Source organism: Coregonus lavaretus (assembly GCF_964263955.1).
Source record: "Coregonus lavaretus genome assembly, chromosome: 2".
Classification (NCBI taxonomy): Eukaryota; Metazoa; Chordata; class Actinopteri; order Salmoniformes; family Salmonidae; genus Coregonus; species Coregonus lavaretus.
Window position 1 is genome coordinate 80,722,299 of NC_139989.1, and position 72,089 is coordinate 80,794,387.

The 72,089-nt window shown below is 44.6% G+C and overlaps 1 protein-coding gene across 1 annotated transcript; it reads right to left on the reverse strand.

The window, feature by feature from the left end:
• Positions 1–16,175: 16,175 nt before the first annotated feature.
• LOC311140806 (NACHT, LRR and PYD domains-containing protein 3-like) lies at positions 16,176–47,362 on the reverse strand (the record flags this gene model as incomplete). The annotated part of the gene is made up of 9 exons (XM_084176040.1): positions 16,176–17,018; positions 17,255–17,511; positions 21,866–22,020; positions 23,442–23,615; positions 23,909–25,715; positions 26,121–26,349; positions 26,463–26,547; positions 26,807–26,923; positions 47,319–47,362. 9 exons carry the CDS (start codon positions 47,360–47,362, stop codon positions 16,176–16,178), a joined length of 3,711 nt encoding a protein of 1,236 aa, XP_084032166.1.
• Between the last annotated feature and the right edge of the window lie 24,727 nt (positions 47,363–72,089).

Sequence of the window (72,089 nt, forward strand, 5' to 3'; positions counted from 1 at the left end):
TCCATTAAAAATCAGCCGTTTCCAGCTACAATAGCCATTTACAACATTCACAATGTCTACACTGTATTTCTGATCAATTTGATGTTATTTTAATGGGTAACAAAATTGCTTTTCTTTCGAAAACAAGGAAATTCCTAGGTGACCCCAAACTTTTGAACGGTAGTGTATATTTTATCAAACAGGCACTCAGGGCACGTGCCCCGGAGTCGCTTACTACGACGGTTGGTTTACTGTCTCAATGTTAGGTCCTTTACTACGACGGTTGGTTTACTGTCTCAATGTTAGGTCCCTTACTACGACGGTTGGTTTACTGTCTCAATGTTAGGTCCCTTACTACGACGGTTGGTTTACTGTCTCAATGTTAGGTCCCTTACTACGACGGTTGGTTTACTGTCTCAATGTTAGGTCCCTTACTACGACGGTTGGTTTACTGTCTCAATGTTAGGTCCCTTACTACGACGGTTGGTTTACTGTCTCAATGTTAGGTCCCTTACTACGACGGTTGGTTTACTGTCTCAATGTTAGGTCCCTTACTATGACAGTTGGTTTACTGTCTCAATGTTAGGTCCATTAATACAAGGGTTGGTTTACTGTCTCAATGTTAGGTCCATTAATACAATGGTTGGTTTACTGTCTCAATGTTAGGTCCATTAATACAAGGTTTGGTTTACTGTCTCAATGTTAGGTCCCTTAATACAAGGTTTGGTTTACTGTCTCAATGTTAGGTCCATTAATACAAGGGTTGGTTTACTGTCTCAATGTTAGGTCCATTAATACAAGGGTTGGTTTACTGTCTCAATGTTAGGTCCCTTAATACAAGGTTTGGTTTACTGTCTCAATGTTAGGTCCATTAATACAAGGGTTGGTTTACTGTCTCAATGTTAGGTCCCTTAATACAAGGTTTGGTTTACTGTCTCAATGTTAGGTCCATTAATACAAGGGTTGGTTTACTGTCTCAATGTTAGGTCCATTAATACAAGGGTTGGTTTACTGTCTCAATGTTAGGTCCCTTAATACAAGGTTTGGTTTACAGTCTCTAAAAAATAAGTGTATTTTGAACAGAAAAGGATTTAATCCCTATGATGTGGTCCAAAAATACACAAAGCTCTTTGCCAAGGTATTTGGCCTTGGTAAAACAAGGTGAGAGAGAGACCAACCATTTATCACTTTCTCTACCGGAACTCTTAAAGGAGGAAGAGCATAGAGAGAGGCCTGCCCTGGTAATGCCTGGACCGGAGACCTTACAGGTTGAAGATAATGTTCTGCATGACATGTTGACACATGTTCCAGCACGTAACCGGAGAAATGTTAGATACATTATGAACAAAATAAAAGACTCACCAGTCGTGGGGTCTATGGCTTCCATAGAAGCTCCAGCAGTATCCTCCAGTCCTTTGTTTCCACCAGTCGTGGGGTCTATGCCTTCCATAGAAGCTCCAGCAGTATCCTCCAGTCCTTTGTTTCCACCAGTCGTGGGGTCTATGTCTTCCATAGAAGCTCCAGCAGTATCCTCCAGTCCTTTGTTTCCACCAGTCGTGGGGTCTATGTCTTCCATAGAAGCTCCAGCAGTATCCTCCAGTCCTTTGTTTCCACCAGTCGTGGGGTCTATGTCTTCCATAGAAGCTCCAGCAGTATCCTCCAGTCCTTTGTTTTCACCAGTCGTGGGGTCTATGTCTTCCATAGAAGCTCCAGCAGTATCCTCCAGTCCTTTGTTTCCACCAGTCGTGGGGTCTATGTCTTCCATAGAAGCTCCAGCAGTATCCTCCAGTCCTTTGTTTCCACCAGTCGTGGGGTCTATGTCTTCCATAGAAGCTCCAGATGTATCCTCCAGTCCTTTGTTTCCACCAGTCGTGGGGTCTATGTCTTCCATAGAAGCTCCAGCAGTATACTCCAGTCCTTTGTTTCCACCAGTCGTGGGGTCTATGTCTTCCATAGAAGCTCCAGCAGTATCCTCCAGTCCTTTGTTTCCACCAGTTGTGGGGTCTATGTCTTCCATAGAAACTCCAGCAGTATCCTCCAGTCCTTTGTTTTCACCAGTCGTGGGGTCTATGTCTTCCATAGAAGCTCCAGCAGTATCCTCCAGTCCTTTGTTTCCACCAGTCGTGGGGTCTATGTCTTCCATAGAAGCTCCAGCAGTATCCTCCAGTCCTTTGTTTCCACCAGTCGTGGGGTCTATGTCTTCCATAGAAGCTCCAGCAGTATCCTCCAGTCCTTTGTTTCCACCAGTCGTGAGGTCTATGTCTTCCATAGAAGCTCCAGCAGTATCCTCCAGTCCTTTGTTTCCACCAGTCGTGGGGTCTATGTCTTCCATAGAAGCTCCAGCATTATCCTCCAGTCCTTTGTTTTCACCAGTCGTGGGGTCTCTGTCTTCCATAGAAGCTCCAGCAGTATCCTCCTGTCCTTTGTTTTCACCAGTCGTGGGGTCTATGTCTTCCATAGAAGCTCCAGCAGTATCCTTGCTAAACAGCCCAGTGCTGAACTGTGTCTTCAAAGTGTCTTCGGAGTAGTTTAGTAAACATTCCAGAATAGCCCTGTAAGGATAGGTGGCTCTGCTTTGACTGATAAGGCGTTCACCCAAAGTCACATCCACTTGGGAGAAGATGGTAGCCAAGGGGTAATTAATGGGGCTCACCTTGGCATCATTTGCAATATTGGTCCCATCTCTTTAGGCCACTCTGAGACGCAAAGGTAATAAGGTGTTGTTGAGGTCCAGGTAGTTGTCACCATGGCCTGGGATGGACAACTCTATAGGTCCATTGTCTGTGTTGTTGAGGTCCAGGTAGTTGTCACCATGGCCTGGGGTGAACAACTCTATAGGTCCATTGTCTGTGTTGTTGAGGTCCAGGTAGTTGTCACCATGGCCTGGGATGAACAACTCTATAGGTCCATTGTCTGTGTTGTTGAGGTCCAGGTAGTTGTCACCATGGCCTGGGGTGAACATCTCTATAGGTCCATTGTCTGTGTTGTTGAGGTCCAGGTAGTTGTCACCATGGCCTGGGGTGAACATCTCTATAGGTCCATTGTCTGTGTTGTTGAGGTCCAGGTAGTTGTCACCATGGCCTGGGAAGGACAACTCTATAGGTCCATTGTCTGTGTTGTTGAGGTCCAGGTAGTTGTCACCATGGCCTGGGATGGACAACTCTATAGGTCCATTGTCTGTGTTGTTGAGGTCCAGGTAGTTGTCACCATGGCCTGGGGTGAACAACTCTATAGGTCCATTGTCTGTGTTGTTGAGGTCCAGGTAGTTGTCACCATGGCCTGGGATGGACAACTCTATAGGTCCATTGTCTGTGTTGTTGAGGTCCAGGTAGTTGTCACCATGGCCTGGGATGGACAACTCTATAGGTCCATTGTCTGTGTTGTTGAGGTCCAGGTAGTTGTCACCATGGCCTGGGATGAACAACTCTATAGGTCCATTGTCTGTAATGGCAGAGAGTGGGGCTATCTCCACATAACAGGACCTATCTATTGGAAACTGGGTTAAGGGGTCCGTGAAAAGATGGAGCTCTGTCTTTATAGCTTCAGAGGACATGCGGTGTAAAAGAGACATGTTGATTGTTCTTTTAGAAAACTCTTCTGAGTATATATTTTAGCAGTTTTTGGTCGAGACCTCATCACTTTACGTCGTCTTTGACTTACTGACTTTCTTCCAGCGGTTAACCTCCGCTTTTTAAGGGTGGCCATACGTCTTCTAAGCAGAGGTCTCTTTTTAAGGGAGGACATACGTCTTATACCCAGAGGTCTCTTTTTAAGGGAGCACATACGTCTTCTACCCAGAGGCCTCTTTTTTGGTCTTTGAGACAACAGCATGAGGCCTGATCCTTCTTGATGGTCAGGATCTGATGACCCACGTCTAGTCATAGCATTAGCCACCACTTCACTTACTATGTTTTTGGCTGCTGATTTTAAATGAGGTTTGGCTATGCTAATGCCTCTCTTCATAAAGGGTATAACCATCCTAAAGAGGTTACGATATATTCCCCCTATCCCCGAACCATACATGGTCTGGGTTCCATAGTAACCAGGAAATCCATTACCCACTTGATCAACATAGGATGATACATAGTGGTTAGGATCGAGATGGTATTTGTCTACCATAACCATTTTATTTTTGTATTGAAATATATATATATATATTATTATTATTGTTTTTGTTTTTTATTAGATATGTAGAGAAGCTTTGACAGGTCTAAAGTGGAGTTTTACAATCACTTTTCCAGAAGTAAACTCTATATTTCGGTTCTGATCCGTTTTGATCTCAAGCTGAATGTTTTCAATATATTTATTGCTTACAGTTACGTAGTGTGGCTTGTCATAGTTAACACTGACTACATCCCCATCCTTGCCATCTATATGAACTGTTCTCAGGAGGGGTACATAACTGTCTCCTACCCTTTGATAGGATATGATGTCGGTATGCACTAACATGGTGTAAAGCCCTGCATGTACATCCACAGGGTATGGGAATAATCTATCTGTCACAGCCACCCCTTTATTGGGCGTCGTCCCCAACATGGAGGATAAATGACCACTGGTCTGTATAGCTAGCTCATCACCCCCTGTGATTTATACACGTTGTTGAATAGGGTTGTAGGTCAACACTATTTTCATATGGTTCAGGGCTAGGAGGCCGTTCATCTCAAAGACCATCCTCTCTACAGTTCTACAGAATCCTTTTTTTAAGCTTAACAGGTTTAGGGGGTTCAGATATCCTTTAAAAATAAAAATCACCGTCTTTTTCCTTGACATTAGACCAACTATGGGGGTATGTAATCTCGCTGAGACCTACTTCCCAGGCCTCTGATAACTCGATAGGTTTTGGAAAATTGGTTGTAAAATCCAAACTTGTGTTATTCCTATATATATCTGCAGACGAATTACTGGGGAGAGTCGGGTAAAATCCACTGTGCTCCATTATGCACTCCAGTGTACACTGGAATGGAAGTGTGTTTATTATGCGTGAGGGGTTAAGTTTACGCACCCTGCCTCCACGACCTCTTCCTCTAATACCCAAATGTTGAACTTTTTGGGGCCAGTTTTTCCAACGGACCAACACCCATTTTTTCCCCTTTTCTCTCTTTTGATCCAGAATCTTCTCCACATGAACGACTTTGTCTTTACCCATCTTTACCTTCTGGAGTTCCTTCTCGTAAAAGGACCCCTCTATATGCCCCCATCATAATCTTTTAACTTGTAGACAGGAGGTATACGGGGTGAACATTCTGTAACTGTGAACATCTCATCGCTGTAACCTTGCTCATATGTTTTGTCTAAAAACACCCCTCAACTTGGAGATACGTACCAAGTAACCAACTATGAATTTAAAATCAATGTCTTTCTTACGGTGAAGGGGATCAACCCATACAGATTTTTAAAGACATGAAAAGAGTTATCCAAAGACACCTCACAGGGCTTCATACGGACACTCTTGTGGTAGCTGTAGTTATACCCCTTTACTAAATCTTGAACTATAGCCCCATATCTACGGGTGTTGTGAGCCGTAAAGTATTTCCCCATCCTCTCCTTCAAAGTCCCGTTAAAGCATTCAACCACTGAAGCTTTAAAATCCGAGCCTGTAGCAAAATGCACGATATTGTGCTTCTTCACGAGTTTCTGAAAAATTCTTTACCACCGTCAGTCTGTACTTTCTTGGCTGCTCCTCCTTCCTCCAAGATAGAGTCAAAGGCCCGAGTCTCCTCTGCCCCACTCTTATTTTTTCAGACCCTTACAAAAGCTATTTTAGAGTAAAATGTCTATAACCGTTAGCATGTATCGATCTCCATCATTTTTATCGGCAAGTGCCTGCATGTCACATAGATCAGCCTGAAACTGTGACAAGGGATGAATAGAAAAAAACTATATTTCGATGAAAATTGTTTTTCGCACAGGTTTATGCAAAGTGTAAGCATCCTGCTCTGCTAGCCAATCGGTCACTTGGTCAGCATCCTGCTCTGCTAGCCAATCGGTCACTTGGTCATCATTTAACCTGCTGCCTGTTTCTTCAGCTGTAGCTGTCTGGAACCTCTCCTTCCCACCCAAAGACCCTGGGTTAGAGGGGGTATAATACATGACCCTGGGTTAGAGGGGGTATAATACATGACCCTGGGTTAGAGGGGGTATAATACATGACCCTGGGTTAGAGGGGGTATAATACATGACCCTGGGTTAGAGGGGGTATAATACATGACCCTGGGTTAGAGGGGGTATAATACATGACCCTGGGTTAGAGGGGGTATAATACATGACCCTGGGTTAGAGGGGGTATAATACATGACCCTGGGTTAGAGGGGGTATAATACATGACCCTGGGTTAGAGGGGGTATAATACATGACCCTGGGTTAGAGGGGGTATAATACATGACCCTGGGTTAGAGGGGGTATAATACATGACCCTGGGTTAGAGGGGGTATAATACATGACCCTGGGTTAGAGGGGGTATAATACATGACCCTGGGTTAGAGGGGGTATAATACATGTTTTTAATCAACTACTCAGCCATCCTTCTGGCCTCTTTGATGACCATAACAATAATTCACCCATTTCAAATAACGAGAACATTTCATTTGCATTTTTGCATTTTATTTTTGCGTACATTTTTATGCATTACGTATCCATACAATTTAGATTGTAAAGACATATCTAGGATGATCAATGGAAACAGGATGCACATGAGCTCAATTTCCAGTCTGAAAGCAAAGGGTCTGAATACATCTGTAAATAAGGCATTTCATTTTTTTTTTTTATACATTTTTTCTAAAAACCTGTTTTCACTTCATCATTATGGGGTATTGTGTGTAGATATATGAGGATTATTATTATTATTTTTTAATAAGGCTGTAATGTAACAAAATGTGGAAAAAGGGAAGGGGTCTGAATACTTTCCGAATGCACTGTATATGGGAAATGCCATTTGGAAGATATATTCTTGTTTTACTGAACCATCACAATAATAAATTGAATTTTAGACCACTCATTTTGGACATACTTGGACATTGTCCCAGGTCATTGAGAACGTTCCGTACATCACAGTTTCCTCCTGTGAATAGGCCAGTCTCCTCTTAAATATCTTAGTCTGGAATTAACATTGACATTACTGACATACACGTAATAACCACTCATTGTACTCATAAATAAGGTAGCCTGTGTAATCACCTTGAAATAATAGAATTAGGAAATAGGCTGAATCAAAATTGTGTTTACATATGTTTAAGACTCACACTTACCTCAGCCTGTTTCTTCCACTTCATGATCTGGGTATCATTGCCGACCCTCAACCTGTTAACATGTCCTCTAGTGGCATCAGAACATAGGCAGATGGCCATGGAGTTCAGAGTGATGAATATCTTCTCCCAGCATCCTCCCCTCCACAGCTCCATCTCCAGGCATGTTGGTACAAACGTCATTATATTTTTCCTGCTGGTGAACAAGGCCATTGACAGCACCATCCATGTCCCTCTGTCAAGGAGGTCCTGCTTCTTACGTTGAAAGTCGTCTCTGAAAAGAGGAGACATTAGAAGGTTTCTTCTCTTAGTTTTGTCTTTTGTCTCGGACAAGGCTTACATGTCAGAGGAGTACTTACTTTACTAATTTACTTGTAGAAACGGTACAACTATATACAACATGTCAATTGTGAAATGATTGATATTGGACATCTAGTGTGAACATGATATTGGGTTAATCCTCACATTGTGGTGATTTCTCTAGCTTTGATGAGGTCTACTTTGAGGTTTCTGGCCTGGGGAAGGGTTGCCCTCTAACAGGTGGTCATCAAAGGTGCCTTCTCCTCTGCCCCACGCCAGAGTCTCACTCCAGGAAAAGGTCTGAAAGACCTCTGTCTCCACCGGTTGGGACAAGGGACCATCTTTTTCCTGCACTAACTCCATTCTCTGAAAGTACATAGAAATCACACAAACCTATGATCCTACATTGTAGATATATGTTATGGCATATCAACTGAATTATAATCTCATGTCTAAAAAAACAATCACTCTTATCACATACTTCTACTACCTTACCTCTTGATGATGTCCTCTTTGTACTTCTTCACGTGTGACCTCATAAACAAAGCATGGAGGTATTGATGTCAATCCAGGTAATATCTGGCCCTGGCAAGGGGACCAGATCCATAGACTGGAGGTGTCCTCTTCACCTCGGGGACAGGGGACTTTGTTGGTCTTCCAGACAATCTCACCTTCTTCACCTTAGCTGGTGTAAAGGCCAATCTCACCTTCTTCACCTTAGCTGGTGTAACAGCCAATCTCACCCTCTTCACCTTAGCTGGTGTAACAGCCAATCTCACCTTCTTCACCTTAGCTGGTGTAACAGCCAATCTCACCTTCTTCTCCTTAGCTGGTGTAACAGCCAATCTCACCTTCTTCTCCTTAGCTGGTGTAACAGCCAATCTCACCTTCTTCTCCTTAGCTGGTGTAACAGCCAATCTCACCTTCTTCTCCTTAGCTGGTGTACCAGCCAATGTCCTCTTCCTGCCCTTCTTCTGGGTCTTGGTTCTTAGTGTGGCCAAGCACGTCCGGCACAGAAATGAGGTTTTAGATGGAGACACAGGATCCAGTGGTCTGGCAGTAGGAGGACTGGTCAGGGACAAAACACTTGTCCTATTGTACCCTCCTCTGCCTTTAACTCATTCTAAACTACAACCTACATATTGATTCTCAGACATATTGTCCTCACAACTGTCTGTCTCTCCCTATCTCTCAATACTGTATGTGTGTGTGTGTGTGTGTGTGTGTGTGTGTGTGTGTGTGTGTGTGTGTGTGTGTGTGTATGTGTGTGTGTGTGTGTGTGTGTGTGTGTGTGTCTATATAGTAAATGCTATATATCTATTATATGGTTATATATTGATAATTATATATTATATTTATATAAATGACGGTAGTGTGTATATATATATATATATAGAAATATAATGTGTAAAACTAGCAGTGTGAATGTTAAAACAATAAATCTTATAGAATAAGAGTTTACTGAAAATAATAAGTAATTAAGTGAATAATGGAACAAATGTAGTGAATGTGTCTGTTTGTAAATGAAACCTAGGCTATACAATTATTGTAATATGTAAAATAAACATATCTTTCTATGATTTATCTTTCCTGGTTGTTATTTCTCAGTGTCTCAGGACAGAAAATGTGCCAAGTCAATAAAGTTATGAGCCACCTCCTGGGACCACCCCAACCCACCCTCTAACCCCTCCTGGGACCACCCCAACACACCCTCCAACCCCTCCTGGGACCACCCCAACACACCCTCCAACCCCTCCAGGGACCACCCCAACCCACCCTCCAGCCCTTCCTGGGACCACCCCAACCCACCCTCCAACCCCTCCAAGGATCACCCCAACCCACCCAACCTGATCTCCATGAAGTTAAATACAAAATTAAGTTGTGATACAATCAGTAAGGCACACACTTGCATGAAAATGTTGGTGAATGGGCAATCTGTTGGCTAAAAAACACACTTTTATGATTTCAGCTACAGATAACCAGCTGTTAATTGTTGTTTGGCTAGCCCCATGGAACCTAGCAGTGGATAGTTCTAAATAAATCATATCTATAAAAGTTCTGATCCAATGAGGTGTGGTGGTTGCCATCTTAGTTCCAAACCTGACAACATTATATGTCTTTGCTGTAATGACAGTGGTGAATTATCATTCAGTAATAACAGTTTGGGGAACAAGGTATGAGGATACCTCTTTCCAAATGTCCCCTGGTCACTCCCAGTACATATGATTAAAGGAGCCCAAGGCACCTTGATTACATAGATCACACAGAGGAGCGGTTGTGATTTTTATTAAATTATGTTTTCTAGGTGGAAGGTATACCCTGAGTATGAGATTAAAATGTATCAACTGGTGATTAGGATTGTTAGATGAACCCACTCAATTCCTGATGAACATATTCAAACCGTTCTGTATATGAGCTCCACTGCTCAATACTTTCATTAAACTGTCCAACATTTCCAACAATTACGGACATCACTCACTTCAATATTGTCCTCAACCACGGCAATGGTTTCCTCAGTCACGTGATCTTCATTCACTTCACTCACAGAAGTTTCATCCTAAATTAGCTCATTTAGCAGTTTTAATTAAAAGGTTTGTCTTCACAGTTGAATAAATGTCATTTCCTTTAATAACTGTATATTCCTCCCTTTTAATCACGTTGTTTTCCTGCTCTGACGTCCGTCTCTATCAGAACTTAGGATAAGACCCAGATGCAGACAGTTCGAATCACAGATGTTGATTAACAAAACAGGGGGCAGGCAGACGATAGGTCAACGCTACCAGCTAGCAGTACTATAGCAACTAAATACAATATAACTTTAGCCAGCTACATTCGTTCGCAGCGACGCCGTTTTTCAAACAAAGTCAACACAGCAGCCATTGCTAGCTAGCCAACACTACCAGCTAGCAGTACTGTATCAGCTAAATACAATATCTTTGTGCTAGCTAGCCAACGTTTAATTATTGCTGCGTTATGAAAGGAACTAGACACGGACACGAATTATCTGTTTAGTGTGTTAACACACTATTGGTAGTTTGTTGTAACCAAGTATTGGTGCTAAACCGTGTGTTATTGGATGCTAGCATGCTAGTTAGCTATGGCGTCATAGTTAGCTAGCTGAATAAAGTAAGTTGAGTCTATTCCTTGAAACATTGAACCGCTGTAGTTTACAACAATTCTAATTTCTAAAGTGGAAGTTGGGAGAGTTTTATTCGGGTGTTTCAGTGAAACAATTATAGTTTCTGAGGTGGAAGTTGGTAGAGTTATATTTGGGACTTGTGGTGAGGGAGGCCCCGCTCTCTCCTTTCCCAGATGTTTAGTTCATTTCATTCTGATCTCCTCTGCATTATTGTAGCCAATTGCTACAGCCTGTCAACTATGCCTCTGCCTATCCCTGCTCTCTCCTCTCCACACAGGCTACACAAACGCCTCACACCGCGTGGCTGCTGCCTCTCTAACCTGGTGGTCCCTGCACGCACCACACACCTGGAGTTCCAGGTCTCAGGCAGCCTCTGGAACTGCCGTTCTGCTGCCAACAAGGCTGACTTCATCCCAGCCTATGCTACCCTCCAGTCCCTCGACTTCCTGGCGCTGACGGAAACATGGATTACCACTAAAAACACTGCTACTCCTACTGCTCTCTCCTCGTCTGACCATGTATTCTCGCATACCCCGAGAGCATCTGGTCAGAGGGGTGGTGGCACAGGAATCCTCATCTCTCCCAAGTGGACATTCTCAATTTTTCCCCTAACCCATCTGTCTATCTCCTCATTTGAATTCCATGCTGTCACAGTCACTAGCCCATTTAAGCTTAATATCCTTGTCATCTATCGCCCTCCAGGTTCCCTTGGAGAGTTCATCAATGAGCTTGACGCCTTGATAAGTTCCTTTCCTGAGGATGGCTCACCCCTCACAGTTTTGGGGGATTTCAACCTCCCTACGTCTACATTTGACTCATTTCTCTCTGCCTCCTTCTTTCCACTCCTCTCCTCTTTTGACCTCACCCTCTCACCGTCCCCCCCTACTCACAAGGCAGGCAATACACTTGACCTCATCTTTACTAGATGCTGCTCTTCTACTAATCTCACTGCAACTCCCCTCCATGTCTCCGACCACTACTTTGTATCCTTTTCTCTCTCGCTCTCCTCCAACACTACTCACTCTGCCCCTACACAGATGGTAATGCGCCGCCGCAAACTTCGCTCTCTCTCTCCCACTACTCTCTCCTCTTCCATCCTATCATCTCTTCCCTCTGCTCAATCCTTCTCCCTCCAATCTCCTGATTCTGCCTCCTCAACCCTCCTCTCCTCCCTTTCTGCATCCTTTGACTCTCTGTGTCCCCTATCCTCCCGGCCGGCTCGGTCCTCCCCTCCAGCTCCGTGGCTTGATGACTCATTGCGAGCTCACAGAACAGGGCTCCGGGCAGCCGAGCGGAAATGGAGGAAAACTAGACTCCCTGCGGACCTGGCATCTTTTCACTCCCTCCTCTCTACATTTTCTTCATCTGTTTCTGCTGCTAAGGCCACTTTCTACCACTCTAAATTCCAAGCATCTGCCTCTAACCCTAGGAAGCTCTTTGCCACCTTCTCCTCCCTGCTGAATCCTCCTCCCCCCCCCCCCCCCCCTCCTCCCTCTCTTTGGATGACTTCGTCAACCACTTTGAAAAGAAGGTTGACGACATCCGATCCTCGTTTGTTAAGTCTAATGACACTGCTGGTCCTGCTCACACTGCCCTACCCTATGCTTTGACTTCTTTCTCCCCTCTCTCTCCAGATAAAATCTTGCGACTTGTGACTGCAGGCCGCCCAACAACCTGCCCGCTTGACCCCATCCCCTCCTCTCTTCTCCAGACCATCTCCGGTGACCTTCTCCCCTACCTCACCTCGCTGATCAACTCATCCTTGACCGCTGGCTATGTCCCTTCCGTCTTCAAGAGAGCGAGAGTTGCACCCCTTCTCAAAAAACCAACACTCGATCCCTCTGATGTCAACAACTACAGACCAGTATCCCTTCTTTCTTTTCTTTCCAAAACTATTGAGCGTGCCGTCTTTAGCCATCTCTCTTGCTATCTCTCTCAGAATGACCTTCTTGATCCAAACCAGTCAGGTTTCAGGACTGGTCATTCAACTGAGACTGCTCTTCTCTGTGTCACGGAGGCTCTCCGCACTGCTAAAGCTAACTCTCTCTCCTCTGCTCTTGTCCTTCTAGACCTGTCTGCTGCCTTTGATACTGTGAACCATCAGATCCTCCTCTCCACCCTCTCCGAGCTGGGCATCTCCGGCGCGGCTCACTCTTGGATTACGTCCTACCTGACCGGTCGCTCCTATTAAGTGGCGTGGCGAGAAGCTGTCTCCGCACCACGTGCTCTCACCACTGGTGTCCCCCAGGGCTCAGTTCTAGGCCCTCTCCTATTCTCGCTATACACCAAGTCACTTGGCTCTGTCATATCCTCACATGGCCTCTCCTATCATTGCTACGCTGACGATACACAACTAATCTTCTCCTTTTCCCCCTTCTGATAACCAGGTGGCAAATCGCATCTCTGCATGTCTGGCAGACATATCAGTATGGATGACGGATCACCACCTCAAGCTGAACCTTGGCAAGACGGAGCTGCTCTTCCTCCCGGGGAAGGACTGCCCGTTCCATGATCTCGCCATCACGGTTGACAACTCCGTTGTGTCCTCCTCCCAGAGTGTGAAGAGCCTTGGCGTGACCCTGGACAACACCCTGTCGTTCTCCGCTAACATCAAGGCGGTGACCCGATCCTGCAGGTTCATGCTCTACAACATTCGGAGAGTACGACCCTGCCTTACACAGGAAGCGGCACAGGTCCTAATCCAGGCACTTGTCATCTCCCGTCTGGATTACTGCAACTCTCTGTTGGCTGGGCTCCCTGCCTGTGCCATTAAAACCCTACAACTCATCCAGAATGCCGTATCCCGTCTTGTGTTCAACCTTCCCAAGTTGTCTCACGTCACCCCGCTCCTCCGCACACTCCACTGGCTTCCAGTTGAATCTCGCATCTGTTACAAGACCATGGTGCTGCCTATGGAGCTGTGAGGGGAACGGCACCTCCGTACCTTCAGGCTCTGATCAGTCCCTACACCCAAACGAGGGCATTGCGTTCATCCACCTCTGGCCTGCTGGCTCCCCTTCCTCTGCGGAAGTATAGTTCCCGCTCAGCCCAGTCAAAATTGTTCGCTGCTCTGGCACCCCAATGGTGGAACAAGCTCCCTCACGACGCCAGGACAGCGGAGTCACTCACCACCTTCCGGAGACATTTGAAACCCCACCTCTTTAAGGAATACCTGGGATAGGATAAAGTAATCCTTCTACCCCCCCCTAAAAATAAATAAATAAATTGTAAAGTGGTTATCCCACTGGCTATAGGGTGAATGCACCAATTTGTAAGTCGCTCTGGATAAGAGCGTCTGCTAAATGACGTAAATGTAAATGTAATGTAAATGTCAAGGGCAGGCAGAGGTCGGTAATCCAGGGCAGAGTCAGTAAGGTACAGAACGGCAGGTAGGGTCAGGGTCAGGGCAGGCAGAGTGGTCAACACCGTAAAAACTAGAAAAACTGGGGCTAGAGAGAAACAGGAGTACGAGAAAGAGGAGACAGAAGGCTGTGAGACAGAGGTTTAATCATTGATACATGAAAAGTGAATACGGAGGCTGCGGGGCAACAGAAGACGAACAGCAGAGGGGCTATAGATCTTAAAGATAGGGATAGGGCCGATAAAACGGGGGCAAAGTTTGTGGGACTTCACCCGAAGGGGCAGATCCCAAGTGGACAGCCATACCCTCTGCCCAAGACGATAACGGGGAGCCGGGGTCCGGTGGCGCTCCGTCTGTCGTCGATACCTGGAGGTGGTCTTGAGAAGAGCAGACCGGACTCTCTTCCAGGTACGGCGACAGCGGCGGACGAACATTTGGGCCGAGGGTATGTTGACCTCTTCTTCTTGCTCAGGGAAGAGCGGGGGCTGATAACCCATCGAACACTCGAAGGCGAGAGATCAGGGGCTGAGCAGGGGAGGGTGTTGCATGTGTATTCTACCCACACGAGTTGCTGGTGGAGGACAGGCTGGCCGACGACCCAATGAAGGTGCAGAATGCCTTCCAGAACCGGGATGAGATCTGAGGACCACGGTCGGAGACCGTGTCCACCGGAAGTTCATGGATCCGGAAGACGTGGTGCTACATGAGCCGGGCTGTCTCCTTGGCAGAGGGTAGCTTGGGGAGGGGAATGAAATGGGTGGCTTTGGAAAACCTGTCCACCACCGTGAGGATAGTGGTGTTGCCATCAGACAGAGGGAGACCAGTGACGAAGTCCAGGGATATATGTGACCAGGGACGGTGAGGGACAGGAAGAGGTTGAAGGAGGCCAGCCAGAGCTTGCTGAGGAGTCTTATTCTGTGCACAGACAGTTCAGGCGGCGATGAAAGTGGAGACGTCAGGGACCATGGTGTGGAGACGTGGAGACGTCAGGGACCACCAAAAGTGTTGTCGCACAAAGGCCAGGGACCGACGGGAGCCAGGCAAGCCTGGAGGAATGAGCCCATTCAAGGACCAGGGAGCGGGCAGCGCCGGGGTCCGGCTGGGAACGCAGAGCCTCAGGGACCTGGTTCTCTATTCCCCAGATGAGTGTAGCCAACAGACACAAGGTAGGAAGGATGGTCTCAAGGTCCGAGGGTGTAGCAGCGGGGCTATAGCAGCGTGAAAGTGCATCCGGCTTAACATTCTTGGACCCCTGGCGGTAGGAGATGGTAAAGTTGAACCGGGTGAACAGCAGGGCCCATCGAGCTTGCCTGGAGTTGAGACACTTGGCGGTGCGGAGATATTCCAGGTTCTTGTGATCCGCCTCCACTCCTCCAATGCCATATTCACAGTGAGTAGTTCTCGATTCCCCACATCATAATTCCTCTCCATGGAGTTAAGACGATGGGAGAAGAAGGGATGGAGCTTAAGGTCCAGGGCAGAACGCTGGGACAGGCCCGCCCCCACTCCGACATCCGAAGCGTCTACCTCCACCACAAACTGACGGGACGGGTCCGGATGGATTAATATGGGAGCTATGGTGAAGCGGTGTTTAAGGCCCAGGAACGCCCGGTAAGCAGCTGGGGACCACGTGAACAGGACCTTGGGAGAGGTCAGTGCTGAAAGGGGGCAATTCAGGGTGCTGTAACCAGGGTGCTGTAACCAGGGTGATGTAACCAGGGTGCTGTAACCCCAGATAAAACTGCGATAGAAATTAGCAAATCCTAAGAAGCGTTGCAGCTGCACTCTGGATGTGGGGTGGGGGCCAATCCACCACCGCTCTCACCTTTCCGGGATCCATCTGCACATTACCAGCAGCAATGATTTATCCAAGGAAGGAGATGGTGGAGCGATGGAATTCGCATTTTCCTGCTTTGTCAAAAAGCTGGTTCTCCAGGAGCCGCTGGAAGAACTGTGGACGTGGAGAACGTGTTCTTGAGCTGAGCGGGAAAAGACGAGGATGTCGTCGAGGTAGACAAACACGGAGCAGTTCAACATGTTGCAGAGAATGTTGTTAACCAGGGCCTTGAACACAGAAGGAGCATTGGTCAGACCGAATGGCATCACCAGGTATTCGTAGTGTCCGCTAGCAGTGTTGAAGGCTGTCTTCCACTCGTCACCTTCCCGTAGCCACACCAGATGGTAGGTGTTTCCGCAGCTCCAACTTAGAGAAAATAGTGGCCCCCTGGAGCGGCTTGAATGCCGAGGCGATTAGTGGCAGCGGGTAGCGGTTCTTAACCGTGATGTCATTGAGGCCCCGGTAGTTGATGCACGGGCGCAGGGTTTTGTCCCTCTTCTCCAAAAAGAAGAAAACTGCGCTGGTGGGAGAGGCAGAAGGACGGATACCCCCTGCAGCCAGGGAGTCCTCGATATACGTCTCCATAGCCTTGGTCTCCGGACCCAACAGTGAATACAGCTTTCCGCAGGGTGGTGTAGTGCCCGGGAGAAGGTCGATCCCGCAGTCATAGTTTTGATGCGGAGGAAGCGAAGTGGCCCGTACCTTGCTGAAAACCTCCCGGAGGTCCTGGTACTCCGCAGGAACGGCGGAGAGGTCCGAGGCTTCTTCCGAGCACACAGGAAGACGTCGCGGGGCAGGCGGCGCCGACTTCAGGCAATGGGCGTGGCAGAACGGGCTCCAGGCCATGATAGCACCAGCAGTCCAGTTGATAAGGGGATTGTGTCGCTGGAGCCAAGAAAACCCCAATACCTGAGGAGACTTGATGAGCATGAACTGCATTGACTTACTGTGGTTCCCTGACACTTGCGGGTTGATAGGAGGATTAGTGTGGGTGACTCTGCCTATAGAGTGCCCATCCAGCGCTCTAACGTCCATAGGAATGGAGAGGGGCTGAGTGGGGATGCCCAGATCTGACACCAGGGTAGCGTCCATGAAACTCTCATCGGCCCCATAGGTCTGATTCCGGGGACTTCCGGGATTCCTCGGAGGTGAGGTGGGATCCTTGGGCGAGTGGGACCGGAATCAGACCTCTTCTCCTACGTTCCCGTAGCCGCCCATCGATCCAGAGGTCAAGTCGATGAGCGAGTTGAGATCCGTAGGCAGCTCCCGGACTGCGAGCTCGTCTTTAATCTCCTCCGATAATCCATGAAGGAACGTTCCAGGCAGGTTCTCGGAAGCCAACACTGCGGGAGTCTTGACGAAGCTGGAGTAACTTCCGGGCAGCCTCTCTACCAAACCTTTTTCACCTCAGCCACAAACTCCTCCATACTGAAGCACACGGCAGATTGCTGTTCCCACACCACCGTAGCCCAGGCGAGAGCCTTCCCGGACATTATGAGGTGTGCTATCTTCGAGCAGTCCGAGGGGAAGGATGAGGACTGCAGCTCGAAGATGAGGAAACACTGGGAGAGAAACGGCTGGCAGGTTCCTGACTCTCCAGCGAGGAGGTAAGCGGGGTTCTCGGGAAGCCGGGGTGGCCTGGAGAGACGCGCTGCTGAGGGGCTGGGAGGTTACTGTTATGGCCGGCTGCCTAACAGATAATCAGCGGAATTGCTCCAGCAATGAATTCAAGACACGGTCATGGCGTTCCGCAAAGGTCTGGAATCCTTCCATAAGACCTCGAAGTAACTCCTCGTGCCTCCCAATGGTGGCTTCTTGGGAGGAGACGGCGTGGCGGAGCTGGTCCGAGTCTGCTGGGTCAGTCGTGGCCGGTTCGCACTATCAGAACTCAGGATAAGACCCAGATGCAGACCGTTCGAATCACAGATGTTTAATAACAAAACAGGGGGCAGGCAGACGACAGGTCAAGGGTGTGTGTGTGTGTCAAGTGTTTGTGTCCAATGTGTGTGTGTCGAGTGTGTGTGTGTGTGTGTGTCCAGTGTGTATGTGTGTCCAGTGTGTGTGTGTGTCCACTATTTGTGTCCAGTGTGTGTGTGTCGAGTGTGTCTGTGTCCAGTGTGTGTGTGTGTGTGTGTGTTTCCAGTGTGAGTGTGTGTCCAGTGTGTGTGTGTGTGTCCGGTGTGTGTGTCCAGTGTGTGTGTGTGTGTGTGTCCAGTGTGTGTGTGTTTGTCCAGTGTGCGTGTGTGTCCAGTGTGTGTGTGTGTGTGTTTCTCCAGTGTGTGTGTGTGTTTGTCCAGTGTGTGTGTGTGTGTGTCCAGTGTGATTATGTGTGAGTGTGTGTGAGTGTCCAGTTTGTGTGTGTGTGTCCAGTGTTTGTGTGCGTGTGTGTGTGTGTGTCTAGTGTGTGTGGGTGTGTGTCCAGTGACTGTGTGTATGGATCCAGTGTGTGTGTGTTTATGTGTGTGTCCTGTGTGTGTGTGTGTGTGTCCAGTGTGTGTCTGTGTGTGTGTCTAGTGTGTGTGTGGTTGTCCAGCGTGTGTGTGTGTGTGTCCAGTGTGTGTGTGTGTGTGTGTGTGTGTGTGTGTGTGTGTGTGTGTGTGTCCAGCGTGTGTGTGTCCAGTGTGTGTGTGTGTGTTTTCAGTGTGTGTGTGTGTGTGTGTTTGTGTGTGTGTGTGTCCAGTGTGTGTGTATTTGTCCAGAGTGTGTGTGTGTCCAGTGTGTGTGTTTGTTTCAGTGTGTCCAGTGTGTGTGTGTGTGGGTGTGTGTCCAGCGTGTGTGTGTGTGTCCAATATGTGTGTGTTTATCCAGCGTGTGTGCGTGTCCAGTGTGTGTGTGTGTGTATGGATCCAGTGTGTGTGTGTGTGTGTGTGTGTGTGTGTGTGTGTCCAGCGTGTGTGTGTCCAATGTGTGTGTGTGTGTGTTTTTAGTGTGTGTGTGTGTGTGTGTGTGTGTCCAGTGTGTGTGTGTATCCAGTATGTGTGTGTATGGATCCAGTGTGTGTTTGTGTGTGTGTGTGTGTGTCCAGTGTGTGTTTGTGTTTTTAGTGTGTGTGTTCAGTGTGTTCAGTGTGTTTGTGTCCAGCGTGTGTGTGTGTGTCCAGTGTGTGTTTGTGTCCAGTGTGTGCCCTGTGTGTGTGTGTTCAGTGTGTGTGTGTTCAGTGTGTTTGTGTCCAGTGTGTGTGTGTGTGTCTAGTGTGTTTGTGTGTGTGTTCAATGTGTGTGTCCTGTGTGTGTGTAGAGTGTGTGTGTGTGTGTGTGTCCAGTGTGAGTGTGTGTGAGTCTGTCCAGTGTGTGTGTGTGTGTGTTCAGTGTGTGTGTGTGTGTGTGCGTGTGTGTCCAGTGTGTGTGTCCAGTGTGTGTGTGTCCAGTGTGTGTGTGTGTCCAGTGTGTGTGTGTGTGTGTGTGTGTGTCCAGTGTGTGTGTTTGTGTGTGTGTCCAGTGTGTGTGTGTGTCCAGTGTGTGTGCATATCCAGGATGTGTGTGTGTGTGTGTGTGTGTGTGTGTCAGTGTTACCATGGTTATTATTTACAGGGACACTGAGGAGTCATCATGAACCCTAAACCCTGGATAGAGGGGCTCAGTGAATGTGGAGTGGAATGTGTTCAGGTGGGTCAGTGTGTCAGAGGAGACTGTAGAAGGACAGAGTGCCGGCTGGCCAGTCCAGATATACTCCTACTCTGTGGGAGCTGGAGGAGGGGACGTCTATGGTAGTGGACTTATTATTGTGCCAGGCAGTGTAACTGTTGTCAGAGCAGAACAGACTCCAGGACTTGTCATTGTATCCAATCAGACAGTCATCACCCCATCCTCTCCTGCTGATTCCTTTATATGTCACTCCTATAACAGCCCCTAACCCACTCCACTCTACCTCCCAGTAACAGCGCCCAGTCAGACCCTCTCTACACAGCACCTGTTCCACTGGTATAAAAACACTTATACCCATTAATTAACACACACACACATTCTGAACACACATACACACACACACACACACACACACACACACACTGGACACACACACATCCTGAACAGACACACACACATACACACACACACACACACACTGAACACACACACACACACACACACACACACACACACACACACACACACATCCTGAACACACACACACACATACACACACACACACCTGTATGCATGCAAGCATGAAAACACACACACACAGACACACATCGGACACACACACACATTTCTAACGTAACAGGAACACGTCACACACATTAACAAAATCACACATTGTCAAAGCAACTCTTTGTAAACTTTGGTGTCCCTGATTTGTGCTTCTGTAGAACTACAGCTGATATTTAATATGACCAAGTAAGTAATGATGGTGGTCTTTGACTTTGACTTCACTTGAATTAAGACTTATTCTTAGTCATATTCTTCACAGCAGTCAACACTCACATTTTCTAAGTCCAGGTTTCATTGTGTTCTCTCCACCATGTTCCACACTGTAGCGGTAAGCAGAAGAACAGACAGTCATTGAGGGATACACCTGAACTCACACACTCACACACACACACTGGACACACACACACTGGACACACACACACTGGACACACTCACACATTCAGCATATCTTTGTACAAGCGGTGGTAAGAATGTTTGTCTGTGTGTGTGTCCAGTGTGTGTGTGTGTGTGTGTGTGTGTGTGTCCAGTGTGTGTGTACAGTGTGTGTGTGTCTGTGTGTGTGTGTGTGTGTGTGTCCAGTGTGTATGTGTGCCCAGTGTGTGTGTCCAGTGTGTGTATTTGTGTGTGTGTGTGTGTGTCCAGTGTGTGTTCAGCGTGTGTGTGTCCAGTGTGTGTGTTTGTGTGTGTGTGTGTGTGTGTCCAGTGTGTATTTCTGTCCATTGTGTGTCCAGTGTGTGTGTGTCCAGTCTGTATGTTTGTGTGTGTCCAGTGTGTGTGTGTGTGACACACACACACTGGACACACACACACACTGGACACACACACTGGACACACACACACACACACACACACACACACACACTGGACACACACACTGGACATACACACGCACACTGGACACACTGGACACACACACTGGACACACATACACACTGGACACACACACACACACACACACACACACACACACATTGGACACACACACACACGACACACACACTGGACACACACACACACACACTGGACACACACACTGGACCCACACACACACACACACACACACACACACACACATACACACACACTGGACACACACACACACACTGGACACACACACACACACTGGACACACACACACAGTTTTTATATAACTTAGTCCAAGTGGTGGTCAGAATGTTTGTCTTAACTAGCCTGATAACTCCAACATATCTGATATGAACATTGACATAAACCCTCTACATACTTGAGTTTCTCCAGTCTGCATTATGGATCCTCCAGTCCAGCAGAGAGCAGTCTGACTCCTGAGTCTCCTGGGTGATTGTAGCTCAGGTCCAGCTCTCTCAGGTGTGAGGGGTTTGACTTCAGAGCTGAGACCAGAGAAGCACAGCCTTCCTCTGTGACTAGACAGCCTGACAGCCTGCAAAGAGTCAAATCATTTTAAAAACACACTGCTATTCTTTGGTGGTCAAAATAGTGGCAGTATATTTTTTCAACATTTTCAGATACATCGGAGTCCTGAAACCTGCCATATATATTTATAAAGGGAACAGAATACTTATGACTTCTTCAAATAGGGGGACTAGATACATAAAGTGCTTTATATTCTAAATGGTGAAACGGATATGTATGAAAATATCCTCAAATAAAAGGTGACATTATATACTGTCACCTAATATGAAACATTATATCTCAAATCCAAAATGATGGAGTATAGCACCAAATGTAAAACTGTAAGCTTCACTGTCCAAACACATATGGTGTGGACAATGTGTGCCTGGTAAACACATGTGGATCTGGTGAACAGTTATCACTTGTTGACCAACTACAGGAATACTGACCTCAGAGTCTCCAGTTTACAGTGGGGATTCCCCAGTCCAGCAGAGAGCAGCTTCACTCCTGAATCCTTCAGGTCATTGTAGCTCAGGTCCAGCTCTCTCAGGTGTGAGCGGTTTGACTTCAGAGCTGAGACCAGAGAAGCACAGCCTTCCTCTGTGACTAGACAGCCTGACAGCCTGCAAAGAGTCAAATCATATTAAAAACACAAAATAGTGACAGTATATTTTTTCAACATATTCAGATATATCAGTGTCCTGAAACCTGACATATCTATTCATAAATGAATGTATCATTATTAGAAATTATCAAAGTATTGCTTGTATATATAAAAACGTATAGTACGAATATTTGAGTAGACTGACCAGAGCAGTTTAAAAAGCAGTATCAGTCAAAAGACAGAGAGTGAGGTATCAGATTTAGATTGTATTGAGTATACAGTCCACACCATATCTATTTTGACAGTGAAGCTAACATTTTAAATGTGGCTCTATACTCCAGCATTTTGGATTTGAGATCAAATGTTTCATATGAGGTGACAGTATATAATGCCACCTTTTATTTGAGGGTATTTTAATACATATCTGTTTCACCATTTAGAAATGAAAGCACTTTATGTATCTAGTCCCCCTATTTGAAGAAGTCATAAGTATTCTGACCAATTCACTTATAGTGTATTAAAGTAGTCAAAAGTTTAGTATTTGGTCCCTAACTCGTTGGTTGCATTTGCAGTTTGTTTTGGTTGTGTTTTGGGTTATGTTTTGTCCAATAGTAACTGAATGGTGGATGATGACTGGAGTAATTTTCTGTCTAAGTGAGTAGATAACATGTTTCTAAACACTACTAAATTCATCCTGATGATGTCATGATTAAGAAAAATTATGAATGAATCATGAATAATAATGAGTGAGAAAGTTACAGAGGCTACAACAAAACATGCTAACCTCTCACCATTACCAATTACAGAGGGGGTATGATCCTTGTTCCTCTGTAACTTTCTCATTCATCATCATTCACGATTCATTCATGATTATTCATAATCATGGTAGCATCCACATGAATGTAGAAGTGTTCAGAAACATATTCTATTCTTAATGACAATACAAGTGAAGTGACTCCAAAATGACAGGACATTATTCACCATTCAGTTTCTACTGGGAAAAACATAATCCAAAACACAACTAAAACAAACTGCAAATGTATTCAACAAGTTTGTAGAATCACAAGCTTGATGTAATCACTGTGGGAAAGGAATATGGGACCAAATACTAAACGTATGACTACTTCAATACAATATAAGTGAATATGTCCAAATTATTATGACTTTTTCAAATGGGAGAACCAGAGGCATAAAGTGCTTTCATTTCTAAACAGTAACACAGATATGTTTGAAAATATCCTCAAATAAAAGGTGACATTATATACTGTCACCTCATATGAAACTTACTATCTGAAATCCAAATTGGTGGAGCATAGCGCCAAATTTAAAACTGTAAACTTCACTGTCCAAACACATATGGTGTGGACTATGTGTGCCTGGTAAACACATGTGGATCTGGTGAACAGTTATCACTTGTTGACCAACTACAGGAATACTGACCTCAGAGTCTCCAGTTTAAAGTGGGGATTCCCCAGGACAGCAGAGAGCAGCTTCACTCCTGAATCCTTCAGGTCATTGTTACTCAGATCCAGCTCTCTCAGGTGTGAGGGGTTTGACTTCAGAGCTGAGACCAGAGAAGCACAGCCTTTCTCTGTGAGTCCACAGAATGACAGCCTGACAAAGAGATCATCATGATTTCACAAACACACTGTTAATTTAACACCAGTAGTGTAGAAGGACAATGGCAGATGCATTTGGTTTATTCTCTCAAACAACATATAGATTCATCTTCTGTCTCCTAGAATTGTATGGTTATAATGTTATACTAATGTGAATACCAATGCACTGATTCAGTAAGTTTTTCAATTTAATATTATATATTATATACATATTATAATATATATTTTTCTCTAAACTGAATATTTCTTCCTGATGATTAGTACTTAAATGTCATTTTATGTACTCACAGAGCAGCTCTGGAGGCTTTGACCATTGGAAGCAGCCTCAGAAGACCTTCCTCTGATCTGGAGTATTTTTTCGGGTCAAACACATCCAGCTCCTTTTCTGAAGTCAGCAACACAAAGACCAGAGCTGCCCACTGTGCAGGTGACAGTTTGTCTTCTGAGAGACTTCCTGATCTCAGGTGGCTTTGGATCTCCTCCACTAGAGAATGGTCATTCAGTTCATTCAGACAGTGGATCAGATTGATGCACCTCTCTGGAGAGGGATTCTCCCTGATCTTCTTCTTGAGGTACTTGACTGTTTTTTCATGGCTCTGTGAGCTGCTTCTTGTCTTTGTCAGTAGACCTTGTAAGTGCTTCTGATTGGACTCCAGTGAGAGGCCCAGAAGGAAGCGGAGGAAAAGGTCCAGGTTTCCTGTTTCACTTTGTAAGGCTTTATCCACAGCACTCTTGTAGAAAGTAACTTCAGGCTTGTTTCTGAACAGCAAAGAAAACAGTGCAAAACAGTTCCTGGTTGATAGAGGTTTTGCCATTAGATTCTCATTGTTGATGAATGAGACGAACACATATACAGCAGCCAGAAACTCCTGAATGCTCAGATGCACGAAGCAGTACACCTTGTCCTGGTACAGCACACATTCCTCTTTAAAGAGCTGTGTGCACAATCCTGAGTACACAGAGGCTTCATTGACATCAATGCCAGCCTCTTTCAGCTCTTCTTCATAGAAAATCAGATTGCCATTCACAAGCTGTTGAAAAGCCAGTTTTCCCAGTGACAGAATGCTCTCTTTATTCCAGTGTGGACCTGTCTCTTCTTTCCCAAGATACTTTTCATTCTTCTGTTTGGTATGAAACTCCACAAGGTGTGAGTACATCTCAGTCAGAGTCTTGGGCATCTCTTCTGTCTTGTCTGTACTCAACATGTGTTCAAGGACTGTTGCAGAAATCCAACAGAAGACTGGAATGTGGCACATGATGTGGAGGCTCCTTGATGTCTTTATGTGTGAGATGATTCTGCTGGCCAGGTCCTCATCACTGAATCTCTTCCTGAAGTACTCCTCCTTCTGTGGGTCATTGAACCCTCGTACCTCTGTCACCTGGTCAACACACCCTGAAGGGATCTGACTGGCTGCTGCAGGTCGGGTAGTTACCCAGAGGAGAGCAGAGGGAAGCAGATTTCCCTTGATGAGATTTGTCAGCAGAACATCCACTGAGGTTGACTCTGTGACGTCACAACAGATCTTGTTCTTCTGGAAGTCTAGGGGCAGTCGGCACTCATCCAGACCATCAAAGATGAACAGAACTTTGCACTTGTCGTAGTTGGAGATTCTTGATTCTTTGGTTTCCATTGAGAAGTGATTGAGAAGTTCAATCAAAGTGTGTTTTTCACCTTTCATCAAATTCAGCTCCCGAAAAGGGAATGAAAATACAAATTGGACATCCTGATTTGCTTTTCCTTCAGCCCAGTCCAGAATGAACTTCTGCACAGAGACTGTTTTTCCAATGCCAGCGACTCCCTTTGTCAGCACAGTTCTGATAAGTTTGTCTTGTCCAGTTAAGGGTTTGAAGATGTCGTTACATTTGACTGCAGTCTCTGGTCTTGCTTGTTTCCTGGTTGTTGTCTCAATCTGTCTCAGCTCATGTTCATTATTGACCTCTCCTGTTCCACCGTCTGTGATGTAGAGCTCTGTGTAGATCTTATTGAGAAGAGTTGGGTTTCCTTGTTTAGCGATCCCCTCAAATACACATTGAAACTTCTTCTTTAGATTAGATTTGAGTTCACGTTGAAGAATCACAGCACGCTCATCTGAATCTAGAAACAACACAGAGGATATTAATATTACATCTGTTTTAATGCCTACAGTATTGTAAGACTGTCTTATAAAGTTTAAATTATAATCATTTATTCTCTTGTCTGTATAAATGTGTAAATGTTTTCATAATGCATTACACACTGGTGTGACTGATTTATATCATTATTGGTATTATTGATGGCATTAATAATGTTGTCTCTCTCTCTCTCTCTCCTCTGTCTCTCTCTCTCTCTCTGTCTAAATTAATCACCACAACACATCCCTGCTGCTACTTGATGAGGTCACTAGGTGTTGAATTAAGGCTGCTACAATATCATTTAGTTACACAGCTACTTTAGCTGTACTTTAGCTACAGCTTTTAAATGTTCTAAAACAGCATTCAACATGAGGAAGACAGCTCTTACTTTTCTCCAGTGTGTCAGCAAGCTCCTTCTGGTTCATTTTCCTCAGGACGTGCAGTGTGATCTTCAGAGCCCCCTCTCTGGCACTGCTCTCCTGCTTCTCATCTTCAGCATCCACCACTTCCTTATCCTGCTTCTGACTCTCAAAGCCTTCTGGGAGTTCTGGACTAAGAATCCTCTTGAACATCTTCAGCTCGTTCTTCACAAATGTCATAATATTCTCTTCAAGCAACTGAAATAAATCAAGTAAATAAGTTAAGCAAGAGACTAAATGCTTTCTCATTAACACATGATCAACTTCACTTGAGGTAAACAAAAACAAATGTACATAACAGGACCACATACACTGAATATGGAGGCCAGGTCTGTTTGATGACTCTGGGAAGACTGACCACTGAGAATCTCTGACTCTGATCTCTCCTGTTGGTTTCTGTGGACAAAACATCAGATTACATCTCCTCATCCAGGGAGTACACACACACACACACACACACACACACACACACACACACACACACAGGGAGGGAATGTAGTGTTTGTTTAATATTGTTTCAGGACTATGAAAATGGAAAAAAGGATTAGCCTATGGATTATGAAAATAACAAAAATAAATGGTAAAATGGGAGAGGAGAAATGACTAGAGACAGTGTTGTTTAACTCACTGACCATGACCCATGAGTTCTTCTTACCTTTGTTCACTAGAAAAGTCTCCCTCTCTGAACACTATAGGATGACCCATAGACTGGACACTCTTCATGGACACACAGCTGGGTACAGGGGAGGCTGGTCTCTCCTGCTTGATTGGACTTCAACACAACAGAGACAAACATTACGTCTCTCGTCTACTCTGAGCTCAGATTTGGAAACATAACAAGAGTTTCATTCCAAAACGCTATATATCCATATTCAGAAATGTTCGTCAATTAGCTTTTATTGTTTAAAGAAATGATTAAATAAATGGTTGTTTTTTCTCACTATCTAAACATGGCAGGGGGTTGTTCAATAACAGACATGTGTTTGTTTAAAATCGATCAATTAATGGCTTAATTTTAGAGAGACAAATGTTTTTTTTTGCAAAATGCTATATATCTGCCTCACTCTCAGAGAAATAAGTAGTACTAAGTAATTAAGAACTGTAGAAATGATACACTTGTGACATCAATATTTAAATGTATTTAAAAAATAATAATAAATAGAGTAATATGAGATCTGTATGTAAAACATTTACGTTTTATTTTTTAGTCATTTAGTCATTTAACATTTAGCAGATGTTTTTTATCCAGGGTCCGGATTCCCAAAAGCATTTTAAGGCCAAGTTCATCGTTAGAACCTTTGTAGGAGCATTGTTAAATCTCTGAGCTGTTTCCCAAAACCATCGTTATTAACGTTGCACTTGAAAACGCTCATATTCTATCACCTGCCTCAGACCACTTGTAGAACAGCCAAGTGCGTCGTTAGATGCTTTTTTTGCCCTCCCGCGTCACTTTATACACAGAAGATCTCCGCTAAACATAGAATCACATGGTTTATCCATCTCTTTGTGACCACCGATAAATTCAGAACAAAGTTGAATACAAATACAAAGTTGCCAATGTCTTTGCAATTGATTCAAACAAGGGACGTACACACATAATGCTTCAAATGAAAACCGAGATAACTGCATTACAATATAAACAGTAGGCTATAGGCCTATTTCAATCATATTGGAATATATTCAATGTTCAATATATTTAGTTTTATTTTGCTACTTGGAGTTTTTCCTAGCCACAGTGCTTCAACATCCGAACATGCGCTGTTCGGCACGAGACGACCGTTAATTTCTGCCAATGAGCTTCAAATCAAATCAAATTGTATTTCTCAAATGCGCCGAATACAACAGCTGTACACTTTACCGTGAAATGCTTACTAACGAGCCCTTTCCCAACAATGCAGTTAAAAAGTAAGAAAAATTAGCTGAATAAAAAAAGGAAATAGTAACACATTGAAATAACAATAATGAGGCTATAAGGAGTACCAGTACTGAGTCAATGTGCAGGGGTACCATGTAGTTGAGGTAATAACTAGACTATATACAAGGAGTACCAGTACTGAGTCAATGTGCAGGGTACCAGGTAGTTGAGGTAATAACTAGACTATATACAAGGAGTACCAGTACTGAGTCAATGTCCAGGGGTACCAGGTAGTTGAGGTAATAACTAGACTATATACAAGGAGTACCAGTACTGAGTCAATGTGCAGGGGTTCCAGGTAGTTTAGGTAATAACTAGACTATATGCAAGGAGTACCAGTACTGAGTCAATGTGCAGGGTACCAGGTAGTTGAGGTAATAACTAGACTATATACAAGGAGTACCAGTACTGAGTCAATGTGCAGGGGTACCAGGTAGTTGAGGTAATAACTAGACAATATACAAGGAGTACCAGTACTGAGTCAATGTGCAGGGGTACCAGGTAGTTGACGTAATAACTAGACTATATACAAGGAGTACCAGTACTGAGTCAATGTGCAGGGTACCAGGTAGTTGAGGTAATAACTAGACTATTTACAAGGAGTACCAGTACTGAGTCAATGTGCAGGGTACCAGGTAGTTGAGGTAATAACTAGACTATATACAAGGAGTACCAGTACTGAGTCAATGTGCAGGGTACCAGGTAGTTGAGGTAATAACTAGACTATATACAAGGAGTACCAGTACTGAGTCAATGTGCAGGGTACCAGGTAGTTGAGGTAATAACTAGACTATTTACAAGGAGTACCAGTACTGAGTCAATGTGCAGGGTACCAGGTAGTTGAGGTAATAACTAGACTATATACAAGGAGTACCAGTACTGAGTCAATGTGCAGGGGTACCAGGTAGTTGAGGTAATAACTAGACTATATACAAGGAGTACCAGTACTGAGTCAATGTGCAGGGTACCAGGTAGTTGAGGTAATAACTAGACTATATACAAGGAGTACCAGTACTGAGTCAATGTGCAGGGGTACCAGGTAGTTGAGGTAATAACTAGACTATATATAAGGAGTACCAGTACTGAGTCAATATGCAGGGGTACCAGGTAGTTGAGGTAATAACTAGACTATATATAAGGAGTACCAGTACTGAGTCAACGTGCAGGGGTACCAGGTAGTTGAGGTAATTGAGGTAATATGTACATGTAGGTAGGGATAAAAGTGACTTGGCAATCAGGATAGAGATTACATCTCCTCATCCAGGGAGTGCACACACTCACTGACAGACACACACACACACACACACACACACACACACACACACACACACACACACACACACACACACACACACACACACACACACACACACACAGGTAGGGAATGTTGTGTTAGTTTAATATTGTTTCAGGACTATGAAAATGGAAAAAAGGATTAGCCTATGGATTATGAAAACAACAAAAATAAATGGTAAAATGGGAGAGGAGAAATGACTAGAGACAGTGTTGTTTAACTCACTGACCATGACCCATGAGTTCTTCTTACCTTTGTTCAGTAGAAAAGTCTCCCTCTCTAAAGTGTTCAGGTTGTTTCATAGACCGGTCACTCTTCATGGACACACAGCTGGGTACAGGGGAGGCTGGTCTCTCCTGCTTGATTGGGCTTCAACACAACAGAGACAAACATTACGTCTCTCATCTACTCTGAGCTCAGATGGGGAAACAAGAGTTTCATTCCAAAACGCTATATATCCATTTTCAGAAATGTTGGTAAATTAGCTTTTAATGTTTAAAGAAATTATTAAACCACTACAAGGCTTTATAAAGGTGTCTAAATTGGGTAATTTCCACTTTAAAATGTCAGACTTGATTTTCCCTGATGAAAAATGTATGAACCCCTACAGAAAATATCCCTTAATTATAATCCACCTAAAAATACACATTTGCTATTGCTGCAGGATTATGTTCCTGCTGTGAGAAACAGGGTCAAATTAAGATATGGCATCTGTAAATGCATTCATCTTAAGGTAGCTAGGTGTGACGACCACGTATCACAGTCAAATATACAGGATACGAATATTACATTCCAGCTAAACAATGGTTTTAAATCACATCTCAAATCTACAATAGTTACATTGAAGGTAACAATTAGTAATCATTTCTGATGAAAAATCACAAATGTGATTTTCTTTTCTCCTATATAGCATTTTCTAATATAAATTCTTAAACAATATTTTCAGCTCACCTCTTAGTTTTGGTGTCATGTTCCCCAGAGAGACTCATTTTAGAGGCAGGGCCCTCCTCCTCTCTCAATCCAGAGTGACCCATTTTAGACCACTGACCCCTAAACATGAGATCAAGCATGTTGGTTGTGGTGAACACAGTGACAACTAATTATTGAATGTCAATTGTTCTCTTTTATTCATTATCTCTCAGAAATAAAACATTAACTAACAGACACATCCAAACAGTCAGGTGATTTAATGCAATTACCTTTTCTAGCCCAATGACTACTCAAAACCCACCAACAAGGCCTGAAAACTAGGCCAAAACATAGCCCCTGATAGGCCTACATCTTATTTCAGACAGCCTCCAGTAGCCTGGGCAACATGTAGGCAAGATGTAAGCTGAATGATTTAGCAGCTTGCTTAGTTCAAATTGACAGATTCATTTATTTAACATGAATAGCAAGACGATGTTGAGGTAGGAAGTGCTTCTGTTGCCCAGTAGCCTGCTGGAATAGGCTACTGAGGATGGGGTCGTAATTTCAATCAATGAATCAAATATTAATAATATGGATATGAACTGAATAGGCCCATGCTTGTCAACAACAGCCAGGTTATTTCTTTACCTGTAGCCTAATCTGGCTGACTGTTACCTTCAATCTAATGCATTCTAACATCTGATCAGCAATTGCAATAGAACTGTGACCATGGTGACACTTGATAACTTCCAATTGAATTAACTAAACACGGCCATTAATAATTACATAATAACACGAGGCTACAACAACAATAAACTGAAGTTAAAGGCTATTTATTACATCTGTTTGCCAGCTCCAGGTTGGCTACACAAGTGGCACAAAATGATTTGCAACGACTCCAGTCATTTCAACATATTTATAGTATAAAATGGCAGGCTACAGTTGCCTAGACAGGCATAACAATGAATAGGCTACTTGATGGCCAACATATCTATCATTCTCCACATTTAATGTCAGTTTCATTGTGGAATTTTTCTCATAACAGAAGCACATGATGGAGTTCCATAACTTCCATTTTCAAAATGTACACTCGAGAGACCCAAGAACTGAGCATGTGTAAAAACCTTCGCATGATATGGTTTTCCATAAGCAAAGTCGACATTAGATTTCAGTTTAAACCACCTCCGACAGAATGTATCTAACGTGCTCTAGAGCGCCTAAAGTAGTTTTCCTGTGATTTGTCGCCTTATTTCTTGATGTGCATCAGTTCTACAGCGTTAATATGTTTCATGGAATAAGGGTTGTAAAATAGGTGTCTCCATAATGACAATGATAATAGCCTACCTGATAACACATAGACCTACTGATTAGTTTCCACTTTGAAAACTGCTGTCTGTCAGCAAATAAGCACAAGTAGCAGTTCTACTAACTAATAATATCTCATTCCAGGTATTCATTCTTACTCTGTCCTTTAGAATAGATTATTGTTTAGAAATACTTACTTTATTTTTCAGTTCTCTCCATATAGTGTTTTCTGCTCTGTCATCTCCAAATGGATCCTGTACAGAAGAAACATTTACTTTCAGTTTCATCTCAGCCGCCTCCCCACCCTGATAATCAAGTGTTTTATTGGTATCTTCCACTAGAGGGCAGTAAACCCCTGCTGTACCAGCCACCACGTTGACATGCACACCAATATCCCGATATTATTCAGGATACTTCAGTATTCTGTTTTTGAGTTGATGCATGTTCACATCTTATCCCTGTTACAGATGTTTCTGAGGTCTGCTCAGGCTCAGTTTCACAAATCATATGTGATTATGTTTTCATCTGATTATCAAAAATATCCCTTCAAAAAGTAGGCCACCAGTTTGATCCACCGTAATAATGGATTTAGCTGATTCTCTGTACAGGACCGTATAGCCTACTGGTTACTTTCACCCCTAATTTAGATACGTTTCTGCTTATAATTAGCCACATTTGGTCGGCCATTTGTTTGTCAACTATAGTTTGATACATGCAGCTTCTCTTCTGTTATAACGTGTTGCCCCAGAAGACTAAATAAAGTACTGGTCACCAGAATAATGTCGTACATTGACAGAATGAATGCATTAGTCATCTAGTTAAAACTACTAAAGTTCAGCGTTTCGTTTAGGGACCGGGAGAAAACGCAATAACTCCAAAACAGTGGAAAGATTGGTACTATGCAAAATGTCCAAATGTCATCGGTTTGAACGGTTTAATAACGTTGATAAGGTTGAAAATACTGTTTGCATAATAGTGTCAAAAATAACACCTTACAGTCTCATTCACATTATCTCAAGAGATACTGAAATGAATAACATTTATCGACCCCTGTTCCCCAGACAAAATGAACATTTGTTGTATCATTTAAATGCAAGAAATACATAATTCTGCAGGAGTTCATATAATATTAGGTTACAGGCCTACAGTCAGTGTCCAGATTTCAGTTACTATTCCATGTAACCCATATGAAAATGCATCACATTCCCTTTCAGGATCCATATTTTGGTATTTTTAAGGTAAATGATGAAGACTGCTGTCTATCGAAACGTTGGTTATCAGGTTATTACATTATTTCATCTGAGATCATAGAGTGAGACTCTCCTTTTCTTTTACAAGTGTTCTCCTCTGTTAGCCAGCACCTCTCCTAAACAGGTGTTCTACTCTGTTAGCCAGCACCTCTCCTAAACAGGTGTTCTACTCTGTTAGCCAGCACCTCTCCTAAACAGGTGTTCTACTCTGCTAGCCAGCACCTCTCCTAAACAGGTGTTCTACTCTGTTAGCCAGCACCTCTCCTAAACAGGTGTTCTCCTCTGTTAGCCAGCACCTCTCCTAAACAGGTGTTCTCCTCTGTTAGCCAGCACCTCTCCTAAACAGGTGTTCTACTCTGTTACCCAGCACCTCTCCTAAACAGGTGTTCTACTCTGTTAGCCAGCACCTCTCCTAAACAGGTGTTCTCCTCTAATAGCCAGCACCTCTCCTAAACAGGTGTTCTACTCTGTTACCCAGCACCTCTCCTAAACAGGTGTTCTACTCTGTTAGCCAGCACCTCTCCTAAACAGGTGTTCTCCTCTGTTAGCCAGCACCTCTCCTAAACAGGTGTTCTACTCTGTTAGCCAGCACCTCTCCTAAACAGGTGTTCTACTCTGTTAGCCAGCACCTCTCCTAAACAGGTGTTCTCCTCTGTTAGCCAGCACCTCTCCTAAACAGGTGTTCTCCTCTGTCAGCCAGCACCTCTCCTAAACAGGTGTTCTACTCTGTTACCCAGCACCTCTCCTAAACAGGTGTTCTCCTCTGCTACCCAGCACCTCTCCTAAACAGGTGTTCTACTCTGTTAGCCAGCACCTCTCCTAAACAGGTGTTCTCCTCTGCTACCCAGCACCTCTCCCAAACAGGTGTTCTACTCTGCTAGCCAGCACCTCTCCTAAACAGGTGTTCTACTCTGTTAGCCAGCACCTCTCCTAAACAGGTGTTCTACTCTGCTAGCCAGCACCTCTCCTAAACAGGTGTTCTATTCTGCTACCCAGCACCTCTCCTAAACAGGTGTTCTACTCTGTTAGCCAGCACCTCTCCTAAACAGGTGTTCTACTCTGCTAGCCAGCACCTCTCCTAAACAGGTGTTCTCCTCTGTTAGCCAGCACCTCTCCTAAACAGGTGTTCTACTCTGTTAGCCAGCACCTCTCCTAAACAGGTGTTCTACTCTGTTACCCAGCACCTCTCCTAAACAGGTGTTCTACTCTGTTACCCAGCACCTCTCCTAAACAGGTGTGTGTTTCTTTCGCCTCCAGTCTAAGGTAAAGGACACCTGACTTTATATTTAAAGCCTTTTGGAATACACATTTTACACTAAATAAGAACTGATATTTCCTGGGGCAGAAAAGTCTCCGCATGGTAGGAATGGCCCAGCAGCACTGTTTCAACTGCAGTCATGGCCTCACCCATTTATATACCAATAGTAACCAGAGGGTGGCGCTAACTGTCAGTTGCATGTGATTGCAGTAACTCCTGACATTGTGCCAAAGCTTGCTCTTACATTATTTTAGCTAAACTTAGTCGACATTAGAATGCAGTATTTCTTGATGTGCATCAGTTCTACAGCGTTAATATGTTTTATGGAATAAGGGTTGTTAAATAGGTGTCTCCATAATGACAATGATAATAGCCTACCTTATATCTCATTCCAGGTATTCATTCTCTTACTCTGTCCTTTAGAATAGATTATTATTCAGATTATTGTTCAGAAATACTTCTTTTATTTTTCAGTTCTCTCCATATAGTGTTTTCTGCTCTGTCATCTCCAAATGGATCCTGTACTTTCAGTTTCAGCTCAGCCGTCTCCCCACCCTGATAATCAAGTGTTTTATTGGTATATTCCACTAGATGGCAGTAAACACCTGCTGTAACTAGACTACGACTATGTGTTCGGTTTCATGCATGCAGTTTCCCAGAGGAGGAGTGCTGATCTAGGATCAGGTCCCCCCTGTCCATCTAATCTGTTTCATTATGATCTAAAAGGCAAAACTGATCCCAGATCAGTACTCCTACTCTTTATGAATACTGTCACAGGTGACTCCTCAAGATGAGGCTCATGATTTATAAGTTATATTCTTTAAGAATCAATTGATATCATTAATTGAACTGCTTTGCCATGAACAGATCTGTGAGGTCTTAACTTAAAGGTGCTATATAGACTTTATGATTATTTAAATGGGGTTGAACTTTCATCCCATCAGATTGTGTAAAGGATTTTATGAGTTCAGAAAAATACTGACTTGGAAGCATCTCTCTGACCTCACCCTGCTGAAACACACTCAAGTAAAGACCACATAGCTACAGTTATATGCTTTTCTTTTTTTACCCACTTTTACAGTCAATGTATGGACTGGTATCCATATGACTCAGTGGAAAATACAGACTAGTTAGCCATCTCCCAATAGATGGATCCCACGCAGAACTTTCAGCAATGCAGCATCTTCAGTAAGCGAGTATTCCAGACACTCTCTTCTTATGAACCAGTTGCTATTAAATGAAGGTTTTTGGACAGAAAACCTGCGGCTACGGTAGGATTCTAGGCTAATCTGGGCTGGCACCTCTGTTCCAAGATAGTCAGGAACAGTCGGAGGTGGAGGGGGGTGTGGAGCCATTATCCTGGCGGTGCTTGTGGAAGGGTGGGTAGGCTCTGCACACGGAGATAACTGGAGCTCGGCTGCATCATCACTGTTGGGCTTGCCGGCGGCCTCGCTGGTTTGATGATGCTGCTGCTGCTCATCACTCTCCTTTGGCTTTGTTTGGCAACTTTTTGTCCCATTGTCTGAAGAAGCCTATTGTGGTGAAACGTCAGGAGTACGTTTTGTTTTTAGAAACTTTTAAATGAGCCACATGGATGCTAACTGGGGACTCAGCTAAAACTAGACAAATACACCTTTTTATTTTGGTATTTTGGGGACCAAATAAATGTATACCAACAGTGGGCAATTCCCAGCAAAAGCATGGAGCTCCAACTCTCTAGTGGAGAATAGAGGGAGTATTCCCCTTGGAGAATCCAGAGTGGCTCACTGAAGAAAAACATATTGGAGAATAACAACAATCTCAATCTGAAGCTACAAAGAAAAAAGGGGAATTCCTCTGAAAATCAGGAACACCATTCTTCCCCCTGCCCCACCTATTGTCCCTGTATGAATATTAGTTGGCATCTAATTGAAGAACATACTGCTTTATAGATCCCAGCCTGACAAACAATTGTTTGGGCCTTACTTTGAGCACTTTGCACTGTGCCTCCATTGAGTCTCCATTTTCAAGCAGTACAGAGAAACGCCCTCTAGATAACAGCAGAGGCCTGCTCTTGGATCTACCCTGTCTAACCACCAGTTTAGTGACCTTGTTCCATCAATATGTCCATACTACTTCACAACCGATTTGAGGTCTTGACCAGCAATGTCCCATTGGGCTCAACCAAGCCGAGAGTGAGGTTCTAGAAAGATGACTGACTTTTATACCAACTCCTAAACAGGTGGACTGCGGGGAGCTCCGGAGGGATCTACACTTCTATCAGAGAAGATTGAAGTTATTAGATCATTTTGATTATGAAACAGATTTTCCTCATATACTATTTCCAAACCCCTCACATTGGGAACCTCAGTTGGAGTCAGTGTCAGAAACTATACAGACTGTTATACGTAGGGATGTGGCTTCCTTTTCACAATTCAGAACCATACCTGTATATCAGCTTAACCTTACACATTTTTCAAAAAATCAAGCTCTAGAAACATTGAACATCAGAATATAGTGATTAAACCAGCAGATAAGGGGCCTCAGATTGTTGTAATGGATAAAGTGAATATCTTCTTGAAGCCAATAGCCAATAGGATAATGGTAAACACTATGTTCCATTGTCCCACTCAACACAACCGGAAAACACAAAGATTAATCCAGGAGATAGTGAGTAAACTATATGAGGATAAGTACATTACAGATAAACAGAAGGTCTATCTTTTTGGGGAAGATTCTCCAAGGCCTAGGCTGTTTTACTTACTGCCCAAAATACATATCTCCTGAGACGTTGGCGGTTTCCCTACGGCTGACCAATAGTAAGTGATTGTGTCTCAGAATCTTCCTGTATTGCTGATTATATTGACTTTTATATCAACCCTCTATCCCAGAAACAGCCCAGGTATGTTAAGGATAGTTATGAATGCAGGGTTTATTACTATTGTATTACTCTTTATATTAACTTAGCTACCGACTTGTTCTATTGTTGTTGTCAAGAGGTTAACCTGCTAGTCAGCATTTCATTGCACTGTTAACTCCATGTATATGACAAATAAACCAACTTGAACTTAGAAGGGAAGGGGGAGGGCAGCCAGACAGTTAGGGGAAAAGATGTCCAGCTAAATTACAGTATGTGTCCTCAAATGTTCTGTCATCTAAACATCTCACATTAGCTGGAAGAACTGACAAATGAAATGAATCATAGAGGTCTTATAACTTATTCCATTCTACAGGTCCATTGTTTTGTCTCATGTCACTTTATATTCATATACCCCGGGGACCATGTAGCTGTATTGAAATCACCTTGTTTTATAACCTCCTTTGTTGCTCAGTGGTACTTCAATTGGCCGGACCATGCCCAATTCTTTCACACGGTAATGCTCCAGCATCCACTCAGAGTTTATGCATCTAATGCATTCCTCAAATACTGCAGAGTTGTTAAGCAAGTCCCATCTTCATCCACATGTATTTGCTTATTTGTAAGATGAAACCTGAGGGGATCACTGTAGTGTGTCATAAATGCATCCAAAATGGTTCTGAGGTCCTCAACAATGCTATTCTGTACCGTAGCTGGGATGCAGTGTTCTTTGCTGATGTTCTAAATAAAAAGAAAAATATTATTTTTGAGACCTTCAATTAGCTTTTTTTTCTTCTTCCATACTTTTTCAATAAACGTTCATCAAATAAAACCCAGACTTTCCACTCCTTTCTGTTTCTCGAAGGTGGAAACTGAGCGCGAATGCGCATGTGTCAATTGATTATCCAATGACGTAGGCCTAGGTGTCCAAATACTCATGGTCCAATCAAATCCTACGGAGACCGTCTGGGCCCGGTTTCCCAAAAGCATCTTAAGGCTAAGTTTATCAGTAGAACCTTTGTAGGAGCATTGTTAAATCTCCGAGCTGTTTCCCCAAAAACCATCGTTACTAAAGTTCAAGTGCACCTGAAAACGCTCATTATTTACCGACTGCCTCAGATCACTCGTAGAACAGCCAAGTGCGTCGTTAGATGCGTTGTTTCACTACTGCGTCTCTTCATGCACAGAAGACCTCCACTAAACATAAAATCAACATGTTTTATCTGTCTCTCTGTGACCGCCGATAACTTCACAACGAAGTTGGACTACAAATACAACGTTGCCAATATCTTTGCAATTGTTACAAACAAGCGAAGGATAAAAAAGACGCTTGAAATGAAAAGCGAGATGACTGCATTAAAAGATAAATGGCCTATTTGGAGCAGGCATGTCGGGGGAGAGCACCGACAGCAGCAGCAGCACTTTCAGAGCAACGCTCTCAAACAGCGCGTCCTAATCCAGTGAAGGGGACACGCTACTTGATGACAGATCAATATGAGGAGACAGAACTGCTACTGCCGGTGTGATGAGAGAACTCTATCCGGTGGAATACGACGATACGAAGACTTCTTTCAGAGAGCGCTCCGTCAACCAGGCCCCAGTGGGCAGAGCTAGGCATGTTGGACTGGGACACGTTTTAATACCATAAAAAGACATGTTCTGTGTAGTCTAGTTACGCTAATATATTTGCAGTTAATTTCGTCTTTGACTTAATCAGTGAAATATGTTTGAGTAGTAAACAGAGAAACAACAAGGAGTCCCAGACAGTTCACAATAGAACATACCAGAGGAGGGCATCGGTTACTAGGCAACCTACATTATTGGGATCATCTGGGCTGGTTGCCAAAACAGACCATAAAAGGCCTTTACACGCGAAGGTCCGCGGTGGGTCTGTGGAAACTAGCTGATTATATTGGAGAAAGGTTTATAGCAGTGAATGGCATCTATTCATTTACTCTCATAGTATTTCTATGTAGAAGCAATATCAGCCAGGGAAACTAATTGTACTCACTTTATGATAGAACATTCAGACTTTTCTGCCTGACTGTGGCGTTATTTACCTGAATTGTTAGGATTTCCTGGTTGATCACAACAAAACTACCTAATTCGTTCAAATAGAGATAGAATGAAATGGTGTTTTCTTTGAAAAGATGGGCCTGGCCAGAATAGAACATTCCGGTTTCTGCTTGAGTGTGGCGCTACTTACCGCAATTTTCTGATTATCTTGTGACCAGAACAAAACTACTTATTTTACTCAACTAGAGATGTAAATAAAGGGTGTTTGTTTAAAAAGATGGGCCTGGCTGACATGAAAAATACATTAAGGGGAAAGGATCCACAGACACAGAGGCTGGTTATCTTTCTGAACATCTCTTTATTTACAATGCTGGTTGCCATGGTTAACACAAACACAGGACATTGAATGCTTCCTGCATTGACTCAGAAAAGTAACATAAGTAGTCCTACAGTATCTCAGAGAGGTCAAACAGGTGTGTGTTAGTCAGATTATCTGGTGTCCACAGCAACACTATTGATTATTCTCTACTCCCAGTGTATGTGGTGTCCTATGGTCTTAGTCTCACTAGTCTCTACTCCCAGTGTATGTGGTGTCCTATGGTCTTAGTCTCACTAGTCTCTACTCCCAGTGTATGTGGTGTCCTATGGTCTCACTAGTCTCACTAGTCTCTACTCCCAGTGTATGTGGTGTTATATGGTCTCACTAGTCTCTACTCCCAGTGTATGTGGTGTCCTATGGTCTTAGTCTCACTAGTCTCTACTCCCAGTGTATGTGGTGTCCTATGGTCTTAGTCTCACTAGTCTCTACTCCCAGTGTATGTGGTGTCCTATGGTCTTAGTCTCACTAGTCTCTACTCCCAGTGTATGTGGTGTCCTATGGTCTTAGTCTCACTAGTCTCTACTCCCAGTGTATGTGGTGTCCTATGGTCTTAGTCTCACTAGTCTCTACTCCCAGTGTATGTGGTGTCCTATGGTCTTAGTCTCACTAGTCTCTACTCCCAGTGTATGTGGTGTCCTATGGTCTTAGTCTCACTAGTCTCTACTCCCAGTGTATGTGGTGTCCTATGGTCTCACTAGCCTCTACTCCCAGTGTATGTGGTGTCCTATGGTCTTAGTCTCACTAGTCTCTACTCCCAGTGTATGTGGTGTCCTATGGTCTTAGTCTCACTAGTCTCTACTCCCAGTGTATGTGGTGTCCTATGGTCTCACTAGTCTCTACTCCCAGTGTATGTGGTGTCCTATGGTCTTAGTAAATCCTCTCACCAACCCTCATCTTTTCTCTCTGTCTCTCCTTCCGGAGGGGCTGAGGCTCCAGGACCGTGACTGAGGACACCCTGGCCTGACACCTGGACGTGCCTGGTCCAATCCGACCTGGACCCCTCTAACTGCTACCTGCCTGTCACTGCCTCCACTGAATCTGTCTCCCCCTCAAGTCGCTGACCCCCCCCCCCCACACACCCAGATACTTGGATTCTATTATTTACCGTGAGGTCTTTATGAAAATCCATCTGACCATAGGGTCATTTTTATAGTTTCTGGATCTTGTCAGAGCCTGCTGGCCATTAAAACTGGTATTGCTCTTTACTTATTGAAATGGGGAATAAAGGAAGACAATGCTTTCATTTTCAATGAAGACAAAATGAAGAAAAGGTTAGAGATGTAATGTATGATTTAATACGGCCTGTATCTCTGGTTAGAGATGTAATGAATGATTTAATACGGCCTGTATCTCTGGTTAGAGATGTATTGTATGATTTAATACGGCCTGTATCTCTGGTTAGAGATGTAATGTATGATTTAATACGGCCTGCATCTCTGGTTAGAGATGTAATGTATGATTTAATATGGCCTGTATCTCTGGTTAGAGATGTAATGTATGATTTAATACGGCCTGTATCTCTGGTTAGAGATGTAATGTATGATTTAATACGGCCTGTATCTCTGGTTAGAGATGTAATGTATGATTTAATACGGCCTGTATCTCTGTATTACAGCAAGTCAAACAGAGATGAGTGAAAACTGGAAGTGACTTCTTTCCCCAGTGATTTCCTAAGGCTGAGGTATTTAGTCAGTTATCAGTTGTTCCACACCAAAGCTAGATGAGGCTGAATGGCAACAACACCACACATGACTGAAATGCAACTAATTTATCTCATTAGTACATTAATATTCAGTCTATTGAATATTCCATCAATGAAAATATGGATTTCTTGGCTAGATTAATGTTTTATTAAACCTTCCAAAGCGACACACACCTATACAATAAAGGAAGTTTATCAAAATAAGTTATTGACGGGAAGATTCATTTACTACATCAATTATAGTCACAGCCTTTCCTCTTCATTTGATTAACTGGAGGAATGGGATGGAGAAATGATTTACAATAGGCAGGGTGGGGCTCAACTGGAGGAATGGGATGGAGAAATGATTTACAATAGGCAGGGTGGGGCTCAACTGGAGGAATGAGATGGAGAAATGATTTACAATAGGCAGGGTGGGGCTCAACTGGAGGAATGCGTCCCAAAGGGCACCCTATTCCCTAGAACGGTGTGGAACCCTGTGGGACCCTGTGGAACCCTGTGGGACCCTGTGGAACCCTGTGGGACCTTATGGAACCATGTGGGACCGTATGGAACCCTATGGAACCTATGAAACCCTGTGGAACCCTATGGAACCCTATGGAACCCTATAGAACCCTATGGAACCCTGTGGAACCCTATGGAACCCTGTGGAACCCTGTGGAACCCTATGGAACCCTGTGGAACCCTATGGAACCCTATGGAACCCTATGGAACCCTGTGGAACCCTATGGAACCCTATGGAACCCCATGGAACCCTGTGGAACCCTATGGAACCCTATGGAACCCTATGGAACCCTGTGGGCCCTGGCCAAAATGTTGATGAAGCCACCTGAAATTGGTTTGAGCTACTTTACACCATTAGTAAATCCCTGAGACCAGAAGAAATGTGCAAGTCCACATTTTGGTAGAAGGACAATGGATATGCAGCCAATGTTAATGGTCACACACCTTTGAGTCAAACTCTGCTTGTTCATTGTTATTCATGGTCTATGAAGTGCATTTAGTTGATTTGGTGTCCTTAGAGAAAATGAGGAGGCTTCAACAATGCCACACGTATTGTATGTATCTTCTCTTAAGGTGACAGAGGAAAGACCTATTGTTAAACAGAAGGGAGAGGTGTCCCAATGTCCTAACTGCCAGGGGAAAGACCTATTGTTAAACAGAAGGGAGAGGTGTCCCAATGTCCTAACTGCCAGGGAAAAGACCTATTGTTAAACAGAAGGGAGAGGTGTCCCGATGTCCTAACTGCCAGGGGAAAGACCTATTGTTAAACAGAAGGGAGAGGTGTCCCAATGTCCTAACTGCCAGGGGAAAGACCTATTGTTAAACAGAAGGGAGAGGTGTCCCAATGTCCTAACTGCCAGGGGAAAGACCTATTGTTAAACAGAAGGGAGAGGTGTCCCAATGTCCTAACTGCCAGGGGAAAGACCTATTTTTAAACAGAAGGGAGAGGTGTCCCAATGTCCTAACTGCCAGGGGAAAGACCTATTGTTAAACAGAAGGGAGAGGTGTCCCAATGTCCTAACTGCCAGGGGAAAGACCTATTGTTAAACAGAAGGGAGAGGTGTCCCAATGACCTAACTGCCAGGGGAAAGACATATTGTTAAACAGAAGGGAGAGGTGTCCCAATGTCCTAACTGCCAGGGGAAAGACCTATTGTTAAACAGAAGGGAGAGGTGTCCCAATGTCCTAACTGCCAGGGGAAAGACCTATTGTTAAACAGAAGGGAGAGGTGTCCCAATGTCCTAACTGCCAGGGGAAAGACCTATTGTTAAACAGAAGGGAGACGTGTCCCAATGTCCTAACTGCCAGAGGAAAGACCTATTGTTAAACAGAAGGGAGAGGTGTCCCAATGTCCTAACTGCCAGGGGAAAGACCTATTGTTAAACAGAAGGGAGAGGTGTCCCAATGTCCTAACTGCCAGGGGAAAGACCTATTGTTAAACAGAAGGGAGAGGTGTCCCAATGTCCTAAATGCCAGAGGAAAGACCTATTGTTAAACAGAAGGGAGAGGTGTCCCAATGTCCTAACTGCCAGGGGAAAGACCTATTGTTAAACAGAAGGGAGAGGTGTCCCAATGTCCTAAATGCCAGAGGAAAGACCTATTGTTAAACAGAAGGGAGAGGTGTCCCAATGTCCTAACTGCCAGGGTAAATACATATTGTTAAACAGAAGGCAGAGGTGTCCCAATGTCCTAACTGGCCAGGGGAAAGACCTATTGTTAAACAGAAGGGAGAGGTGTCCCAATGTCCTAACTGCCAGGGGAAAGACCTATTGTTAAACAGAAGGCAGAGGTGTCCCAATGTCCTAACTGGCCAGGGGAAAGACCTATTGTTAAACAGAAGGGAGAGGTGTCCCAATGTCCTAACTGCCAGGGGAAAGACCTATTGTTAAACAGAAGGGAGAGGTGGAATTCTGGCTGTGCCATTCAGGAAGTGAATTATAAATCTGTGAAGGTACAATTATAATGATGGAGCTGTCTATGAATCATCCCAATGTCAATTATTTAAAAGCGATGAATCTCAACACTAGCCGTCAGTTATTAAGGCAAAGTATGGAATTATTTTTCAGACCTCAGAACCCTGGGAGTTGGTGGGAATGGACCTGGTGGGGCCACTTGTACCCAACAGTGGTAACTACACCTACATCTGCACAATGGGGGACTACTTCACCAGGTGTATGAATGGAACCGTTCAAAGGTAGGTACTAAGACTGTATACAGTGACAACCTGCTATACATTCTAAGTATTGAGGTGTACAATCTGGCCTCTACCATGTCTGTCAGATGTCCAACAATTGTACTTGTATTTTCAGGACCCTCTGGAGGATGAGCAGCCTGAAAGGTGGCCTGAATGTTTGGGCTGAGGACCAAGAAGCAGATGAAAACTGGGTATTCTCCCTTCTTCCTCCTCTTTGGGAAAGAGGGGAGGTACCCAACGAGGTCCCTCGCACATTTTAGGAAGTCATTGATCTGGAGCCTCCTCAGAGGAGGAAGGGGAGGACCATCCTCCTCCCTGAATTTCATAAAAATAAAATCATTTTTAGATAAAACTATACTAAATATAATCACATATCACCAAATAATTATTTAAAACAAATTATTTTGCAAAGAAGGTCTGCATTAGCCTCAACGGCACTCTGTAGGGTAGCACCATGGTGTAGCCAGAGGACAGCTAGCTTCCATCCTCCTCTGGGTACATTGACTTCAATACAAAACCTAGGAGGCTCATGGTCCTCACCCCCTTCCATAGACTTACACAGTAACTATGACAGGAGGACGTCCTCCAACCTATCAGAGCACTTGCAGCATGAACAAACACGTTGTCCACCCAATCAAAGGACCAGAGAATGAATCTAGTACTGAAAGCATAAGCTACAGCTAGCTAGCACTACAGTGCTTAAAATGTGGTGAGTAGAGAGAGAGAGAGAAATATTGTCGTGTTTTTTCAGTTTCACTTACTTAGCTAGCAAATGCAGCTAGCTAGTTTAGCCTACTGAAACACTCTGCTCAAACAGAGGGATGCTATGTTAGCTGGCTGGTAATGACTATCCAACACAACACTGGAACTCTTCCAAGTCAAGGTCAAGCTTTTGGTTTTACAAATGTATTGCCACTGGGGCCCGCCGGTGTAACTGCTTACTGACTGTACACTGTAACATTACTGCATGATTGTAGAGGGTTTACTAATGCGTTAGTTCTATTAGCTATGCTGACTATGATGTTACTTTAGCTAATATGGTGACAACTATGTTGATTTTAAATATAAATATTAACAGTAAACACAAAGGGTGTGTAAAACAGTATGTTGGCTTGGCTGATAAAAAGGGTAGATTGAATTTCTCTTAGCAGTTGTGGCTCCCAGGTCTACAGCCAATCAAGGACTAGCTACCCATCCCCCACTGCTGCTCTCACCCCCCACCCCTCACCCCATCCCCTGACATCCTGGACTCTCAATAATCCCCTCCATGAAGACTGGGGGTCAGCCTGATGAACCAAACTACCCAATAATCCCCTCCATAAAGACTGGGGGTCAGCCCGATGAACCAAACTACCCAATAATCCCCTCCATGAAGACTGGGGGTCAGCCTGATGAACCAAACTACCCAATAATCCCCTCCATGAAGACTGGGGGTCAGCCTGATGAACCAAACTACCCAATAATCCACTCCATGAAGACTGGGGGTCAGCCTGATGAACCAAACTACCCAATAATCCCCTCCATGAAGACTGGGGGTCAGCCTGATGAACCAAACTACCCAATAATCCCCTCCATGAAGACTGGGGGTCAGCCTGATGAACCAAACTACCCAATAATCCTCTCCTCCATGAAGACTGGGGGATCAGCCTGATGAACCAAACTACTCAGTAATCTCCTCCATGAAGACTGGGGGATCAGCCTGATGAACCAAACTACTCAGTAATCTCCTCCATGAAGACTGGGGGATCAGCCTGATGAACCAAACTACTCAGTAATCTCCTCCATGAAGACTGGGGGATCAGCCTGATGAACCAAACTACTCAGTAATCTCCTCCATGAAGACTGGGGGATCAGCCTGATGAACCAAACTACTCAGTAATCTCCTCCATGAAGACTGGGGGTCAGCCTGATGAACCAAACTACTCAGTAATCTCCTCCATGAAGACTGGGGGATCAGCCTGATGAACCAAACTACTCAGTAATCTCCTCCATGAAGACTGGGGGTCAGCCTGATGAACCAAACTACTCAGTAATCTCCTCCATGAAGACTGGGGGTCAGCCTGATGAACCAAACTACTCAGTAATCTCCTCCATGAAGACTGGGGGATCAGCCTGATGAACCAAACTACTCAGTAATCTCCTCCATGAAGACTGGGGGTCAGCCTGATGAACCAAACTACTCAGTAATCTCCTCCATGAAGACTGGGGGTCAGCCTGATGAACCAAACTACTCAGTAATCTCCTCCATATAGCCCAACTCTCACACACACACATCCACACATGCACACACACACACTTACAAAAAAAAGTTTTGCGATTGCTGATCGGTTCATTTGTACATTTATGATTAATGGGTTTTGTTATCTGTTTTAACCAACCTTTTAATTTTTTTTTGTTTCTTTTTTTGTTTTTTGTTTTTTACTTATGTATTGTATATTGTTTTTTTTTGGTGTGGTTTCATTATAAGCCCTTCGGCTTCCAACCAGCACACCTCTTTTAATAATTTTTAAAACATCTGTATTGTTGTTTATCACTTATTTTCTTTGGCGCAAATAAATTAAACCTTAAACTGAACCTAAAATTAGGCAACAACAAAGAATAGACACACACACTAGTGGTGTGCGGGTCAGCTGTTCGTTCACCCGCACTGCCAGCAATTGCTAATAACCCATCCGCAACGCCCGACTATACAAGATAACGTGAAACTCGGATGGCCGCAGCCGATCCTAGAAGGCGCTGCATGGTCAATCTGTCTTCTGCATTGGCGGTGATACGGGCCTCTGCAGAAGTCAGGGCATTCATACTTATTGCGCTTTGTGGAACAGCACAGAGCTGTTGAGCAGTGCTGTTGTGAAGGAAGTTGGCAAGGAAGTGAGTTTGTGTTTATACAGGACCTCCCGCCCCCACCTACCGTCAACCAATCATGGCAATGCAAAGCTATACAGAGCCCTCCACATTGTTACAACATTTGGGAGGCGCACTGCAGATGTGGTAAGGAGCTCAATTTGGCCTCTGCGTGCCCCAGAGGCTCCGTAATTGTGTCACACCCTCCTCTGACCACATTTTCGGATCAAGCATAAGCTGGCTTTAACCCGCTAAAATAAAAATAAAATAGCGCTGTAGGCTACAGTCAGAGATGCTGGAACTATTTTTTGACAGGGTGTGCCTGATTTCGATATGTTTCTGCTTACAATTTCCAACATTTTGGTAGGTTATTTGTTAGTCAACTTGTCTATAATTAGATACATGCAGCTTCTCTTCTGCCATTATATGTTGCCCTAGAAGACTAAAGAAACCCTTGTTCACCAGAAGAATTTCATGAACGATAGAATGAATGCTTCAATCCATACTGAACCAAAATATAAAGGTAACATGTAAAATGTTGGTCCCATGTTTCATGAGATGAAATAAAAGATCCCAGAAATGTTCCATGTGCACAAAAATCGTATTTCTCTAAAATGCTGTGCACAAATGTGTTTACATATGAAAAGAGAACCATCCCGCTCTCCCAGAAGCTTGGCTGGTGTGTAAAACCAGCTAATTCAGACAAACACGCAACAGACAAGCTTCTGGGAGAGCGCAATGGTTCTCTTTTGATGAGTTACTATCCCCCTCCATCAGCAGCCCTGAACTCTGAACTCTGAACCATGTCTTTTGAAACTATCAGCAAGTTTACTGAGGCGAGAGCCCGAACGTTCACATTCAGCAAAGGAGATGCGGATAAAATTCTACTCCCTGGTGTTGGTAAAGTAGGGATATAGCTTTAAAACACTAAAGTGCATTATGGGTAACGTAGTAAGTTTACTTTAGTTTTTTTGATTAAATTGTTGTGGTGTGGAGGATGTAGCCGACCTGTGAGCCATGCTCTTTTCGCTCCGTTAGCCCACTATTTTATTTTGTCATTCAGACTACCTCAGTCAGTACAAGTTTAATAACTGTCAACTGCTTCAGTGGAATTCCAGACTAACTCGTCATTAGCAGTAGATAAGATCCCCAAATGTGGGATTTACCCCCCAGAGCATCTGTAAATTGCTCTGGCCCTGGAGCTAGCAAGTGAAGGAATTCCCTGAGCCGTCCCGACTACGGTCTGGAGGCAAGGCAGGAAAGGTAATACTGGGGACTTAATCACCACCATAGTCCCAGAAAAGGAAGAGTATGAAATAAAACTTAACAAAACTACAAGAGAGAGAAATTTGCTTAGAGCTCCCAGCACAATAACGCTCAGCGAATACTACAAGAACAGAATCATTTTATAAAGGTTTACGTATCCAAAAGGAGCCGTCCATAAGGAAAGGAGACGCTGGTGCTGAATCACTGCTCTATGGACCTACTGCTACTCATCATTGACCATTCCTCTAAAGAGCTTGCTACTTTAAAACAAGCTACCAATGACTGCAAAATGGACATTGAGCAGACATATAATCAAGAAGAAGTGGACAGACTCCAGCAGAAGATCAAAACCAAGATCGATAACCTCCAAGCCGATCTACTGAAGTTCAACCTGGGAAAGTTCAAGCACAACACAGTCGACTACAAGGAGCAGAACTTCTACACCTGGTTGTCTGAGAAACCCAAGCACTTGCAGACGACATCCCACACAACAGGCCAACGCATCAGAATCCGGTGAATCCTCTACCTCAGCGATGTCTTCTCCATCTTCCAGGTCCAGAAATACTTTTTTGGGCCCCCTGCCCCTCCGACGCTCCAAACGTACCCATGCCAAAGACAAAGACGCACAAGGAGAGGTACAAGAGGTCGGCGGAAGGAGGTGAACGAAGATACCCAAAGCAACAATGCCCCCCGAGAGAATGTAGTTTTTAACCTATCAGATAAAAAGTTTTGTAGTGAACAAATTGATGTTTTAAGCAAAGGGTTATCCTTTGTAACATATACAGTCACAAATCCTTTTCAAGTTATCATTTAACTATTTAAGTTTTTACGTAATATCAATTGAAAGGTTTCTTTAGCTTGATAAAGCTATAGAGGATACCTTGATACCTGGCTTGATAAAGCTGTAGAGGATACCCCGATACCTGGCTTGATGAAGCTGTAGAGGATACCCCGATACCTGGCTTGATAAAGCTATAGAGGATACCTTGATACCTGGCTTGATGAAGCTGTAGAGGATACCCTGATACCTGGCTTGATGAAGCTGTAGAGGATACCCCGATACCTGGCTTGATGAAGCTGTAGAGGATACCCCGATACCTGGCTTGATAAAGCTGTAGAGGATACCCTGATACCTGGCTTGATAAAGCTGTAGAGGATACCCCGATACCTGGCTTGATAAAGCTGTAGAGGATACCCCGATACCTGGCTTGATAAAGCTCCAAAACAAGTTAAACGCTTGAACAGAAGCCAGTTACTTAATAAATCCCATCAAAACAGAACAAACTGTTTTCTGTAAACTATATACTTACTTTCGATGATAGCCATAATGGCCTATCGTCAGTAAACACTGGCACAGGTTATCATCAGACTCCTCTTTAAATTCTGCCTTCCAGAATCCACATTTCTTCACCTATAAACAATCAAGAAATGTATCAAACATATTGGTTAAATATGATGTGGTCAGAGAGAGAGAAGAGACATTCATAAAGGATGCTTCCCCTGTAGATCATGCCCAGCGTCGTCCGGGTTTGGCCGGTGTAGGCCGTCATTGTAAATAAGAATTTGTTCTTAACTTAATTGCCTGGTTAAATAAAACTTTTTAAAAAACAATTGTAGGCCCTCAAACTTCTAGGACCTATGAGATAAAGTAATGTATAACTGGCACTACTAAAGAAGTTATTTATATTTTACAGTGTTCTTGTAATAAGATTTATATCAGAAAAACATTCCACGCCTTGAAAGTACATTTTACATTTACATTTTAGTCATTTAGCAGACGCTCTTATCCAGAGCGACTTACAGTTAGTGAGTGCATACATTTTCATACTGGCCCACCGTGGGAATCGAACCCACAACCCTGGCATTGCAAACGCCCATGCTCTACCAACTGAGCTACAGAAGCCCTTGGAGTACACCTTGGAGAACATAAATCCACTATTACACGTCAAGATATCACCTCGCCAGTAACAAGACACTTTATAGAACAAAATCATTCTATTAATGAATTGCGTTCCGTCGGGATCGAAAAGTTCATCCACCACATAAAGGGAGTAACTATGACAACAAATGACTCTAAAGAGAAGCCATGTGGATATATACATTAAATTCCATATCCCCATATGGTTTAAACAAATCATTAGATTTCACCTCCTTCCTAAAGGCCATATTTAGACTGTCAAACAAGAACACTGTCCATATCAGATTTTGCATATGAGTTAGCCCCACATATTTATGAACGGCTGTGCCTGATGTCCTTTGTGGTGGCCTATCTCATGAATTGATATGACGTATTTAGGTGAGCAGACACCTGAGGCAGGTGGTGGGCTATCTCATGAATTGATATGACGTATTTAGGTGAGCAGACACCTGGGGCAGGTGATTCGTGCCCACTCCCATACCCTATAAATCTGTATGTCTTTGTGACTAACTTGTATACAAGGTAGACCAGAGAAGCCACATCCCTGATTGGCTGATTAGAAGCACCTGCTGCTCATTAGTTGTTCAAATGCTGTTCTGAATTAAAATAAAATTGAAAACCTACACGCTGAAGAAGCCGAAACGTCTGTGTACGCGTAATACTGTGACGAGATCCTGAGGCCCATTGTCGTGCCATTCATCCACCGCCATCACCTCATGTTTCAGCATGATAATGCACGGCCCCATGTCGCAAGGATTTGTACACAATTCCTGGAAGCTGAAAATGTCCCAGTTCTTCCATGGCCTGCATACTTACCAGACGTCACCCTTTGAGCATGTTTGGGATGCTCTGGATCGACGTGTACGACAGCGTGTTCCAGTTCCCACCAATATCCAGCAACTTCACACAGCCATTGAAGAGGAGTGGGACAACATTCCACAGGCCACAATCAACAGCCTGATCAACTCTATGCGAAGGAGATGTGTCGCACTGCATGAGTCAGATGGTGGTCACCCGATACTGACTGGTTTTCTGATCCATGACCCTACCTTTTTTTTAAAGGTACAGTTGAAGTCGGAAGTTTACATACACCTTAGCCAAATACATTTAAACTCAGTTTTTCACAATTCCTGACATTTCATCCTAGTAAAAATTCCCTGTCTTAGGTCAGTTAGGATCACCACTTTATTTTAAGAATGTGAAATGTCAGAATAATAGTAGAGAGAATGATTTATTTCAGCTTTTATTTATTTCATCACATTCCCAGTGGGTCAGAAGTTTACATACACTCAATTAGTATTTGGTAGCATTGCCTTTAAATTGTTTAACTTGGGTCAAACGTTTCGGGTAGCCTTCCACAAGCTTCCCACAATAAGTTGGGTAAATTTTGGCCCATTCCTCCTGACAGAGCTGGTGTAACTGAGTCAGGTTTGTAGGCCTCCTTGCTCGCACACGCTCAGGGCTTTGTGATGGCCACTCCAATACCTTGACTTTGTTGTCCTTAAGCCATTTTGCCACAACTTTGGAAGTATGCTTGGGGTCATTGTCCATTTGGAAGACCCATTTACGACCAAGCTTTAACTTCCAGACTGATGTCTTGAGATGTTGCTTCAATATGTCCACATAATTTTCCTTCCTCATGATGCCATCTATTTTGTGAAGTGCACCAGACCCTCCTGCAGCAAAGCACCCCCACAGCCTGATGCTACCACCGCCGTGCTTCACGGTTGGGATGGTGTTCTTCGGCTTGCAAGCGTTCCCCTTTTTCCTTCAAACATAACGATGGTCATTATGGCCAAACAGTTCTATTTTTGTTTCATCAGACCAGAGGACATTTCTCCAAAAAGTACGATCTTAGTCCCCATGTGCAGTTGCAAACCGTAGTCTGGCTTTTTTATGGCGGTTTTGGAGCAGTGGCATCTTCCTTGCTGAGCGGCCTTTCAGGTTATGTCGATATAGGACTCATTTTACTGTGGATATAGATACTTTTGTACCTGTTTCCTCCAGCATCTTCACAAGGTCCTTTGCTGTTGTTCTGGGATTGATTTGCACTTTTCGCACCAAAGTACGTTCATCTCTAGGAGACAGAACGCGTCTCCTTCCTGAGCGGTAAGATGGCTGCGTGGTCCCATGGTGTTTATACTTGCATACTATTGTTTGTACGGATGAACGTGGTACCTTCAGGCGTTTGGAAATTGCTCCCAAGGATGAACCAGACTTGTGGAGGTCTACAATTTTTTTTCTGAGGTCTTGACTGATTTCTTTTGATTTTCCCATGATGTCAAGCAAAGAGGCACTGAGTTTGAAGGTAGGCCTTGAAATACATCCACAGGTACACCTCCAATTACATTTACATTTAAGTCATTTAGCAGACGCTCTTATCCAGAGCGACTTACAAATTGGTGCATTCAACTTAGCATAGCCAGTGGGACAACCACCCTTCTTTTTTTTTAATGGGGTGGTGGGGGGGGGTAGAAGGATTACTGTTATACTATTCCAGGTATTCCTTAAAGAGGTAGGGTTTCAAGTGTCTCCGGAAGGTGGTCAGTGACTCTGCTGTCCTGGCGTCGTGGGGGAGCTTGTTCCACCATTGGGGTGCCAGAGCAGCGAATAGCTTTGACTGGGCTGAGCGGGAACTGTGCTTCCGTAGAGGTAGGGGAGCCAGCAGGCCAGAGGTGGATGAACGCAGTGCCCTTGTTTGGGTGTAGGGTCTGATCAGAGCCTGAAGGTAAGGAGGTGCCGTTCCCCTAACAGCTCCGTAGGCAAGCACCATGGTTTTGTAGTAGATGCGATCTTCAACTGGAAGCCAGTGGAGTGTGCGGAGGAGCGGGGTGACATGAGAGAACGTGGGAAGGTTGAACACCAGACGGGCTGCAGCGTTCTGGATGAGTTGTAGGGGTTTAATGGCACAGGCAGGGAGCCCAGCCAACAGCGAGTTGCAGTAATCCAGACGGGAGATGACAAGTGCCTGGATTAGGACCTGTGCCGCTTTCTGTGTACTCTGCGAATGTTGTAGAGCATGAACCTGCAGGATCGGGTCACAGCTTTGATGTTAGCGGAGAATGACAGGGTGTTGTCCAGGGTCACGCCAAGGTTCTTTGCACTCTGGGAGGAGGACACAATGGAGTTGTCAACCGTGATGGCGAGATCATGGAGTGGGCAGTCCTTCCCCGGGAGGAAGAGCAGCTCCGTCTTGCCGAGGTTCAGCTTGAGGTGGTGATCCGACATCCACACTGATATGTCTGCCAGACATGCAGAGATGCGATTCGCCACCTGGTTATCAGAAGGTGGAAAGGAGAAAATGAATTGTGTGTCGTCTGCGTAGCAATGATAGGAGAGACCATGTGAGGATATGACAGAGCCAAGTGACTTGGTGTATAGAGAGAATAGGAGAGGGCCTAGAACTGAGCCCTGGGGGACACCAGTGGTGAGAGCACGTGGTGCGGAGACAGATTCTCGCCACGCAACCTGGTAGGAGCGACCGGTCGTGTAGGACGCAATCCAAGAGTGAGCAGTGCCGGAGATGCCCAACTCGGAGAGGGTGGAGAGGAGGATCTGATGGTTCACAGTATCAAAGGCAGCAGACAGGTCTAGAAGGAAAAGAGCAGAGGAGAGAGAGTTAGCTTTAGCAGTGCGGAGAGCCTCCGTGACACAGAGAAGAGCAGTCTCAGTTGAATGACCAGTCTTGAAACCTGACTGGTTTGGATCAAGAAGGTCATTCTGAGAGAGATAGCAGGAGAGTTGACTAAATACTCAAGAGTTTTGGAGAGAAAAGAAAGAAGGGATACTGGTCTGTAGTTGTTGACATCGGAGGGATTGAGTGTAGGTTTTTTGAGGAGGGGTGCAACTCTCGCTCTCTTGAAGACGGAAGGGACATAGCCAGCGGTCAAGGATGAGTTGATGAGCGAGGTGAGGTAGGGGAGAAGGTCACCCCAATAGAATCCCCATACTTTATTACATACTAGTCTGTGGTGACCTACTTTATCACAGACCTCAACCCAGAGTCTCGTTCACAGTCAGCCCACTGACACCCCTATCAGATCACAGCAAAATCAGAGCAATACTCAATCATGAGGCATCAAAGCCGAATAAACTACATAGTATTAAGAAACACTATAGATGGAAGGAAAATAGTGTCGAAACCTACCAAAAAACTATTGGGAAACAAAAACCCTATTAATTTCAGCTTCCCTATCAAATATAAAAATGTCAAGACAGCCAACTAAAGTTAACAACAATGAAAAATGGATTGATGTAGAATGCTAAAAACTTAGAAAGAAATTGAGAAACCTATCCAACCAAAAACATAGAGACCCAGAAAACCTGAGCCTACGCCTGTCCTGACCTGGCATCTTTTCACTCCCTCCTCTCTACATTTTCTTCCTCTGTTTCTGCTGCTAAAGCCACTTTCTACCACTCTAAATTCCAAGCATCTGCCTCTAACCCTAGGAAGCTCTTTGCCACCTTCTCCTCCCTGCTGAATCCCCCCCCACCTCCTCCCTCTCTGTGGATGACTTCGTCAACCATTTTGAAGAGAAAGTTGACGACATCCGATCCTCGTTTGTTAAGTCAAATGACACTGCTGGTCCTGCTCACACTGCCCTACCCTATGCTTTGACTTCTTTCTCCCCTCTCTCTCCAGATGAAATCTTGCGACTTGTGACGGCCGGCCGCCCAACAACCTGCCCGCTTGACCCAATCCCCTCCTCTCTTCTCCAGACCATTTCCGGAGACCTTCTCCCTTACCTCACCTCGCTCATCAACTCATCCTTGACCGCTGGCTATGTCCCTTCCGCCTTCAAGAGAGCGAGAGTTGCACCCCTTCTCAAAAAACCTACACTCGATCCCTCTGATGTCAACAACTACAGACCAGTATCCCTTCTTTCTTTTCTCTCCAAAACTCTTGAGCGTGCTGTCTTTAACCAACTCTCTTGCTATCTCTCTCAGAATGACCTTCTTGATCCAAACCAGTCAGGTTTCAAGACTGGTCGTTCAACTGAGACTGCTCTTCTCTGTGTCACGGAGGCTCTCCGCACTGCTAAAGCTAACTCTCTCTCCTCTGCTCTTGTCCTTCTAGACCTGTCTGCTGCCTTTGATACTGTGAACCATCAGATCCTCCTCTCCACCCTCTCCGAGTTGGGCATCTCCGGCGCGGCTCACTCCTGGATTGCGTCCTACCTGACAGGTCGCTCCTACTAAGTGGCGTGGCGAGAATCTGTCTCCGCACCACGTGCTCTCACCACTGGTGTCAGTTCTAGGCCCTCTCCTATTCTCGCTATACACCAAGTCACTTGGCTCTGTCATGTCCTCACATGGTCTCTCCTATCATTGCTACGCAGACGACAAACAATTCATTTTCTCCTTTCCACCTTCTGATAACCGGGTGGCGAATCGCATCTCTGCATGTCTGGCAGACATATCAGTGTGGATGTCAGATCACCACCTCAAGCTGAACCTCGGCAAGACGGAGCTGCTCTTCCTCCCGGGGAAGGACTGCCCATTCCATGATCTCGCCATCACGGTTGACAACTCCGTTGTGTCCTCCTCCCAGAGTGCAAAAAGCCTTGGCGTGACCCTGGACAACACCCTGTTGTTCTCCGCTAACATCAAGGCGGTGACCCGATCCTGTAGGTTCATGCTCTACAACATTCGGAGAGTACGACCCTGCCTTACACAGGAAGCGGCACAGGTCCTAATCCAGGCACTTGTCATCTCCCGTCTGGATTACTGCAACTCGCTGTTGGCTGGGCTCCCTGCCTGTGCCATTAAACCCCTACAACTCATCCAGAATGCCACAGCCCGTCTGGTGTTCAACCTTCCCAAGTTCTCTCACATCACCCCGCTCCTCCGCACACTCCACTGGCTTCCAGTTGAAGCTCGCATCTGCTACAAGACCATGGTGCTTGCCTACGGAGCTGTGAGGGGAACGGCACCTCTGTACCTTCAGGCTCTGATCAGTCCCTACACCCAAACGAGGGCATTGCGTTCATCCACCTCTGGCCTGCTGGCCACCCTACCTCTTTGGAAGCACAGTTCCCGCTCAGCCCAGTCAAAACTGTTCGCTGCTCCGTCACCCCAATGGTGGAACAAGCTCCCTCACGACGCCAGGACAGCGGAGTCACTCACCACCTTCCGGAGACACTTGAAATCCCACCTCTTTAAGGAATACCTGGGTTAGGATAAAGTAATCCTTCTATCCCCCCTTACCCCACAAAAAAATAAAAAAATAAACATATTGTAAAGTGGTTATCCCACTGGCTATAAGGTGAATGCACCAATTTGTAAGTCGCTCTGGATAAGAGCGTCGGCTAAATGACGTACATGTAAATGTTGTGTTACAGCCTGAATTCTAAGCCACTCAAGGACTTTCACATTCTTGTTCTGAATAATTCAAGCGTTGCTTTGGCTATATGCTTGGGGGCATTGTTCTGTTGAAACGTAAATCTTCGGGGCAGTCTAAGGTCGTTTGCACTCTGAAGCAGGTTCCCATCAAGGATTTGCCTGCATTTGGCTCCATTCATTGTTCCCTCTATCCTTACCAGTCTCCCAGTCCCTGCCGCTGAAAAGCATCCCCATAGCATGATGCTGCCACCACCATGCTTCACAGTAGGGATAGGAGTTAGATGGGTGATGAGCTGTGCCTGGTTCTCCAGAAATAGCGCTTTGCATTCAGGCCAAAGAATTCCATTTTGTCTCATCAGACCACAGAATCTTCTGCCTTATGATCGGAGTCTTTCACCTGCCTTTTTGCTAACTCCAGGCGTGCTGTCATGTGCCTTTTTCTCAGGAGTGGCTTCAGTCTGGCCACTCTCCCTTAAAGCCCAGATTGGTGAAGTGCTGTAGAGACTGTTGTCCTTCTGGCAGGTTCTCCCATCTCAGCCAAGGAACTCTGTAGTTCTGTCAGAGTGGCCATTGGGTTCTTGGTCACCTCTTTGACCAATGTCCTTCTTGCCCGGTTCCTCAGTTTGGTCGGAAGGCCAGCTCTAGGAAGAGTCTGCGTAGTTCCATTTTTTTACGATTTCCCAATGATGGAGACCACCGTGTTCTTGGAAACTTTCAACACCCTAGACATTGTTTTATACCCTTCCCAAGATATATGCCTCATCACAATTCTATCTCTGAGATTTCATAGTATAGTTTCTGCTCTGACATGACCTGTCAACTGTGGGACCTTATATAGACAGGTGGGTTTCTTTCTAAATCATGTCCAAACAATTGAATTGGCCACAGGTGGACTCCAATCAAGATGTAGTGACATCTCAAGGATGATCAAAGGAAATTGAATGTGCCAGACCTCAAAGTGTGATAGCAAAGGGGTGTGAATACTTACACTACCAGTCAAGTTTGGACACACCTACTCATTCAAGGGTTTTTCTTTATTTTTACTATTTTTTATATTGTAGAATAATAGTGAAGACATCAAAACTATGAAATAACACATATGGAATCATTTAGTAACCAAAAAAGTGTTAAACAAATCAAAATATATTTTATATTTGAGATTCTTCAAATAGACACCCTTTGCATTGATGACAGCTTTGCACACTCTTGGCATTCTCTCAACCAGCTTCATGCGGTAGTCACCTGGAATGCATTTCAATTAACAGGTGTGCCTTGTTAAAAGTTAATTTGTGGAATTTCTTCCTTCTTAATGCGTTTGAGCCAATCAGTTGTGTTGTGACAAGGTAGGGGGGGTGGTATACAGAAGATTTGGTAAAAGACCAAGTTCATATTATGGCAAGAACAGCTCAAATAAGCAAAGAGAAACAACTGTCCATCATTACTTTAAGACATGAAGGTCAGTCAACACGGAAAATGTCAAGACCTTTGAAAGTTTCTTCATGTGCAGTCGCAAAAACCATCAAGTGCTATGATGAAACTGGCTCTCATGAGGACCGCCACAGGAATGGAAGACCCAGAGTTAACTCTGCTGCAGAGTATAAGTTCATTAGAGTTACCAGCCTCAGAAATTGCAGCCCAAATAAATGCTTCACAGAGTTCAAGTCACAGACACATCTCAACATCAACTGTTTAGAGGGGACTGTGTGAATCAGGCCTTCATGGTTGAATTGCTGCAAAGATACCACTACTAAAGGACACCAATAAGAAGAAGAGACCTGCTTGGGCCAAGAAACACGAGCAATGGACATTAGACCGGTGGAAATGTGTCCTTTGGTCTTGAGTCCAAATGTGAGATTTCTGGTTCAAACTGCCGTGTCTTTGTGAGACGCGGTGTTCACACCGTGAAGCATGGAGGAGGTGTTATGGTGTGGGGGTGCTTTGCTGGTGACACTGTCTGTGATTTATTTAGAATTCAAGGCACACTTAACCAGCATGGCTACCACAGCATTCTGCAGCGATACGCCATCCCATCTAGTTTGGGCTTAGTGGGACTATCATTTGTTTTTCAACAGGACAATGACCCAACACACCTCCAGGCTATGTAAGGGCTATTTTACCAATAAGGAGAGTGATGGAGTGCTGCATCAGATGACCTGGCCTCCACAATCACCCAACCTCAACCCAATTGTGATGGTTTGGGATGAGTCGGACGGCAGAGTGAAGGAAAAGCAGCCAACAAGTGCTCAGCATATGTGGGAACTCCTTCAAGACTGTTGGAAAAGCATTCCTGGTGAAGCTGGTTGAGAGAATGCCAAGTGTGCAAAGCTGTCATCAAGGCAAATGGTGGCTACTTTGAAGAATCTCATATCTCGATTTGTTTAACACTTTTTTTGGTTACATGATTCCATATGTTACTTCAGTTTTGATGTTTTCACCATTATTCTACAATGTAGAAAATTGTAAAAATAAAGGAACCCTTGAATGAGTAGGTGTCCAAACTTGACTGGTACTGTATATAAGTTAGATATTTCTGGATCTAATTTTCAATACAAACATGTACTAAAAACATGATTTCACTTTGTCATTATGGGGTATTGTGTGTAGATGGGGGAGGATGAAAAATCTATTTACTCCATTTTGAATTCAGGCTGTATGACTAAATGTGGAGTAGGTCAAGGGGTATGAATACTTTCTGAAGGCGCTGTAAATATACATTGAAACATTAAGACTATCAGTGAGGAATGGTTAATATTGCACATTGAACTTACTATTAAAGAGAGGTCTATGCAGAGACAGAGACGATGTCAACAGGCCTAAACAAAACAGACATTTCAGCCAAATTTCAACCAGGTCAAATCCTTGAGGTCATGAGGAGAGTTCAGAGTACTGCTAATGTGAAGACCGGATTTACTAAGGGCTCTATTCAATCCGCACCACAAAAGTTCAGCTTTACAGCGTGATTGACATTTAAAGGCAACGTCCCTGCTCTAGCAGAGACTAAACGCTGCATGTCGGCTCAATCGGAAATGACCTTTACGTTTCTAGCGTGGAATCTGTAGTACTTCTGCTTGAATAGAGCCCTTATTCTATGGTGCACAGGAATCAAGATGTGATTGAGGGTGTTTTCACTAACTAAGATAAACATCCCCTAACTTCATGCAGGTGTTGTGAGTATGGTGTATTTAGTTCATTCACGCCCAGGGGGGCAGCCTCGGCATTGAAAAGTGATAACCATTGTAACTCAGCCAGCCACTATGTAACCATCCCAATTCAACAGCCCATATGGCTATCACAACATTTCACTTGACCTTTTCTTTTAAAGGACATCATTTTCCATTCCCACTGTACCTTTGTAGGAATCATAATGACTAAACAAACAAGTTGTCATGGGTGCAGCAGAACCAGTTCCTCCACATTTCAACCATTCATCCAGACTATTCCGGTTGACAAGGAAACAATTGACTTTGCTAAAATAGTTTTAATTACAGATAAAAAGGTGGAGAAATAAAGCACACACTATGAAGACTATTCCATTTAAAATACAATTTTACAAGTTGACAATTTTACCACCAAGAAGTACACTACACAAGTCTTAAAGACTAGGTAGTGAAGTGCTCTACAGAAGACTATGACAAACAGGGAGCCAATAAGGGTTGGAGAAGGAAACAGGCATTGAAGAAATTGTTCAAAATTTATTGAGGCACTTGAGACCGGTTTTTAGAAGGCAGCAGAAAACATGTCAGTGTTTTGACAAGGCAACAGGAAATGGTTCAAAGTAATGTTGAGGGCCTGGTGTGTCGCTGAGACAATGGACGGTCACGTCTGGTTCAGCACTCTCCGTTACTCCTGATGTGAACGTGACGATTATGCACCCTGGGAACACACACGGAGCAGAATTAAAGACACGCACAAACACAGAACGAGACAGAGGCACAGACAGACAAGCACAGAACAAGACAAGTTGTTGAAAGCTTTAGTTGGTTACTTACATGTTTTCATAGCACAGCTCGCATTCGCTACCGTAGGTGATGCCATCGGTTCCACACACTGGATCATATAGCCTGTTGCACGCGGGCAGGTTGTACTTGGAACAGTTAGGCTGTTGGACAAAAACCAGGTTATGTAATAAATAAATAAGAGGTGTTGGTAATATAGTGTACTAGTATGACACCATATGAAGAGAACATGGATAACAGGGAACAAGCCATACGTTTTCCACCCCTTCCACAGTGCACCTGGGGTGTATTCATTTCTCAGATTCTATTGCAAAACGTTTCACTCAAGCAAACAAATTGAAGCAAACGCAACACAAACAGGGAATTTGCCCAATAGAAATTCTCATTGGTTGAAAAACGTTTTGCAACAGAATCGGACTAATGAATACACCCCTGACTGTCATGTCAACTAGTTGTTGACCAGGAAGTGACTGTATACATACAGGTGTACTTGGTGAACAATTGAATCTTGTACAGAGTAAGGCCCATACCAGTGTTCTACACTATTAACTACTGTCAATCCAGCACATAGGACAAAGTGTTTTATGAATGCGCATAGCCTTTCCCTCCAAAAAAAGAAACGGTTTAGCCTGCTTACCTCTATGCTGCCGTCAGGGATACTCGCTCCTCGTGCCAAAACTAAAATGGAGAAAGATGTCAAGCCTTAGACTAATTATGATTTAACATCAGATTTGATTTCCAGCCGTTCTAATCTAAACGACAGATAGCGCATCTTTTCTCTAGTCGTAGATTTGCGCGGGCGCCAACAGAGGCAGTCCGGGGGTAGTATTGACTGTTTGTCTAAACTGCTCTTAGAAGTTAATGTTATTTAATAAAACTATTTGACTGCCACTTGAAACTAATTAAGTAAAATTGAACAACACTCACCGGCAACACAGAGGAGTGCGAGAGTCAGTCGTGTAAAGTTCCACATTCTCTCCGTAGTGAAGGGGTGTAGGCAGGTGACGTTGTGTGGCACCGGAGCCGTATTTATACCGTGTAGGTCTCCACCCCCTATTTATACCATGTAGGTCTCCACCCCCTATTTATACCATGTAGGTCTCCACCCCCTATTTATACCGTGTAGGTCTCCACCAAGCTTCTACCCCCAAGCCATAAGACTCCTGAATAGCTAATCATGGCTACCCAGACTATTTGCCCCCCAACCCCATCTTTTTACGCTGATGCTACTCTGTTAATTATTTATGCCTAGTCACTTTACCTCTACTCACATGTACATATTACATCATTTACGTCGACAAACCTGCGCCCCGCACATTGACTCTGTACCGGTACCCCCTGTATATAGCCTCTCTACTGTTATTTCCCATTGACTCTGTACCGGTACCCCCCTGTATATAGCCTCCCTACTGTTATTTCACATTGACTCTGTACTGGTACCCCCTGTATATAGCCTCCCTACTGTTATTTCACATTGACTCTGTACCGGTACCCCCTGTATATAGCCTCGCTACTGTTATTTCCCATTGACTCTGTACCGGTACCCCCTGTATATAGGCTCCCTACTGTTATTTCACATTGACTCTGTACCGGTACCCCCTGTATATAGCCTCCCTACTGTTATTTCCCATTGTCTCTGTACCGGTACCCCCCTGTATATAGCCTCCCTACTGTTATTTCACATTGACTCTGTACGGTACCCCCCTGTATATAGCCTCCCTACTGTTATTTCACATTGACTCTGTACCGGTACCCCCCTGTATTTAGCCTCCCTACTGTTATTACACATTGACTCTGTACCGGTACCCCCTGTATATAGCCTCTCTACTGTTATTTCCCATTGACTCTGTACCGGTACCCCCCTGTATATAGCCTCCCTACTGTTATTTCACATTGACTCTGTACTGGTACCCCCTGTATATAGCCTCCCTACTGTTATTTCACATTGACTCTGTACCGGTACCCCCTGTATATAGCCTCGCTACTGTTATTTCCCATTGACTCTGTACCGGTACCCCCTGTATATAGGCTCCCTACTGTTATTTCACATTGACTCTGTACCGGTACCCCCTGTATATAGCCTCCCTACTGTTATTTCCCATTGACTCTGTACCGGTACCCCCCTGTATATAGCCTCCCTACTGTTATTTCACATTGACTCTGTACGGTACCCCCCTGTATATAGCCTCCCTACTGTTATTTCACATTGACTCTGTACCGGTACCCCCCTGTATTTAGCCTCCCTACTGTTATTACACATTGACTCTGTACCGGTACCCCCCTGTATATAGCCTCCCTACTGTTATTTCACATTGACTCTGTACCGGTACCCCCCTGTATATAGCCTCCCTACTGTTATTTCACATTGACTCTGTACCGGTACCCCCCTGTATATAGCCTCTCTACTGTTATTACACATTGACTCTGTACCGGTACCCCCTGTATATAGCCTCCCTACTGTTATTTCCCATTGACTCTGTACTGGTACCCCCTGTATATAGCCTCCCTACTATTATTTCACATTGACTCTGTACCGGTACCCCCTGTATATAGCCTCGCTACTGTTATTTCCCATTGACTCTGTACCGGTACCCCCCTGTATATAGCCTCCCTACTGTTATTTCACATTGACTCTGTACCGGTACCCCCTGTATATAGCCTCCCTACTGTTATTTCCCATTGACTCTGTACCGGTACCCCCCTGTATATAGCCTCCCTACTGTTATTTCACATTGACTCTGTACGGTACCCCCCTGTATATAGCCTCCCTACTGTTATTTCACATTGACTCTGTACCGGTACCCCCCTGTATATAGCCTCCCTACTGTTATTACACATTGACTCTGTACCGGTACCCCCCTGTATATAGCCTCCCTACTGTTATTTCACATTGACTCTGTACCGGTACCCCCCTGTATATAGCCTCCCTACTGTTATTTCACATTGACTCTGTACCGGTACCCCCCTGTATATAGCCTCTCTACTGTTATTACACATTGACTCTGTACCGGTACCCCCTGTATATAGCCTCCCTACTGTTATTTCCCATTGACTCTGTACCGGTACCCCCTGTATATAGCCTCTCTACTGTTATTTCCCATTGACTCTGTACCGGTACCCCCCTGTATATAGCCTCCCTACTGTTATTTCACATTGACTCTGTACTGGTACCCCCTGTATATAGCCTCCCTACTGTTATTTCACATTGACTCTGTACCGGTACCCCCCTGTATATAGCCTCCCTACTGTTATTACACATTGACTCTGTACCGGTACCCCCCTGTATATAGCCTCCCTACTGTTATTTCACATTGACTCTGTACCGGTACCCCCCTGTATATAGCCTCCCTACTGTTATTTCACATTGACTCTGTACCGGTACCCCCCTGTATATAGCCTCTCTACTGTTATTTCCCATTGACTCTGTACCGGTACCCCCCTGTATTTAGCCTCCCTACTGTTATTTCCCATTGACTCTGTACCGGTACCCCCCTGTATATAGCCTCCCTACTGTTATTTTACTGCTGCTCTTTAATTTTTTTTTATTTTTTTTTTTTTACTGATATATTTTTTACTTAACTATTATTTTTCTTAAAACTGCATTGTTGGTTAAGGGCTTGTCAGTAAGCATGTCACTGTAATGTCTACACCTGTTGTATTCGGCGCATGTGGCAAATAACATTTGATTTGATGTTGGCCATGTGTTCTGTATTCTAAGTGTTTGTATGACATTGGCCATGTGTTCTGTATTCTAAGTGTTTGTATTATGTTGACCATGTGTTCTGTATTCTAAGTGTTTGTATGATGTTGGCCATGTGTTCTGTATTCTAAGTGTTTGTATGATGTTGGCCATGTGTTCTGTATTCTAAGTGTTTGTATGATGTTGGCCATGTGTTCTGTATTCTAAGTGTTTGTATGATGTTGGCCATGTGTTCTGTATTCTAAGTGTTTGTATGATGTTGGCCATGTGTTCTGTATTCTAAGTGTTTGTATGATGTTGGCCATGTGTTCTGTATTCTAAGTGTTTGTATGATGTTGGCCATGTGTTCTGTATTCTAAGTGTTTGTATTATGTTGGCCATGTGTTCTGTATTCTAAGTGTTTGTTTTATGTTGGCCATGTGTTCTGTATTCTAAGTGTTTTCTCCTGCTATTTTGTTTGCGATGTTTGATTATGTAAATTCTGCATTTCTTCAGTTTTTGAACAAGAAATAATAAAGTCAAAGTCGCTTTTAGATAATAGTAGCCTATAGGCCTAATATATATGAATATTGAAGCAGCTCAGATGGCTTAATACTAGGTGCAGTGCATTCGGAAAGTATTCAGACCCCTTGACTTTTTCCACATTTTGTTACGTTACAGCCTTATTCTAAAATGGATAAAATAGTTTCCCCCCCCCTCATTAATCTACACACAATACCCCATAATGACAAAGCAAAAAACGTGTATTTGTATTTTTTTCCAATTTATAAAAAACAAAACAAAACTGAAATATCAATTTACATATGTATTCAGACCCTTTACTCAGTACTTGTTGAAGCACCTTTGGCAGTGATTACAGCCTTGAGTCTTCTTGGGTATGACGCTACAAGCTTGGCACACCTATATTTGGGGAGTTTCTCCCATTCTTCTCTGCAGATCCTCTCAAGCTCTGTCAGGTTGGATGGGGAGCGTCGCTGCACAGCTATTTTCAGTTCTCTCCAGAGATGTTCGATCGGGTTCAAGTCCGGGATCTAGCTGGGCCACTAAAGGACATTCAGAGACTTGTCCTGAAGCCACTCCTGCGTTGTCTTGGCTGTGTGCTTAGGGTCGTTGTCCTGTTGGAAGGTGAACCTTCGCCCCAGTCTGAGGTCCTGAGTGCTCTGGAGCAGGTTTTCATCAAGGATTTCTCTGTAATTTGCTCCGTTCATCTTTCCCTCAATCCTAACTAGTCTCCCAGTCCCTGCCGCTGAAAAACAGTCCCACAGCATGATGCTGCCACCCCCATGCTTCACCGTAGGGATGGTATTGGCCAGGTGATGAGCGGTGCCTGCTTTCTTCCAGGCGTGACATTTGGCATTCAGGGCAAAGAGTTAAATCTTGGTTTCATCAGGCCAGAGAATCTTGTTTCTCACGGTCTGAGAGTCCTTTAAGTGCCTTTGGCAAACTCCGTTTGGCCACTCTACCATAAAGCTGCTATTTGATCCATTTTAGAATAAGGCTGTAACGTAACAAAATGTGGAAAAATCAAGGGGTCTGAATAATTTCCGAATGCACTGTGTATATATATGTGATGGGATGTATAGACATCATGGACAGTATATGGATAGAATATATGGTATATCTGTAGAATACGTGGATATAATACTATATGTACAGCAATAGTTAAATGATGGCCTTGACTAGAATACAGTATATACACATGAAGTGGGTAAAACAGGATGTAAACATTAAAGTGACCAGTGTTCCATTATTAAAGTGGCCAGTGTTCCATGTCTATGTACATAGGGCAGCTGCCTCTAAGGTGCAGGAATGAGTAACCAGGTGGTAGCCGGCTAGTGCCAGTGACTAGGTTCAGGGCAGGGTACTGGGTGGAGGCCGATTAGTGCCAGTGACTAAGTTCAGGGCAGGGTACTGGGTGGAGGCCAGCTAGTGATGGCTATTTAACAGTCTGATGGCCTTGAGATAGAAGCTGTTTTTCAGTCTCTCGGTCCCAGCTGATTCACCTGTACTGACCACTCCTTCTGGATGGTAGCGGGGTGAACAGGCAGTGGCTCGGGTGGCTGAGGTCCTTAATGATCTTCTTGGCCTTCCTGTGACAACTTGTGCTGTATATGTCCTGGAGGGCAGGCAATGTACCCCCGGTGATGCATTGGGCAGACTGTGATGTGGAAAATTGTCACTATACTTTATTAAAAATCAAAGTTCTTACAGAGTTTTTGTAGAATCTAGAGACTTTATTACAATGGACAAAGCCGGGGTGATTTGCAAAGCATCCTCCCTTCTCTCTCTCTGCTCCTCCTCGATAGTCTCATTCCCACACATCCTAGCTTAAAAGCCCCTCCCTCTTGGGTTCTCCTACCATTGTCTTCAGTTTCCCGCTCTCTACCGCTCCACCCACTCCCTTCGTCTCTCTACCGCTCCACCCACTCCCTTCGTCTCTCTACCGCTCCACCCACTCCCTTCGTCTCTCTACCGCTCCACCCACTCCCTTCGTCTCTCTACCGCTCCACCCACTCCCTTCGTCTCTCTACCGCTCCACCCACTCCCTTCGTCTCTCTACCGCTCCACCCACTCCCTTCGTCTCTCTACCGCTCCACCCACTCCCTTCGTCTCTCTACCGCTCCACCCACTCCCTTCGTCTCTCTACCGCTCCACCCACTCCCTTCGTCTCTCTACCGCTCCACCCACTCCCTTCGTCTCTCTACCGCTCCACCCACTCCCTTCGTCTCTCTACCGCTCCACCCACTCCCTTCGTCTCTCTACCGCTCCACCCACTCCCTTCGTCTCTCTACCGCTCCGCCAACTCCCTTAGTCTCTCTACCGCTCCACCAACTCCCTTCGTCTCTCTACCGCTCCACCCACTCCCTTCGTCTCTCTACCGCTCCGCCCACTCCCTTCGTCTCTCTACCGCTCCGCCCACTCCCTTCGTCTCTCTACCGCTCCGCCCACTCCCTTCGTCTCTCTACCGCTCCGCCCACTCCCTTAGTCTCTCTACCGCTCCACCCACTCCCTCCGTCTCTCTACCGCTCCACCCACTCCCTTCGTCTCTCTACAGCTCCACCCACTCCCTTCGTCTCTCTACCGCTCCACCCACTCCCTTCGTCTCTCTACCGCTCCACCCACTCCCTTCGTCTCTCTACCGCTCCACCCACTCCCTTCGTCTCTCTACCGCTCCACCCACTCCCTTCGTCTCTCTACCGCTCCACCCACTCCCTTCGTCTCTCTACCGCTCCACCCACTCCCTTCGTCTCTCTACCGCTCCACCCACTCCCTTCGTCTCTCTACCGCTCCACCTACTCCTTCGTCTCTCTACCGCTCCGCCAACTCCCTTAGTCTCTCTACCGCTCCACCAACTCCCTTCGTCTCTCTACCGCTCCATCCACTCCCTTCGTCTCTCTACCGCTCCGCCCACTCCCTTCGTCTCTCTACCGCTCTGCCCACTCCCTTCGTCTCTCTACCGCTCCGCCCACTCCCTTCGTCTCTCTACCGCTCTGCCCACTCCCTTCGTCTCCTATCGCTCCGCCCACTCCCTTCGTCTCTCTACCGCTCCGCCCACTCCCTTAGTCTCTCTACCGCTCCACCCACTCCCTTCGTCTCTCTACCGCTCCACCCACTCCCTTCGTCTCTCTACAGCTCCACCCACTCCCTTCGTCTCTCTACCGCTCAACCCACTCCCTTCGTCTCTTTTCCGCTCCACCCACTCCCTTCGTCTCTACCGCTCCACCCACTCCCTTCGTCTCGCTACCGCTCCACCCACTCCCTTCGTCTCTCTACCGCTCCACCAACTCCCTTCGTCTCTCTACCGCTCCACCCACTCCCTTCGTCTCTCTACCGCTCCACCCACTCCCTTCGTCTCTCTACCGCTCCGCCCACTCCCTTCGTCTCTCTACCGCTCCACCCACTCCCTTCGTCTCTCTACCGCTCCGCCCACTCCCTTCGTCTCTCTACCGCTCCACCCACTCCCTTCGTCTCTCTACTGCTCCGCCCACTCCCTTCATCTCTCTACCGCTCCACCCACTCCCTTCGTCTCTCTACCGCTCCGCCCACTCCCTTCGTCTATGATAGTGGCTTAATTTAACTGTCATTTAGAAACAATATTATTACAATCAATCACACCCTTATCTTGCAAAAACACTCATGTTTATTTTAAACTCCGTTCAACCCCGGCTCCCCCGGGCTTGACCTGAAGACTGATTGTTGGACATGACAGGTCCATACTTAATCTTTCAAACATACACAAACCCCACCCCATCATGCTGTAATCAGTCAAGAAGACGCCCAAGGAGAGACAAAGTTTTAGCCTGAACTCTGTTCAACCCTGGTTCGCTCCAGGGATATGCCCAAGGAGAGCCACAGGGTCAAAGTCTGGTTCCAGTCATAGATAACATAAGACAACTGTAGAATTTGACCCAATGACAGGGCAGATGCCCATTTTACACACACACAAACCTAGTGAGAGGAATTAACTAAGTTCTTGCCTAGCAACAGCAATGTACCAATGTTTAATTATGACTCCTTGTTTGTCATGTGTGTAATTAACTTTGTTTATCTAATCGTTTACAGAAAAATCACCAACAACCGCACAACCCTCAGTAGAGCCCTACGGTTGCAGACAGTGCAGTTGCCGTACCAGGCGATGAAACAGCACGACAGGATGCTCTCAATGGTCCATCTGTAAAAGTTTGTGAGGTTCTTAGGGGCCAAGCTCCCTCTGCTGTCTCCTGAAGTCCACGATCAGCTCCTTCGTATGCTTAAAGTACTTTGCTTCCTGCTTAAAGTACTTTGCTGAATCATAAATCAACGTTACAGCATTGTTGCGTTAGGTATTTGTTTAATTTAAATGTTTACCAATAGATGGCCCACCAGGAAGACACTACAGTAAAAACACTGAGCTAACAGGATCATCAACTCTTCAAGACACTACAGTAAAAACACTGAGCTAACAGAGACATCAACTCTTCAAGACACTACAGTAAAAACACTGAGCTAACAGAGACATCAACTCTTCAAGACACTACAGTAAAAACACTGAGCTAACAGGATCATCAACTCTTCAAGACACTACAGTAAAAACACTGAGCTAACAGGATCATCAACTCTTCAAGACACTACAGTAAAAACACTGAGCTAACAGGATCATCAACTCTTCAAGACACTACAGTAAAAACACTGAGCTAACAGGATCATCAACTCTTCAAGACACTACAGTAAAAACACTGAGCTAACAGGATCATCAACTCTTCAAGACACTACAGTAAAAACACTGAGCTAACAGAGACATCAACTCTTCAAGACACTACAGTAAAAACACTGAGCTAACAGGATCATCAACTCTGCAAGACACTACAGTAAAAACACTGAGCTAACAGGATCATCAACTCTTCAAGACACTACAGTAAAAACACTGAGCTAACAGGATCATCAACTCTTCAAGACACTACAGTAAAAACACTGAGCTAACAGGATCATCAACTCTTCAAGACACTACAGTAAAAACACTGAGCTAACAGGATCATCAACTCTTCAAGACACTACAGTAAAAACACTGAGCTAACAGGATCATCAACTCTTCAAGACACTACAGTAAAAACACTGAGCTAACAGGATAATCAACTCTTCAAGACACTACAGTAAAAACACTGAGCTAACAGAGACATCAACTCTTCAAGACACTACAGTAGAAACACTGAGCTAACAGGATCATCAACTCTTCAAGACACTACAGTAAAAACACTGAGCTAACAGGATCATCAACTCTTCAAGACACTACAGTAAAAACACTGAGCTAACAGGATCATCAACTCTTCAAGACACTACAGTAAAAACACTGAGCTAACAGGATCATCAACTCTTCAAGACACTACAGTAAAAACACTGAGCTAACAGGATCATCAACTCTTCAAGACACTACAGTAAAAACACTCAGCTAACAGGATCATCAACTCTTTCAGGATAAGAGTTGTACTGCATGTGGTTTAAGAGTCATACATATGCCCTGTGTCTCAGTCAGTAGAGCACAGTGCTTGTTGTGTCTCAGTCAGTAGAGCACAGTAAAACCCTTGTTGGCAAATCACAGAGGTCAGACGTTTCTTGTAGTTGGCCACCAGGTTTGCACACATCTCAGGAGGGATTTTGTCCCACTCCTCTTTGCAGATCTTCTACAAGTCATTAAGGTTTCGAGGCTGACGTTTGGCAACTCGAACCTTCAGATCCCTCCACAGATTTTCTATGGGATTAAGGTCTGGAGACTGGCCACTCCAAGACCTTAATGTGCTTCTTCTTGAGCCACTCCTTTGTTGCCTTGGCCGTGTGTTTTGAATCATTCAGATGTTCATTGGCAAACTTCAGACGGGCATGTACAGTGGGGAAAAAAAGTATTTAGTCAGCCACCAATTGTGCAAGTTCTCCCACTTAAAAAGATGAGAGAGGCCTGTAATTTTCATCATAGGTACACGTCAACTATGACAGACAAAATGAGGAAAAAAAATCCAGAAAATCACATTGTAGGATTTTTAATGAATTTATTTGCAAATTATGGTGGAAAATAAGTATTTGGTCACCTACAAACAAGCAAGATTTCTGGCTCTCACAGACCTGTAACTTCTTCTTTAAGAGGCTCCTATGTCCTCCACTCGTTACCTGTATTAATGGCACCTGTTTGAACTTGTTATCAGTATAAAAGACACCTGTCCACAACCTCAAACAGTCACACTCCAAACTCCACTATGGCCAAGACCAAAGAGCTGTCAAAGGACACCATAAACAAAATTGTAGACCTGCACCAGGCTGGGAAGACTGAATCTGCAATAGGTAAGCAGCTTGGTTTGAAGAAATCAACTGTGGGAGCAATTATTAGAAAATGGAAGACATACAAGATCACTGATAATCTCCCTCGATCTGGGGCTCCACGCAAGATCTCACCCCGTGGGGTCAAAATGATCACAAGAACGGTGAGCAAAAATCCCAGAACCACACGGGGGGACCTAGTGAATGACCTGCAGAGAGCTGGGACCAAAGTAACAAAGCCTACCATCAGTAACACACTACGCTGCCAGGGACTCAAATCCTGCAGTACAGACGTGTCCCCCTGCTTAAGCCAGTACATGTCCAGGCCCGTCTGAAGTTTGCTAGAGTGCATTTGGATGATCCAGAAGAGGATTGGGAGAATGTCAGATGAAACCAAAATAGAACTTTTTGGTAAAAACTCAACTCGTCGTGTTTGGAGGACAAAGAATGCTGAGTTGCATCCAAAGAACACCATACCTACTGTGAAGCATGGGGGTGGAAACATCATGCTTTGGGGCTGTTTTTCTGCAAAGGGACCAGGACGACTGATCCGTGTAAAGGAAAGAATGAATGGGGCCATGTATCATGAGATTTTGAGTGAAAACCTCCTTCCATCAGCAAGGGCATTGAAGATGAAACGTGGCTGGGTCTTTCAGCATGACAATGATCCCAAACACACCGCCCGGGCAACGAAGGAGTGGCTTCGTAAGAAGCATTTCAAGGTCCTGGAGTGGCCTAGCCAGTCTCCAGATCTCAACCCCATAGAAAATCTTTGGCGGGAGTTGAAAGTCCGTATTGCCCAGCGACAGCCCCAAAACATCACTGCTCTAGAGGAGATCTGCATGGAGGAATGGGCCAAAATACCAGCAACAGTGTGTGAAAACCTTGTGAAGACTTACAGAAAACGTTTGACCTGTGTCATTGCCAACAAAGGGTATATAACAAAGTATTAAGAAACTTTTGTTATTGACCAAATACTTATTTTCCACCATAATTTGCAAATAAATTCATTAAAAATCCTACAATGTGATTTTCTGGATTTTTTTTCCTCATTTTCTCTGTCATAGTTGACGTGTACCTATGATGAAAATTACAGGCCTCTCTCATATTTTTAAGTGGGAGAACTTGCACAATTGGTGGCTGACTAAATACTTTTTTCCCCACTGTATATGTGCTTTCTTGAGCAGGTGGACCTTGCAGGCACAGCAGGATTTCAGTCCTTCAAGGCGTAGTGTGTTACCAATTGTTTTCTTGGTGACTATGGTCCCAGCTGCTTTGAGATCATTGACAAGATCCTCCCGTGTAGTTCTGGGCTGATTCCTCACCGTTCTCATGATCATTGCAACTCCACGAGGTGAGATCTTGCATGGAGCCCCAGGCCGAGGGAGATTGACAGTTATTTTGTGTTTCTTCCATTTGCGAATAATCGCACCAACTGTTGTCACCTTCTCACCAAACTGCTTGGCGATGGTCTTGTAGCCCATTCCATCCTTTTGTAGGTCTACAATCTTGTCCCTGACATCCTTGGAGAGCTCTTTGGTCTTGGCCATGGTGGAGAGTTTGG